This window comes from Camellia sinensis, chromosome 7 (genome assembly GCF_055761805.1).
Source record: "Camellia sinensis isolate YWXY chromosome 7, ASM5576180v1, whole genome shotgun sequence".
Lineage (NCBI taxonomy): Eukaryota > Viridiplantae > Streptophyta > Magnoliopsida > Ericales > Theaceae > Camellia > Camellia sinensis.
The window spans coordinates 22,473,197-22,545,285 of NC_138967.1; the positions used below are offsets into that span (position 1 = coordinate 22,473,197).

At 37.6% G+C, this 72,089-nt stretch overlaps 1 protein-coding gene and 1 pseudogene across 2 annotated transcripts; both read left to right on the top strand.

Moving 5' to 3' along the window:
- Nucleotides 1-35,161: 35,161 nt before the first annotated feature.
- Nucleotides 35,162-41,531, top strand: LOC145795665 (trafficking protein particle complex II-specific subunit 120 homolog; annotated as a pseudogene). Its single transcript, XR_014336697.1, has 8 exons — nt 35,162-35,605; nt 35,838-35,842; nt 37,059-37,118; nt 37,996-38,284; nt 38,952-39,244; nt 39,605-40,475; nt 40,767-40,976; nt 41,103-41,531. The product of XR_014336697.1 is annotated as a trafficking protein particle complex II-specific subunit 120 homolog (transcript).
- A 28,585-nt stretch (nt 41,532-70,116) lies between these two features.
- Nucleotides 70,117-71,060, top strand: LOC114256570 (uncharacterized). Its single transcript, XM_082877564.1, has one exon. The coding sequence runs from the start codon at nt 70,224-70,226 to the stop codon at nt 70,995-70,997; it is 774 nt and encodes a 257-aa protein (XP_082733690.1). The 5' UTR covers nt 70,117-70,223; the 3' UTR covers nt 70,998-71,060.
- The last annotated feature ends 1,029 nt before the right edge of the window (nt 71,061-72,089 follow it).

Here is a 72,089-nt window from a genome sequence, read left to right on the forward strand (position 1 = left end):
TAGCTTCCCTAAGAATTTTGAACCTTTGTTCTAGCTTCTTGAGGAAGCTTGACCCCTTTGTCGTAGCTTCTCCAAGAAGCTTAGGCCCTTTTTGTTCTATAAAAGAGGGCCACCCTTCTCCTTTAGAGAGGTTGAGCCAATCAGATATATACATCAGAGATATATATCACATAGACCACTCTCTCTATATATCTCCCCCTCTCTCTAGATTGTGTGTGTAATAGTGTTCAAAAGTGTGTTTTTGTTCCTATTTTTGCACTAAGGCACCTAGTGTTACACCATACTTTGGTTACTGAGGTGTTGAGGGACTGGTTTCAGAGTTTTTAGGTTGGTTTTGATCAGAGGAAGGGGTTGGGGTTGGTGTTCTCGAAGTGTTCTTCAAGGGTGAGCACTATTGCTTTATATTCCCTATTTTTGTACAAGCTTTTAACCTATCTTGCATGCTGTTTTGATCTTTGTGTATAACTAATAAAAGTTCTAATTTTTCATGTTTAAGATGTTTCATTAAGGTCTCTTTTGTGTTTGGGGTTGTCCAACTCCTCTTAGGCCTTGTTTGGCCTCTTTTTGTGCCTTTCTCTTTGAGCTTTGGGACCCCTTTATTTCGACCTTCTCACCACTGAAATTCAGAGGATTTTCAGTGGTGGAGAAGTGGTTTTGAGGTCATGTATAGGGGAGGGACACCCCTCTCCCTTTTGTCTCATTTGCTTGTATTATTGGCTTAATATGGTAGCACGTATGTTTAGTTGTTTCTAGCATCATTTCAGTGGGTATTCGAAGTTATTTTGTCATGTTATACCTCTATTTTGAGTTGGTTTAGTGGTCCCTTACATGCATCATATACATGCCTTGTAATCCCATTGTTTGCTTTAAACATGTGTCTAGCATGTGGACTACCATGGTTACATATTTTGGCTTGATTTCTTGAAGCTTTTAGCCTTGTTATGACATGAATAAGCTCTGATTTCGATCCTTTTGGTCATGCTTGCATTGTTTTACATAGCTACCATGTAATCTAGCTTGTTGGCCTTAGGTGTGTGTGTAACACCCTCAAAATAATGACAATAAACCCATCAAATAAGACATTCATTGACATATGAAATAACCACATTCTTCTATTCATCAGAGTTTCATTACAAAAATATTACATGTTAACAACAAAAGCAAAATGCCCTACAGGCTTACAGCTTTCCAAGTTAACACTTGGTTACAACAAAAGAGTGCTAACTTATCTACACATTAAGCCCTCGGCTTGAATATACATGTAATACATCAAAAAGGAATTAAAACCACAACAATCTGCTCGCCTCTAGCCTCCCAAGCTATGACCTTGGAGGTGGCATGCTACCTGTACCTGAAAATGATATTCCCATATAGGGTGAGCCACAACCCAGTAGAAATACACTAAACCAACCATGAACAATGACTAAAAGATTAGCAATTGATAGATGGCCAACACTGATACATCCACATAAATCACATTTTATGTCATCCGACTTATGAGTCCAAGTTACTTTTCATTTTCCCTTTTCAACAGATATGCATATTAGCTCTATCATCATCTCAACAGATATGTATAACAACAATATCCCACATTCACAGATAAGCATATAAGCTATATCTATACTTCACAAAGATAAGCATATGAGCTCTATCTTCACTTCTCTAGACAAGCATATGAGCTGTATCTACGGAGTTCATCCCCTATCTTCTCCCAATACTATCCGGTTTAGAGGTACATCCCCCATCTTCCCCTAAACCGCGGAGTACATCCCCCATCTCCTCCTCTACACATAACGTATACAAACACATTGGTTCTATATACAATCACTCAATACATACAGTTAATGTATTCTATCAACCGTCAAATTTCATGACACATTCCATTGATTAGTTTCCGTTTGCCTAATCATCATGCATTGTCTACAACAATCACGACTATCCTCCACCGATAGCCCAAAGCAGTTATCTCTATACAGAAAATAAATGCACAATGGATATTCAATCAACATTTCAATTTGGTGAGTGATAAATAATTCAACTACACCCTTTAACCCCATACATTCCCAATCTCGACAATTCCATTTCATTTCCTCATTTCTCACAATTAATTATCCCAATTAATCAACCAATGTAATTAGGTCATTTTCCATAATTACCATTTCAACCCTTAGGTCCCATTTTCATCAATGATTCAACATTTATTCCATTTCTCTATACCAAACATACATCTAGGTTTATTATAAATAAAACCCCAACTTTTGTAAAATAACACAAAAGCCCCAAACTTTCACAAAATTACCAAACCAACCCCAACATCTCAAAATACCAAAATTTAAAGACAAAATCTATAGAGAGGAGTAGGATATCCCTACCTCAAATTCGGAGCCCCAAGGAAGAAGATGACAAAACCCAACGTGCTCCAAATCCCGAAACTTTCAGATTAAAATGTAGCCCTCGACGATCAACAACTTTTTTGTAAAGGCCAAAGATGAGCAAATCACTCCTACTAGATCAAAACCTAGAGAGAAGGTAGAGTTCTAGAGTGAGAGGCTCAACAATGGTGTTTTTGGAAAAGTAGGAGAGAGAAGAGAAAGTGAAAAAGTGATTTGAAAAGTCAAAACACGGAACTTAAACCCAGTCGCCCCGCTCGAGCGTCAAACACCCCACTCGAGCGTCACTCACAGACTCCCGCTCGAGCGTCAACAATCCCGCTCGAGCGGCGGATACACACTCCCAGAACTTTTACAGAACCAGGTCTTCGCTCGAGCTTCCAGCTCCTCGCTCGAGCGGCACTCACACAACCCCGCTCGAGCGACCAATTCCACGCTCGAGCGTCCAACCCTGCACAGGAAATACTGGATGGGTGCAATTCCCGCTCGAGCGCCAGAACCCCCGCTCGAGCGGACAGGTCAAAATCTGGGCAGCTAGTTTTGGTTTCTAAACTCAACTAACCTGTAACAAACCTGCCCAACACATCCTATAACTCAAATACGAAGTAAAAAGGATGTAAACAAGATAATAATCAACTATCAACATCCACGGACACATGTCCGGATCACTGTACAACAAGGGTAAATCCGGGATCGCTATAGTGTGAGTCTTTGGCATGCTTTACTTGGACCATTTCAGTGATTTGGAATCACTTATCATGCTATTTCAGCCCACACTCCATGCTTGCATGCTTGCATTTACCATCCTCTCAATGCTTTGAAGAGTTGTCCTTTTGTGCCTTAAAAATGAGTCATTGTGCATGCCTCTTTGTTTAAGTCTTCAAACTGCCATATCAATGGGTTTCGGGGCTCCTTTTGGTATATTATAACTCTATTTTTTGTTGAAAAGTCCATGCCATGCTTGGTTGTGATAGTTGTAATGGAGTGCTCTCTTTGTAGTCTTGAATGCCTTTGTTTTGGTGCCTATTTCTTAGCATGTTTTGGCCATGTTCCATACATGTTCTAGTCTTGTTTTGGTATGCCCTAGGACTAATTTAAGTCATTTTGACTCTTTAAGGCTTGGTTGGTATGGCTATGGTTTGAACCCTTTGGTTGGTTTCAAGCCTTGGGCCCCTTTGCATGCTATGTTTCACTTGTGTGTTTGGATTTGGAATTCTTTTTAGCATGATTTCAGAGCTCAGCATGTTTGTAAAATGCCCATTTTTGTCTCTTTTAAGTATGCTTGGAATTGCCTCTTTTATGCCTTAAGTGATACACCTTGGTGCATGCATGCTTGCATGTGTGATTCGCGCTTTTGTTATATCATTATTGGCCACTATTTTGGGGCATGGCTGAGGCCTCCCATTTCGGTTTAAGCCCACCCTTGAACGTAGTTGCATGTTTGGCATGTTGCATCTTGTTACATCATTTGCATGCTTGCATTATATCATGTTTGCATGTTCTCGTTATATTAGCTTAGCTTGTATGTTAGGTCGCATTGCATTGTATCTTGCATGCTTAGCACATTTTATATTTGCATGTTTAGGTTGCATCGCATTTGGCATGCTTTGCTAACTTAGCCCCATATTGCATACTGGAACCATTTTGCATATTTGAGCCATATTGCATACATACATTGCATTGTGTTTGGTTTGGGGTGTCAAACCAAACATGAGGTATGAGGTGTGTTCGTACTTAAAGTGACGAAACACGCCTCAATCCTTGATCGTCGACACTCTTAATCCCAACATGATAGAGTGTGTAGCATTCATTTTTTTTCGTTGCATTCATTTTACATTGATTTGCAAACTTGGCACCTTTGGCCATCATGCATTGAAATACGTGATTGGTGGCCCGAGGACCGAGAACCATGCTCTCTTGAGTTCATTGCATGATAGGGAGAGTAGCTATACACACATTGCCTTGAAAGTACCTTGTCATGCACTGTCTGTCCTCTGTTGCAGCAAAACCAGTATTCTGCAGGAAGAAATGACTGGTCGGCAATTTTCAGTGCCGGCCGACCACAAAAGTCCAGGGGGTGGACCAACTTCTGGTCGGTTACCATATTTCCATAGCCGGTGGTCAGATATCTTGGCCAGTGATATCCCATAATGATCAGGGGGTAATTCAAAAGCATCCCAAGAATTTTCACAATTATCAGAGGTGCAGAACAGTGCAAATAGAGGCAACAGAGGCATGGCAACGGGTTTCCGAGTGAGGGATCGAGCACGCATCATTTCATCATTCCGAGGCAGGACTGCAGCCACCTCCTTTTCTAATTAATTTGTTTAATTAGTTAGAGATTTGTAATATTTAATTAGCTAGAGTAGTTGATTATTTATTTGGTCTGTATTATTTATTCGGACCCTCCGTCGAGAGGGCGAATTTGTAATAAGTGTGCGTGCGTGTGTGAATGTCTTCCAACCCCATTTCTTTCTCCCTTTTATTTACTAGTTTTTGATGGTTAGTTTAGGACATGTTTCAATTAGCATACTTATGCTCACATGTTTGCATCATTCATCTGTTTTGCATGCACCGGGCTCGACGCATCATGCTAACTGCATTGTGTTTCAATTCCAACTTGAATACGTGTATCGAGTTGTCGCATTTCACATGCCATTCTTAGGGTAGCCGAGCCTATCTTAGTTGCATTTTGCATGCATTGCATTAGCCATTGCTAACATGAACTAGGATCATGCATGATTACTAACTAGTTTCTTGTTTTGGCTCGAAGTACTAGGTAAGCTTTTATGCTTCAGCATCCTTGCATGCGTGTGAGTGACTACCATGATAGCATGCTTGCCATGAGGCTATTTGCTTACATGATATAACTGCCTGAATGCCTGTGGGTGAAGGTTGGGTTGCTTGAGTTGGAATAATTCGTCGAAACCCGTGTTTTAGCCTACTTGTGAGTAGCAAATTTCAATCCATTTTCAAAACAAATGGGCATGCGATGCTTTGTTCCGAATTAGGCAATCCAGTCTATACATGTATGTTGCGTACATCACATAGTAATTCTAGGCTAATAACCAGTTTAAGAGCACATAATGTTATCAAAACTCGATATCATGGTTAGCAGAGGCCGATCTTTGATCGGGCGAGCGGGGGTGCTCACGAAGTGACCTTTCCCAATCGTACCCAAGTTCCCGAGCTGAGGCAACTTTGGTGATGACGGACACGTGGTCTTAGGCACGAGTCAGGGTTTTCTAAATTCCCCCAAAATAAAATATTTAGGTGGCAACTCTGTATCTGGAACCATTCTTAAATTCAATGATGGACTTAATTGATTTCAAATGCTTAACTTGACACTCTACACTGGTATTATGTAGATTATATTAACTGTCTGTGTTATTTTTTCGTAGGCTTTCCTTTCAGACTCACAATTTTGATAGAAAACAAGTTGTTACTTATACCAGGTTTCATTTGCTGGCCAAATTTGATGATGGAAAACGCAGTTGTCAAAAATGCATTGCAGGCCACAATGAGCGTCAAAGAAAGCCTCAATTGGATTTTGTCTCCGGTAAGCCACACAAGTTACTTCGATACTAAAATGAATTTCTTTAGTTAGTTGCCAAACCTACCAAATTCTATTGATTGAAAAAATAAATAAATAAATAAATAAAAACCCATAATTTTTATGTTATGTAATCATCACCACGGATGGATCCACAGGGTACGAAAATATATTTAGATTTTCAAATTTTAGGGGTGCGATTGCTCCACCCACATGCCCTAGATCCATTATTGATCATGACAATATTAATTTTTTAATTTTATTTTATACATGTAAGAAAGTCAATGCGATTGCTCCACCCACATGCCCTAGATCCATTATTGATCATGACAATATTAATTTTTTAATTTTATTTTATACATGTAAGAAAGTCAATCCGTGGTCATCACAATATTTTGTTTTTTGAATAGCGGGAACCACTCACTGGATAATTGTTGACCAGGTGAGGGCCATGGAGCCGTTTAAACACAACACACAAAACCAAAGGCTAAAATAATAATAATAATAATAATAATAATAATAATAAAATATGGTTGTCCAATGACTTAACTCAGCAACCTCCAGCTACCAAAACCTACAAGTTCAGCGGTCTAGCCCGAGTTCAACTATCGAACACATCTTTTAACTTTATCATCATCCAACCACCTTTGTGCCCTTGCTTGAGTCACAAGCTAACACTACATAGCTCGACAACTATTAAATGTCTCAATCACACCTTATATTCAAACATTATGCTTTGTTTTTAAACGATGTGGGATGGTTTTATAATTTACTACTATCAACATTTAAACTTTGCACTATTTATTTTCTAATGAGATTATGAACGATGTAGGGTGAAATTACGATTCTACTGCTACCAACCACCACCCCTTTGCTCTCTTTCCTTTCTCGCAGCCAGCCACATAGAAGAATTAAAAATGGCTCTCATCTTAGTAAACTGTTTTGGAAATAAAATTGTTGAACTTGATTGCTGACAAGTTTCAAATCTAACTAAAATAGAGGATGGATTTTGAGAAGTTTATATCAATTTTAATTAACCCGAAATGAGATATCCGGGCATAAATCGAATCGAATCGAAACGAAACTCTTTCTTGACTGAAATCAACCACATCAAACCCGTGGGTTTCGGGATGGATGGGTGATGGTAGGAGAGGGAAGAGAGTAAGAGAGGCAGGTAGGAAAGAAGACAACAAACTAACCCACCGGGTGCAAAAGTATATTTAGATTTTCAAAATTTCAAGATCCATCCTTGATCATAACAATATTAATTTATTTATTTTATACATGAAAAAAAAGGCCCATCCTTGATCATCACAATATTAATTTTTTATTTTCTACATTTAAAAAAAAAAAAGACAAAAAAGTGATTGTCCAATAACTTAACTCAACAGGTTCACTAGTCTAGCCTTCTTTCAAGCGTTAAAGCCTTCTTTCAACTTTACCATCATCCAACCCCTTTGGTACCCTCGCTTGAGTCATAAGCGAACACTACTTAGCTCGGCAATTATTAGATGTCTCAATCACATCTTTTATATTAACATTATGTGTTGTTTTTAAACGATGTGGGATAAGTTTACGATCATACTACTACCGATATTTCAACTTTATACTATCTCTTTTCTAATTAGATTATGAACGATGTGGGATGGATTTATGATTCTACTACTACCAATATTTAAACTTTACGCTATCTCTTTTCTAATGAGATTATGTTTCCTTCTTTTACGTGGTAGCCACCATCGTCCTCCACCATTTCCGAACCCTCTCTTGTCGAAGCTTTTAAATATTTATTGTTCTTTGAGTCTATTTTGAATTTTTTTTTTTTGAAAAAAAATCATATCAGAGTTGTAAATTTTGTAAACATTAAAATTAAAATTATTTTTTTAATATAAATTTCTTATTATTTTTTGAAAATACTATTGAATTGTAATTTTTCGTAAAGAAAACATAGTGGAACTGGGGTGAGTATTTGGGGGGGGGGGGGTTTAGTTCATTTTTAATGAACTTTTTTTCTAAAATTTTAGAAAAACTTTGTGTTTTGGAATATACTAGACTACGTGGACCAAACAAGTTATAAAAAACAATGAAAAACAATTCATTAAAAAAAAAGTGATAATATGACGGTGATATTTTTAGATCATTCTACACCAGATACACAAAAAATGTAAAATCTTTGACACAAATTTAAAAACTATAATATTAAAAAAAAAGGTGGGGAGGGGGGGTTATATAGTTGCCAAACCTACCAAATGTCGTTGATTGAAATAGAAAAAACCATCATTTTTACGTTGTGTAATCATCACCAAGGACTGATCCACAAGATGCAAAAGTATATATTTAGGCCTCGTTTGGGAACAGACTTTTTTAGTAACTTTTTAGCTTTTTTGCTAAAGTATGATGTAAAGAAAAATTAGTATGTTTGGGATGACTTTTTAGCTTTTTACAAAAAGATGTGCAAAAAATAGAGAGAAAAAGGAATTTGACTTTTTGGTATAGGTTGTTAGCTTTTTAATTTTTTTAGTGATTTTTTGACTTTTTGGCTAAAATTATCACTTGCCAAACGAGGCCTTAGATTTTCAAATTTTTAGGATCCATCCTTGATGATTACAATTTTAATTTATTATTTTATATATGAAAAAAAATTCCATCCTTGATCATCACAATGTTAATTTTTTATTTTCTATATGTACAAAAAAAAATAAAAAATTAACAAAATAGAAGTGGTTGTCCAATGACTTAACTCAGCAACCTAAAGGTAGCCAGAACCTACAGGTTCACTGGTCTAGCCTGAGTTCAAGTTTTGAAGCCATCTTTCAACTGTACCATTATCCGACCACTTTGGTGCCCTCGCTTAAGTGATTAGCTAAAGCTACTTAGCTCAACGATTATTAGATCTCTCAATCACATCTTATATTTAAACATTATGCGCTGCATTTAAACAATGTGGGATAAGTTTATGATTATACTACTACCAATATTTAAACTTTACACTATCTTTTTTCTAATTAGATTATGAACAATGTGGTATGGATTTATGATTCTACTACTACCAATATTTAAACTTTACCCTATCTCTTTTCTAATGAGATTATGTTTCTTTCTTTTCCGTAGTAGCCGCCATCGTCCGTTACCATTACCGAACCCTCTCTTGTCAAAGCTTTAAAATATTTATTGTGCTTTGAATATATTTTGATTTATTTTTTTGAAAAAAAAAAATTCTGATCAAAGTGTTAAATTTTCTAAATATTAAAATTAAAATTATTTTTTAAATAAATTTGTAATTATTTTTTGAAAATACTATTGAATTGTAATTTTTCGTAAAGAAAACTTAGTGGACCTGCGGTAAGTATTTGTGGTTTCTTTTTTTTTTTTTTTGGTTCATTTTGAAGAACTTTTTTTGAAAAAACTTTGCGTTTTAGAATCTACGCGACTATATGGACCAAATAAGTTATAAAAAAAAATGAAAAACAATTCATTAAAAATAAAAGTGAAACTAAGTTGGTGATGTTTTTAGATCATTCTACACTAGATACACAAAAAATACAAAATCTTTGACGCAAATTTAAAAAATATAATGCTCAAAAGAAAAAAAAATGAGTTTTTTTGGTTAGTTGCCAAGCCCACCAAAAGTTATTGATTGAAATAGAAAAAATCATCATTTTTATGTTTTGTAATCATCACCAAGGACTGATCCACAGGGTACGAAAGCATATTTGGATTTTCGAACTTTCAAGATCCATCCATGATCATAACAATACTAATTTATTTATTTTATACGTGAAAAATAAAAGTCCATCATTGATCATCACAATATTAATTTTTTTATTTTCTCACTTAAAAAAAAAAAAAAAAAAAGGTGGTTGTCCAATGACTTAAACTAAAGCTATAGCCAGGGAACCTACAGGTTCACTAGTCTAGCCTGAGTTCAACTAAGCTGGCCACAACCTGAGTTTAAGCGTTGAAGCCATCTATCAACTTTACCATCATCCAACCACTTTGGTGCCCTCGCTTGAGTCATAAGCTAACGCTACTTAGCTCGGCAATTATTAGATGTTTCAATCACCCCTTATATTCAAACATTATGCGTTGTTTTTAAATGATGTGGGATAAGTTTACAATTATACTTTAAACTTTACATTATCTCTTCTCTAATTAGATTATGAACGATGTGGGATAGATTTGTGATTCTACTACTACCAATATTTAAACTATACACTATCTTTTTTCTAATGAGATTATGTTTCCTTCTCTTCTGTAGTAGCCGCCATCGTCCGCCGCCATCACTGAACCGTCTTTTGTCTTTCCCACCTACACGGACCAACCGCCATCCCTTTCCTTTCTCTGTCCCAGCCAGCCACATAGAAAAATTTAAAAATGCTCTTATCTTAGTAAATCATTTTGGAAATCAACAAAAATAGAGGATGGATTTTGATTGAGAAGTTTATGTTGATTTTGATTAACCCGAAATGAGATATCTAGGCTGGGCATAAATCCAAACGAAACTCTTTCTTGATTGAATTCAACCAATATTTAAACTTTACCCTATGTCTTTTCTTATGAGATTATGTTTCCTTCTTTTCTGTAGTAGCCAACATTGTTCGCCACCATTACCGAACCCTCCCTTGTCAAAGTTTTTAAATATTTATTGTGCTTTCAATATATTTTCAATTATTTTTTTGAAAAAAAAAATATGATCAGAGTGTTAAATTTTGTAAATATTAAAGTTAAAATTATTTTTAAAATAAATTTCTAATTATTTTTTGAAAACACTATTGAATTTTAATTTTTCGTAAAGAAAACTTAGTGGAACTGCGGTAAGTATTTGGGTTTTCTTTTTTTCTTTTTTTTTTTTGCGGTCATTTTTGATAAACTTTTTTCAAAAAACTTTGCGTTTTAGAATCTACTCGACTACATGGACCAAATAAGTTATTAAAAAAAAATGAAAAACAATTTATTAAAAATAAAAGTGAAAATAAGTTGGTGATGTGTTTAGATCATTCTACACTAGATAGACAAAAAATGAAAAATCTTTGTGGCAAATTTAAAAAATATAATATTCAAAAGAAAAAAAAAAAGAGTTTTTTTTGGTTAGTTGCCAAACCCACCAAATGTCATTGATTGAAATAGAAAAAATTATCATTTTTATGTTTTGTAATCATCACCAAGGACTGATCCACAGGGTGCGAAAGTATATTTAAATTTTCAAATTTTCAAGATCCATCCATGATCATAATAGTACTAATTTATTTATTTCATTCATGAAAAATAAAAGTCCCTCCTTGATCATCACAATATTAATTTTTTATTTTCTAAAACACGTAAAAAAGAAAAGAAAAAAAAAAGGTGGTTGTCCGATGACTTAAACTAAAGCTATAGCCAGAGAACCTACAGGTTTACTGTCTAGCCTAAGTTCAACTAAGCTCGCCACAACTCAGAGGTTTACTGGTCTATGTAGACATCCTCGAATGCCCCGGGAGGATGGGTCCCGTTCTGTTCATATTGGGCTCACTACAGTTCGGACTCTCGAATTGTCACGGTTCTTAAACTGAACCAAAGAGTCCAAATCCGGCAAATCGTTTTGAGAAAAACAAATTTTTAGAAAAGAAGTGCTAAACATGGACTGCTTTGCCAGATACAGAGTCACCACCTAAATATTTTATTTTGGAAAATTTAGGAAACCCTGACTCGGTGCCAAAGGCCACGTGTCCGTCATCACCAAAGTTGCCTCGGCTCGGGAACTTGGGTACGATTGGGGAAGGTCAGCTATGAGCACCCCCACTCGCCCGATCAAAGATCGGCCTCTACTAACCATGATATCTTGTTTCGAAAGCATTATGTGTTCTTATTCCGATTATTAGCCTAGAATTACTATGTTATGCGCATAGCAAACAAGTATAGACCAAATCGCCTAAATTGGAACAAAACATTGCATGTTTGTTTTGAAAATGGTTTGCTACTCACAAGTAGGCTAAAATGCAGGTTTTGCCACCCTCAAGTGGACTTTAGAAAAGATGGTTTTGCCACTATCTAGTGGGCTTAAAACTCACAGTTTTAATGCATTATTCCAATTTAGGTAATTCAACCTCCACCCACAGGCATTCAAGCAGTTATATCACATAAGCAAGTAGCCTCATGGTAAGCATGTTGTCATGGCAACACTCACACGCATGCAAGGATGCTAAAACATAAATGCTTACCGAGTACTCCAAGCCAAAACAGAAACTAGTTAGTAATCATATGTATGATCCTAGTTCATGTTAAGATGGCTAATGTAACACATGCAAGATGCTGCTACAATAGGCTCGGCTAATCTATGGATGGCATATGATGATGCTACAACTAATACGTATTCAACTTGGAATTGAAATACACTGCAGTTAGTATGATGCGCCGAACCCGGTGCATGCAAGACAAATGTATGGATGCACGCATGCATAGCATAAGGTATGTTAACTTAAATATGACCTAATACTAACCATCAAAAGCAGGTAAGTAAAAGGGAGAAAGAAGTGGGGGTTTAAAGACATGCACACACGCACCCACACTTATTACAAATTCGCCCTCGCTTAGAGGGACCAAAAGAATAATACAAACCGAATAAGTAATTAACTACTCTAGCTAATTAAATATTACAAATCCTTAATTAATTAAACAAATTAACTAAGCTACTAAAGCAGTAAAACAGCCTCGGGAAGAGGGATGAATGCATGCTCGGATTGGCTTCGCTCGAAAATCCATTGCCATGACACATGCTGCCTCTGTTTTCACTGTTTGGCACCTCTGAAGACTACATAAGTCCCAAGGTATGCTCTTTGCACACTGTGGAGTGCCACCGGCCAAGGTAAATGATCACCGGCTAAGGGGATGTGGTCATCGGCCACTGGTGTGACTCTCGGCCAGCAATACATAGTCGGTCGGCACTGTATGTAGTCGACCGGCCAATTCTTCCTGCCGAACCTGTTTTGACAGCAGCAGAGGGCAAAACAAGGCATGGCAATGCATTTCAAGCAAATGTGTGCACCAACACACCCCTTATCATGTTTATGACTCAAAGGGGTATGGTACTTGATTCTCGGACCACCAATCGCGCATTTCAATGCGTGATGGCCCAAGAAACCAAGTTGTGCATTTTAATGTCAAATATAATGCACACAAACACACAATGAACTCAACCTCTATCATACTCAATTCAAGAGGCAAAGCATGCATGCCAATGTAATGCAACCTAGGCATGTGAGCTAAGTGTGCAACATGATCATGCAAACAACAAAACCATGTGCAATAAGCACATGAACTAAACAAGTAAGCATGCAAGGCATATGACATCAATGTTAATGACACACATGCAACAACATGAAAGGCATAACACATGTAAATATGAAATGCGACTTAACACAAAAAGCATGCCAAATGCAATGACACTTAAACATGCAACATGTTAATAGGCTAAGTACCTAAAAATACAAACATGTATAGCATGCAACAACATGCCAAAGGGATGGTCTTAAACTAAATTGGACAGCCCTCTACTAGGTCCAAAACAGCGGCCAACATGCTCAAGAATGGAAGCCAAAACACATACAAATAGGCATGCATGCAAGGTCCAACACTTAGGCACATAGAGACAACTTTTAAGCACACTTAAAAGAGGAACAACATGGGCATATGGCATGCAATGTAAGCTCTGAAAATCATGTTAATGACGGTGCCAAAACAAGCAAACAAGACAAGCATAGCATACAACAAATGATCTAAAGCCTAAGGCTCACCAAAGAAGCATTGAACTACACTTAGTGCAACCACACATGGCATGAATTAAGTGACTGAAAATAGAGATGTGACATGCTAAAATGAGCCTCAAAACCCACCTAAATGGTATCTAAATGGCTTAAGTATGGAAGCATGCACAAGGGCCCAAACAAGGAGCATAAGACAACAACCTTTTAACATATTAAAGGGATATCAAATGCAAGCATATAGGCATGCCACAAGGACTGAAATAACATGACAAGTGGTTCCAAACCGCTGAAATGATGCAAGGATGGCATGCTAGAGGGGTCAATGCTCAAGGCATACAAGAGAGTTTGCATGGTAGCTATACAAAGCAAAGCATGGATGACTCAAATGACCAAAAACAGTCCCTTAGCATACTAAAAACAAGCATAAAAGCTTCATAAAGCTAGGCCAAAACACATGAGCATGGTAGTCTAAATGCTAGGCACATGTTAAGGCAAATCATGGCATTACAAGACATGTATACAAGCTAAGCATGGCGTGTCTAAACCAAGTAAAAACAATGCTATATCATGGCAAAATAAGCACAAATAGCACTTAAGACATGGCGAACATGAACTTAAAAATGGTGCTCACACATGAGGCTAAAATGGCACTTTTTTAAGACAACAAGGAGAGGGGGTGGCCCTCTCCTTCTTAGGACCTTAAGACACAGTGGTGAGGAGGCCCAAACAAGGTGGTCTCCGAGCTCACCAAAAATAGCACAAAATGGGGCCAAACAAGGCCTAAGAGGAGGTAAACGACCCCAAACACAAAAGTGACCTTAATGAAGTAACTTAAACACAAAAAAAATAGAACTTTTTTATGTTATACACAAAGCTCAAATCAACATGAAAGATAGGCTAAAAGTGTGTGCAAAAACAAGGAATAAAGAGGAAAAAAGAGTTACCTTTGTAGCCAAAAGGGGACAGCAGCCTCTTGGTCCAAAAAAACAGTCCTTTAGCCTCTAAAAATGGCCTCCAAGCTCCTTAGGTTGATGATGGAGGTGTTGTGCTAGGAGGTGTAGTTCAAATGGCCAAGAACTAGACCCTTTTGCACCCTCTAACCCACACAAATGTAGAGAGAGAGGGAGATATAGAGAGAGAGGGTGATATATATATATATGATATATATCAGATTTTCTAACCCTTGAAATAGGAGGAGATGCCCTCTATTTATAGAGAAGATGAAGGCTTGAAGCTTCTAAGGGAAGCTAAGCAAAAGGGTCAAGGGGGTCAAGCTTCTCTTAGAAGCTTGGAGCAAAAGGGCCAAGCTTCTTGGAGAAGCTAGGCAAAGGGGTCAAGCTTCTCTTAGAAGCTTGAGGAAAAGGTGCAAAAGTTGCAAGCTTCTCTTGAAAGCTTAGAAGGGTTCAAGCTTCTTGGAGAAGCTTGGGGAAAAGGTGCAAAAGGTGCAAGCTTCTCTTGGAAGCTTAGAAGGGGTTCAAGCTTCTTGGAGAAGCTTGGAGCAAAGGGTTCAAGAGGTGCAAGCTTCTCTTGGAAGCTTAGAAGGGTTCAAGCTTCTTGGAGAAGCTTGGGGATATGGTGCAAAAGGTGCAAGCTTCTCTTGGAAGCTTAGAAGGGTTCAAGCTTCTTGGAGAAGATTGGAGCAAAGGGTTCAAGCTTCTTGGAGAAATTAGAACAAAGGTTCAAAAGGTTCAAGCTTCCCCAAGAAGCTAAAACCAAGGGTTCGAATGGTTCAAGCTTCCTCAAGAAGCTAAAACCAAGGGTTCAAAAGGTTCAAACCCCCCAAGAAAAGGTCTCGGCCAGAAAAAGTGGCCGATTGACCAAAATCAGTGGCCGGCCGACCAAACACAATGCTGACCAACCATCAATAGTGCCGACCGGCCATCACTAATGGCCGGTGGCAAGGAAACAAGGGCGGTGGCCTCAAGCCATGGCCGGTGAGGTGTGGGGATGGCCTACAAGCTATTTTCCACCCTCAGAAGCAAACAACAAGTGTTTGATGCAAAACCAAACACAAACAAACAAGTCGAGAGGTCTTGAGGTAAGGCGCGTAGCCGAAACCTCCGAGAACTCAAGGCGAACACAAACAAAGGTAATCATCAAGTGTTCAAATGATGACGTCCAAGTCTTAAGGACGGTCAAAAATGGGGTGTCTACATTGTCCCTCTTTGACAGAACTCGAAAGTCATAAAAATGACGGGAGTGAATGTCAAAGCCCAGAGACGATCCATTTTTGACAAGGCCGAAGGCTTAGACAAAGCATACAAGCTACCGATAAATAAATAGTTGTGCCCGCAGGTGTAGACGCGCCCCGCGTGGGGCCCTCGCTACAGTTCGGACTCGATTTTGTGTCACGGTTCTTAATCTGAACCAAAGAATCCAAATCCGGCAAATCGTTTTGAGAAAACAGATTTTTTTGAAAAGAAGTGCCAAACATGGACTGCTTTGCCAGATACAGAGTCGCCACCTAAATATTTTATTTTTGGGGGAATTTAGGAAACCCTGACTCGGTGCCGAAGGCCACATGTCCGTCATCACCGGAGTTGTCTCGGCTCGGGAGCTTGGGTACGATCGGGGAAGGTCAGCTATGAGCACCCCCTTTCGCCCGGTCTGAAGACCGGCCTCTACTAACCATGATATCCGATTTTGAAAACGTTATGTGTTCTTATTCCGGTTATTAGCCTAGAATTACTATGTTATGCGCGCAGCAAACAAGTATAGACTAGATTGCCTAATTTGGAAATAAGCATTGCATATCCGTTTATCTTGAAAAATGTTTTGGAATTTGCTACTCGCAAGTAGGCTAAAATACGGATTTCAACGAGTTTTTCCAACTCAAACAATCCAACCTTCACCCACAGGCATTCAAGCAGTTTATCACATAAGCATTTAGCCGCATGGCAAGCATACTGTCATGATAGCACTCACACGCATGCGGGATGCTAAAGCATAAATACTTACATCGTACTCCATGCCAAAACAATAAACTAGTTAGCAAACGTGTATGTCCTAGTTCATGTTAAGTGCCTAATGCATCGCATACAAAATGTAATTAGGATAGGCTCGGCTAATCCTAAAATGGCATGTGAAATGCACCGCCAAAATGTATTCAGTTTGGAATTTGAAATACAGATGTGGTTAGAATGATGCGCCGAGCCCGGTGCATGTGAAGCAAATGCATGAATGCACGCATGCATTGCATGAGGTATGCTAATTTAAACGTGCCCTAATCTACCATCATAAGCAGGTAAATAAAAGGGAAAAAATACATGAGGTTGGAAGACATACACACACTCACGCACACTTATTACAGATTTGCCCTCGCTCGGAGGGACCAAATAAATAATACAAATTAATTAACTACGCAAGCTAAATAAATATTACAAATTTCTTAATCAGCTAACAAACTAATTAAGCTAGGAAAACAGATAAACCGCACCGGGGGAAGAGCTCGATGCAATGCATGCTCGATCTTGCTCGGAAATGCACCACCATGCATAGGCTGCCTCTGTTTTCCTTCTTTTACTCCTCTGGAGGCTGCCAAAACCTCTGGATTGCTTCTCTGGATACTGGAAGACATCACCGGCTGAGTGGGATTACCACCGGCAGTAGCATGTGGCCACCGGCACAAAATGAATCCATCGGCAGGGAAATGATTGCCGGTCGGCAGAGTGTTCCTGCAGAATCTGCAATTGACAGCAACAGAGGGCAAGGCAAAGCATGGCAGCACAATTCAAGGCATATATGCACCAATCATGTCCCTTATCATGGTAATGACTCAAAAGGGCATGTGTCTCGATTCCCGGACCACCAATCACGCATTTCCATGCATGATGGCCCAAGGAGTCAAGTGTGTAACTTTCATGTCAAATGAAATGCAAACCATACAAACAAACCAAGGCCCAATTCCCATCACCAATTCAAGGAACAAGGCATGCATGCAAGATGCAATGCAACCTAGACATACAAGCTAAGGATGCAACATGGCATGGCAAGACACTTATGCAAGCATACAAGCAAACATAAGGCAATACCAACCAATAAAAAGGTGGTCTAAAACATGATTTGGGCAGCTCTAAATAGGCCCAAAACAGTAGCCAAAGTGACCAAAACAAGGGGCCAAAATACACATACACGCATTCGCATGTTAAGGCCCAAATGCTTAAGCATCAAAGGGCTATTTCTAAGCACATTTGAATGAGGCAATCATGGACAAATAGCATGCAAGGTAAGCATTGTAAATCATGTTAGGATGATGTCAAACCAAGCAACAAGATAGGCTAAACATTAGCATGCAAATGGTCCAAGTACTTGAAGCAAGTCAAGGGGGGTTGAACCATGGCTAAGCCAACCAAGCCTCACAAGGCTAAGAGGACTTAAAATAGGTTCAAGGCAGACCTAGACCACGCAAAGGGGACTCCCTAGATGGCATCTAAGTGGCTCAAATTCAAAGGCATGTGCAATGGCCAAAACATGGAGCATACTACACAAGCTTCCAAAGCATTAAAGATGCGTCCAAGGTAAACATATAGGCATGCAAATGGGATTGAAATGACATGGTAGATGGTTCCAAATCACCAAATCAATACAAAAATGTCATGCTATACATTCACATACTTGAAGCACACAAGCTTGAACACAAAGGGGCTATACATGGCATGCCAAATCCGACCCAAACAACTATGGACAGACCTAAAACATGGCAAAATATGCACAAGAGCTTCACAAGACTAAGCCTAAAACATGCTCTAACAAAGGCTAACAACCTAAGGCATATTAAGGCAATAACATGGCATTACATGGTAGGTATCCTAAGCATGCATGGTGTACCAAAACCAAGAATAAACAGAGGCATATTATGATATAATAGGCACAAAAAACAGCCAAGACATGATCAATATGAAGCTTAGCTAGATGCTCCCTCAAGAGGCCAAAAATGGTCCATTTCAAGGACAACAAGGAGAGGGGGTGGCCCTCCCCTTTTGGAGACTTCAAGGCACCATCTCCACCACTAAAATCCCTCAAGATTTCAGTGGTGAAGAGGCCCAAACACCAAAGTCTCGAAACTTGCACAAAATGGCTCAAAATGGGACCTTTCAAGGCCTAAGAGGGGTCAAACACCCTCAAACCAAAAAACACTCTTAATAAACAATCAAGAGGACTAAAAAACAGAACTTTTGTATGTTATACACTAAGCACAAAAACAGTTCAAAGATAGGTCAAAATACAATGCAAAAATGGGGTAAAAAGGGGTAAGATTCTCACCCTTGAAGACCTCTTCAACAATGGTGCTCCAATAGCCCTCCTTGGCTTGAATCCAGCTCCAAAACACTAAAACTAGTCCCTTAGAACCTCAGTAACCAAAGGAAGGTGAAACACTAGGTGTTTGTGTGCAATAGTATGGACTAAAACACCTAGAACACAAAGAGAGAAAAAGAGAGATAGGATATGTATGGATCCTAACCCTAAAAATCAGAGCTTCTCTCTGTGTTTTTTGTCTCTAAAATGTCTAAAGTCTCTAACCCTAAAGCCAAGAGACAAGGCTTTCTCTTATAGAGCTTATTGTCTTGTAAAGCTTACAAGACAAGCTTCTAAAGAGGGAGATCCCTCCATACACGTGTATGGAGGGGAGCCAAAAGCAAGACAGCTGTCTTAAAATATCTGCAAAAGCAGATGCACAGTAGTCGGCTGGCCAAAAATGTCATTTTGACAAAATTTAGTGCCGGCCGGCAACAAACATTGCCGACCGGCAATATACATTGCCGATGGCAGCAAAAACCAGCCGGTGACCTCTAGCCACTGCCGGTGGTGTGTGGGGATGCCTCACAAAGCATTCCCTGCCCCTCCAAGGCAAAACACAAGTGTTTGGTGCAAAACCAGACACTAAACAGTCAAGTTCGGAGATCCTGAGGCAAGGCGCGCGAGCCGAGACCTCCGGGAACTCCAAACGAACACAAACATGGATAATCACCGAGTGTTCCAAGCGGTGACGTCCGAGTCTTGAGGACGGTCAAAAATGGGGTGTCTATAGCAAGCTACCTACGTATCCCTTTGCAAGGAATCAAACCAGCGTAGTTCAGGGGCAGGATGCAAATGATATGCAAGAAGACTTTGAGAATTGGCCTTATACGCTACGCGAAGCCGATTTGAAAAAAAAAAATTAGACTTATACGCTACGCGAAGCCTATTTGAAAATTGGACTTGTACGCTGCGCGAAGCCGGTTTGTAATTGGACTTATACGCTGACGCGAAGCCGGTTTGTAATTGGACTTATACGCTTTCGCGAAGCTGGCTTGTAATTGGACTTATACGCTTTCTCGAAGCCGGTTTGTATTCAAAATAATGCAATGTACTAACAAGTACAGGTGGGGTGCGCAAGATAGCACGAATGAAATGCTATGATAGTAAAGATGCAAAGGGTGACAAACTCCAACCATGCCGGAATCATGAGAGGAGGTCCAAAACAAACAATTAGGAGTGCGTACAACGCAACCTAAGTCAAATTCCAAACACGCCGAAATTGTGTGAGGAAGGGACAAAGAGAGAAACATAGGGACATATCCCAGTGTTTCGGAAAAGGAGAAGAAACATAGGGACGTATCCCGGTGCTTCGGAATAGGAGAATCATAGGGACATATCCCGGTGTTTCAGAGTGGTTCAAGCATTGGAACGTATTCCAAATGCTCTTAACCAAAGAGGGAGAAACATAAGGACATATCCCGGTGTTTTGAAAAGGTATAAGCATTGGAACGTATTCCAAATGCTCGTAACCAAAGAAGAAGAAACATTAGGACATATCCCGCTGTTTCGGATTGAGTGGGAAACATAGGGACGTATCCCGGTGTTTCGGAATGATGTGAGCATTAGAACGTATTCCGAACACTTTTAACCAAGGGGGGAGAAACATAGGGACTTATCCCGGTGTTTCAAATTGAGTGAGAAACATAGGGACGTATCCCAGTGTTTCAGAATGGTGTGAGCATTGGAACGTATTCCGAACGCTTTTAACCGAAGAGGAAGAAACATAGGGACGTATCCCGGTGTTTCGCAATGGTAGGAGAAGCATAGGGACGTATCCCGGTGTTTCGCAATGGTAGGAGAAGCATAGGGACGTATCTCGGTGTTTCAGAAGGAAAGAGAAACATAGGGACGTATCCCGGTGTTTCAGAAAAGAAGAAAAAACATAGGGACGTATCCCGGTGTTTCGAAAAAGGAGAAGAAACATAGGGACGTATCCCGGTGTTTCAGAAAGGAATAAGAAACATAGGGACGTATCCCGGTGTTTCGAAGAAGGAGAAGAAACATAGGGACGTATCCCGGTGTTTTAGAAAGGAATGAGAAACATAGGGACATATCCCGGTGTTTCAAAGAAGGAGAAGAAACATAGGGACGTATCCCGGTGTTTCGAAAAAGGAGAAGAAACATAGGGACGTATCCCGATGTTTCAGAACAAGGGAGCGTGCATAACAAATGCAAGTGGAAAGTGCGTGACAACGCAAGTGAAAAGGTGCATGACAATGCAAATATAATGTGCATAACAATGCAGGTGTAACGGTGCATAACAATGCAAGTAAAGAGGTGCACGACAATGCAAGATAGATGTGCATAAAAATACAATTAACGAGCATAACAATGCTAGATAGATGTGCATAACAATGCAACGAATGGTGTGCGTAACAATGTGATTGAAACGTGCATAACGATGCAAGTAGAACGTGCGTGACAGCGCATGTTAGAGATGTGCAAAACAATGCAATACAGGTACACAAGACAGTGCGAGTGAGGTGCACAAAAGAAGTACAATAAGATGCATTTTCTATGCAAGTATGGAGGCATTTTCTATGCAATCATGGAAAGCCTATTCTATGCATGATTGAAAGCAAAGCATATTCTATGCATGAATCAAAAGCAAACATATTCTATGCATGAATCATAATGATGCGCGGCACGCATGCAACAGAAGTGTATATGAAAGTTCATATTCTATGCAATAGAGGGGCATCAAATATGTACTCTGGTGCCTCCGATTTACCTCTCGGAGGACTTAGCAACACGCTCAGCTCAAAAGGGAACACCCTGTCTATATTGGCGAGAGATAACATCTGCTGCTGCTTTAATTGCCATTCTGACTTAAAGCAGGCTTACACTTGGGGTCGAGATACACTCATACTCCAGAGAAACGGCGAGGCCCGGGAAGGCGCACCTGGAATGCGGTCTCAAATTTTACTGGAGTTGAAACACACTAAGATGCTCCAAATTTTCCTTATTTTCTTTTGCTTTGTAGTCTGGAACCTATACAGCTTCAGATAGGTCCTGGTGTTACTATTTTCACGTGACCTGGGTTGAACCCTACGACTTTATGAAAGAACAAATCCTGTTTTGCACATATGTAGAGAATGGCACAGCACTCTAAGCACAAAACGATTCATTTTGAATTTGAGAAATGAATTCTCGACCGGGTATTAAGCCTACGACTGAACACAGCACACCACGACTCAACAACAAAGAGAAAGACAAGGTAAGACAACCTAAACACGTCTATAGACACCTGAAATGACTCAAAACAAGAATCGAGACAAACCAAAAAAAAAGACTGACACGATACACAGACGTGTTCCAATGGCAAGATACCTCTCAGCGCACGAGGAGCCAGTTTCTTCGGGTATTATTCCCCACCCTTTCTTATTTGTGATTCTCACATCACTCGGCCCTCAAGCTCGATTTTTCTCTCAAAACCCTTTCCTCGCTTTTCCTCTCAGCGTACATCTCTCTATTCTTTAATCTCTCATTTTTCATCCCTCCCCAGGGTGGTTGATGGATAAACAGGAAGTCGCAGGCTCTTGCCTTTAGCATTCTGCTAGATTCTCTTCTTCTGTTCACAATAGTGAACTTTCTCGCGGAGGAGTTGCGCTACAATTGGGTGTGTAGCAAATCTGCAACCGACATTAGTTGACGATGCTCTGCTAGGAAGTTTGGATGTGGTTAGATCTGTCCAGATGACGGAATGGAATATCTTGCCCCATTCCAGTTCGTGCTTTGCACTTGGCTTGATACCTCGTTGCGTGGAGGATGTGAGAGCTTTTTACCTTTTTACGGTCAGCTTCAGTGGTGCCCTTTTCCGACAAGTAGAGTGCCCTTTCTGGCAAGTATAGTGCCCTTTTGGGCAAGTATGTTGACAACGGGGAAAAGACAGAACACCTGACTTAACTGTGCCCCTAGTTCATCATTTTGACCATTTTTTTGTTTTTGGTTTTCTACTAAAATAATTTTGACCAACATGAGAGTTAGATTAACATGCTTGTTCGATTTTCTGATTTAAAATCATGCAAGTTAGGTTATGAGCACTGAAAATTTTCCCTTTTTTAGGTCCAAGAAATGGTCCAGTTTTGGAAAAAATGGGATAATTTTCGAGAGAATTAGTCAACCTCAGTAAAAATTCTCAAAAACTGTTTTTGCAAATCAGCCACTGCTCAACAAGCACGGAACCTACTTTTGAGATGCGCAACCTCGGATCCATAACAATGGAAAATTGCCCCTTGCTCGAAGAGAGCTGCATGGCAATGAAAAGTTGCCCCTTGTTTGAATGGCACCGTAGCGCATTGAATGGCAACGGAAAGTTGCCCCTTGTTTGGATAGCACCATAGCACACTGCAATCAGTCCTCAGAGTGACGATCACAACCGAACTCTCGGATACAGAGAAGGCAAAGACGATCAAAAACCATTACATGGACACAATCAATTGTAGAAGTGTTTGCGGCTAGACTTCAGAATGAAGTTGCCTACGTATCCCAAACATAGGAATCAAGCCTTACGTAGTTCGGGGTAAGGTACACTCGTGTATTAACCCTCACTTTTTTTTTATGCTTTAACTTTTGCCAAGGACGCCCTTTGCGGGTTTTCAACCTTGCGAGCTTTGTTCTTCTTTTCTTTTCCATTCTTTTGTATTTTCTTTTTCTTTTTCATCTTCTTCATTTTTCTTTTCTTTTTTTTTTTCTTCTTTTTTTTTGTTCTTTTTGTTTTTTTTCTTGCTCTAACTTTTGCCTAGGTCGCCCTTCCGGGTTTTCGGCCCAGCGAGCCTCTCAAGGGTAAAAGTGTAGCTTTGTCCATGTCGAATGGTTTTGAGATCCTGAAGTCATATGAATCTAGGAAAATGGCTGATGTTCACTGACGATGCAGGAGTCCATCCAATGGGGTCTGAATTGCCCTCGGTGTTGCGGATAGGAACTCAGTTGTCCTTCAGCAGTACTTTCTTCTTTCCTCCCTTCTGGGATTTGGCATTCTTGCCGATCTTTATCTTTGACTCTTCGAGCACATTTGAAATTCTTTTGCCCCTAGTTCAAAGGGGTACTTTTGGTCTCACTTCGCAAGCTTCCTTTTTGATGACGTCTGATCTCCTTTGATCTGACCTTTCTTGCCTCTTGTTCGAGGGCTGCTTCAAATTGGGCCACACAGGCCTCACATCATGATTGACCTCTGAACATTCTAAATCTAAGTTCAAGGTTTGAAAATGAATGGGTTGAGTCTTGAGGTTGAGAGCGATCCTAAGCTGCGCAATCTCAAGAGCGATTCCACACAGGTCTTCACAGGACCGCGCAAAACATGTTGTTTTTAAAAGTTTTTAAGAAAACGACAAATCGCTCGCACTGAAGACAGTGTAGGACCAATCTGGATCAGGCCAGGATCCTTCTCAGTACTCACATTAACAAGCATGATCTCATTCATTAAGGGCCTAGCATGCCTCTCTTTCTCTCAATTGATCAAGTTCTGCCAAACCCGAGGAATTCCTTCCTCTTCGTTTTCATCACAATGTTCAAAAAGTTTTTGAAAAACTTAGGTCAATGCAATGATTTAAAAGGCATAGAAGAGCAGGCGAAAAGCACTGCCAGTTCATTCCAAAATTTCTGGCACAACTAGCACATGGCAGAAGCAAACACAAGAGTGCGAAAATGTACTGCTGTTTCATTTATATCTGTTGGCACAACTAGCTCCAAGGAGCAATAAGTACAAAACATGACAGCCACAACTATTTCATTCAGATTTCCCGGTTGCAACTGGCTCCACGATAGAAACAGACTCAAAAAAGAAAGCAAAGAGACAAACACAAAACAAAATAGTGATATCCGAGGTAACACCCCCGAAATCACTCGACTTTGACACAACAAGACAAACTCGATACAACAAGACTGACGCAACTGACTCAGTATGAAAAGACTGACTCAATACAAAATGACAAGAGTGACCCAATACCCAAGTCAGAAAGCACAAAAGCTAGCATTCACAAATGCTCAAAACAGTGCGTGCCATACGCCACATCTAAAGTAAATCGAGCGCCATCTGCAGGTGGTTCATCCCCTGATCACATGGTCACATTATCCCCCACAAGTTCACTGATCAAATGCCGATAGACTTTGCAGGACCCGGTGCGGGGATGACCCTGTTGTCAATCAAATTTTGTATCTCGTGGCGGAGACGGACCCAACTGTCGGTGTCATGACCGGTTTGTTGCTGAAAAGCACAGTACTTAGTCAGGTCATGCTTTGGAGGGAGAGGATCGAGTAGAGGCCATTGTTCCAACGGTTTCAGATGTCCTTTCCTGAGTAGGACCCCTAGGCCTTTAGACAAAGGCATATAGAGTGGGGTGAAAACCCTCTTGCCTCGGGGTAGATAGTCTGAAGTTCGGGGGTTTGAAGTGGATGTACCAATAAAGGGGGTGACTACTCTTGGTGTGGTGGTAGTGACCATGCCCACTTCAGAAGATCTTGCAGTTGCATCACTGTTGGTGGTCGCACTTGAATTGCGGGAAAACGCCCTCCTAGGCTGCTCCTTCTCATGGTCAATAAGGCCCTGCTTCATAGCGTCCTCGATCTGCACTCCCATCTCATGCAAATCTGAAAAGGTAGGAAAGGGGAGCACGATCATTTTCTGTATTAGTTTGGGCTAGAGGTTGCGCACAACCATCCGTATTTGATCCTTATCCGTTGGCCTAATGGTCATCATTGAGGCCTTGGCCCTCCAGCGGGCCACGAATTCTGAGAAGCTCTCTTTTGGCTCTTGGCGGGTGACTTCAAGATCACGAGTTGTGACCTCAATCTGTGCGTTGTAGGAGTATTGATCACTGAAGGCCTCAGCCATCTCTTCCCAATTCTGTTTCACAGAGTTCTCCAATTTTGCATACCAGATTGCGGCTATCCCAAACAGGGTCCGACCAAACAATGATAGCTTCTGTAATCTGGTGAGGTCCATCGGCCTCAGTATGTCTGAAAACAGCCGTAAATGTACCATGGGATCCCCAGATCCAACAAAACGGTCGATGTGTGGCATCTTAAATCAGTCCGGCAGCGTCACAGCCGAGTCTGTATACCCATCTTCAATGTCAGGAATGAAGTGGGCCCCCTAAGACTTCTTGAACAATTTCTTAAGCTTGCTCACTTTCAATGCTGTGGGGTCCGTCTCGACATCAAAGGGGGGGTCTGGTAGGTTGGTGGGTGTTTTAGATAGCTGGGGTAGAACCAGGGGCGGAGCTGGCCCTGTCGGAATGTTCGTATCTTCCTGGACATTAGCTGTCTCCCCGAGTGTTGGAACTCTTGGTGGGGGAGGAGCCTGGTGTGAAGTAGATACTCCAGTTTGCTGCTCTAACCTGGCAATTGTCTCTACCTGTTAGGCTATGACCACAGCCTGTTGCTTGGCGAATTCTGCTTGACGGACAGCGTCTTGCTGCATGGCTTTCATACTGTCCTGGAGTTGGCGCACCATCTCTTCCATTCCCGTCATACTGCCCTGATCTAACTGATCTATCGGTATATCTGTCTTTGTGGTAAAAGCAGATATCTCAACCCAACCGCACACAGGTGAGATGGATAATGACTGCTAATCCGAAGATTGTTGAACTGATGATCTGTGCCTAATTGGCCTTTTTACCCTGCCTCTGGTAAAGGAACACTGATTGCCCTTGAACTGAATCTCTGACCTGACAAAGTCTATCAGCACAAGTCCGATGAACCTCGAGGGATATCGGAGCCTTCTGAAGCTATGGTTCCAGGACTACCTAGCAAAAGGGAAAAAGAGAGCAGCTCAGCCTGATTTCACCATAACCCATATGAGCAAAATTGAATGACTGTGCCCCCCTACAGAATTTTGCCCAAAATACTGCCTGTAAACTGATACCCTCAGGTAAAACTGATTCCCCAAATACTAATGGTGATGCCCGCAGGCCTGTTACTCAGACTTGCAAACTGTTATGCGCATTCCCTGTAGAGATACACTCTAAAAGCACATAGCAAACAAATGAGAGCCAAGACACCCCTATGTTGGGGTAGGGTTTCCCTGTCCTATTTTGTCAGGAGCTAGGGTTTCACTACGCACGCAGCGGTTTCAAACAACCTATAATCGGGTAAGCAACTTGTCCTAACTTGGAATGGTCACTATGGATTCCGAATATGCACTAGGTCGAATGGTCAAAAAGGGTGCCCCGGTAAAAACCGGAGTTTGTGTTCCCATACTGGCAGAGCCCACAACCGGTCAGCCTTATGGTCATGCCTTGACAAGGCAAGCCTTTGGCAAACTGCTCAGGAATAGCAGATGACAAACACGGTGTCCTAGGCACACCAATGCACATGCAATGCAAAGAAACACATAAGTGAAATCAAAACAGGATATCACGAGTTCAAGTCAAGCTCTCTAAACTCCCCAGTAGAGTCGCCAGAAACTGTAGATGTCCCCGAACGCCCCAGGAGGATGGGTCCCGTTATGTTCATATTGGGCTCACTACAGTTTAGACTCTCGAATTGTCCACGGTTCTTAATCTAAACCAAAGAGTCCAAATCCGGCAAATCGTTTTGAGAAAAACAAATTTTTAGAAAAGAAGTGCCAAACATGGACTGCTTTGCCAGATACAGAGTCGCTACCTAAATATTTTATTTTGGAAAATTTAGGAAACCCTGACTCGGTGCCAAAGGCCATGTGTCCGTCATCACTAAAGTTGTCTCGGCTCGGGAACTTGGTTACGATTGGGGAAGGTCAGCTATGAGCACCCCCGCTCGCCCGATCAAAGATCGGCCTCTACGAACCATGATATCTTATTTTGAAAGCATTATGTCTTCTTATTCCGATTATTAGCCTAGAATTACTATGTTATGCGCACAGCAAACAAGTATAGACCAAATCGCCTAAATTGGAACAAAACATTGCATGTTTGTTTTGAAAATGGTTTGCTACTCGCAAGTAGGCTAAAATGCAGGTTTTGCCACCCTCAAGTGGGCTTTAGAAAAGATGGTTTTGCCACTATCTAGTGGGCTTAAAACTCACAGTTTTAATGCATTATTCCAATTTAGGTAATTCAACCTCCACCCACAGGCATTCAAGCAGTTATATCACATAAGCAAGTAGCCTCACGGTAAGCATGCTGTCATGGCAACACTCGCACGCATGCAAGGATGCTAAAACATAAATGCTTACCGAGTACTCCAAGCCAAAATAGAAACTAGTTAGTAATCATATGCATGATCCTAGTTCATGTTAAGATGGCTAATGCAACACATGCAAGATGCTGCTACAATAGGCTCGGCTAATCTATGGATGACATATGATGATGCTACAACTAACACATATTCAACTTGGAATTAAAATACACTGCAGTTAGTATGATGCGCCGAACCCGGTGCATGCAAGACAAATGTATGGATGCACGCATGCATAGCATAAGGTATGTTAATTTAAATATGACCTAATACTAACCATCAAAAGCAGGTAAGTAAAAGGGAGAAAGAAGTGGGGGTTGGAAGACATGCACACACGCACCCACACTTATTACAAATTCGCCCTCGCTCGGAGGGACCAAAAGAATAATACAAACCGAATAAGTAATTAACTACTCTAGCTAATTAAATATTACAAATCCTTAATTAATTAAACAAATTAACTAAGCTACTAAAGCAGTAAAACAGCCTCGGGAAGAGGGATGAATGCATGCTCGGATTGGCTTCGCTCGGAAATCCATTGCCATGACACATGCTGCCTCTGTTTTCACTGTTTGGCACCTCTAAAGACTACACAAGTCCCAAGGTATGCTCTTTGCACACTGTGGAGTGCCACCGGCCAAGGTAAATGATCACCGGCTAAGGGGATGTGGTCATCGACCACTGGTGTGACTCTCGGCCAGCAATACATGGTCAGTCAGCACTGTATGTAGTCGACCGACCAATTCTTCCTGCAGAACTTGTTTTGACAGCAGCAGAGGGCAAAACAAGGCATGACAATGCATTTCAAGCAAATGTGTGCACCCCAACACACCCCTTATCATGTTTATGACTCAAAAGGGGCATGGTACATGATTCTCGGACCACCAATCGCGCATTTCAATGCGTGATGGCCCAAGAAACCAAGTTGTGCATTTTAATGTCAAATATAATGCACACAAACACACAATGAACTCAACCTCTATCATACTCAATTCAAGAGGCAAAGCATGCATGCCAATGTAATGCAATCTAGGCATGTAAGCTAAGTGTGCAACATGATCATGCAAACAACAAAACCATGTGCAATAGGCACATGAACTAAACAAGTAAGCATGCAAGGCATATGACATCAATGTTAATGACACATATGCAACAACATGAAAGGCATAACACATGTGAATATGCAAAGCGACTTAACACAAGAAGCATGCTAAATGCAATGACACTTAAACATACAACATGTTAATAGGCTAAGTACCTAAAAATACAAACATGTATAGCATGCAACAACATGCCAAATGGATGGTCTTAAACTAATTTGGACAGCCCTCTACTAGGTCCAAAACAGTGGCCAACATGCTCAAGAATGGAAGCCAAAACACATACAAATAGGCATACATGCAAGGTCCAATACTTAGGCACATAGAGACAACTTTTAAGCACACTTAAAAGAGGAACAACATGGGCATATGGCATGCAATGTAAGCTCTGAAAATCATGTTAATGATGGTGCCAAAACAAGCAAACAAGACAAGCATAGCATACAACAAATGATCTAAAGCCTAAGGCTCACCAAAGAAGCATTGAACTACACTTAGTGCAACCACACATGGCATGAATTAAGTGACTGAAAACAGAGATGTGACATGCTAAAATGAGCCTCAAAACCCACCTAAATGGTATCTAAATGGCTTAAGTATGGAAGCATGCACAAGGGCCCAAACAAGGAGCATAAGACAACAACCTTTTAACACATTAAAGGGATATCAAATGCAAGCATATAGGCATGCCACAAGGACTGAAATGATGCAAGGATGGCATGCTAGAGGGGTCAATGCTCAAGGCATACAAGTTAGTTTGCATGGTAGCTATACAAAGCAAAGGATGGATGACTCAAATGACCAAAAACAGTCCCTTAGCATACTAAAAACAAGCATAAAAACTTCACAAAGCTAGGCCAAAACACATGAGCATGGTAGTCTAAATGCTAGGTACATGTTAAGGCAAATCATGACATTACAAGACATGTATACAAGCTAAGCATGGTGTGTCTAAACCAAGTAAAAACAGTGCTATATCATGGCAAAATAAGTACAAATAGCACTTAAGACATGGCGAACATGAACTTAAAAATGATGCTCACACATGAGGCTAAAATGGCACTTTTTGAAGACAACAAGGAGAGGGGGTGGCCCTCTCCTTCTTAGGATCTTAAGACACCATCCTCACCACTGAAATCTGCCCAAATAAGGTGGTCCCGAAGCTCACCAGAAATAGCCCAAAATGGGCCAAACAAGGCCTAAGAGGGGGTAAATGACCCCAAACACAAAAGTGACCTTAATGAAGTAACTTAAACACAAAAAAACAGAACTTTTTTTATGTTATACACAAAGCTCAAATCAGCAAGAAAGATAGGCTAAAAGTGTGTGCAAAAATGGGGAATAAAGAGGGAAAATGAGTTACCTTTGTAGCCAAAAGGGGACAACAGCCTCTTGGTCCAAAAAAATACTCCTTTAGCCTTTGAAAATGGCCTCCAAGCTCCTTAGGTTGATGATGGAAGTGTTGTGCTAGGAGGTGTAGTTCAAATGGCCAAGAACTAGACCCTTTTGCACCCTCTAACCCACACAAATATAGAGAGAGAGGGAGATATATAGAGAGAGTGATATATATATGATATATATCAGATTTTCTAACCCTTGAAATGGAAGGAGAGGCCCTCTATTTATAGAGAAGATGAAGGCTTGAAGCTTCTAAGGGAAGCTAAGCAAAAGGGTCAAACGGGTCAAGCTTCTCTTAGAAGCTTGGAGCAAAAGGGCCAAGCTTCTTGGAGAAGTTAGGCAAAGGGGTCAAGCTTCTCTTAGAAGCTTGAGGAAAAGGTGCAAAAGGTGCAAGTTTCTCTTAGAAGCTTAGAAGGGTTCAAGCTTCTTGGAGAAGCTTGGAGCAAAGGGTTCAAGAGGTGTAAGCTTCTCTTGGAAGCTTAGAAGGGTTCAAGTTTGTTGGAGAAGCTTGGGAAAAAGGTGTAAAAGGTGCAAGCTTCTCTTGGAAGCTTAGAAAGGTTCAAGCTTCTTGGAGAAGCTTGGGGAAAAGGTGCAAAAGGTGCAAGCTTCTCTTGGAAGCTTAGAAGGGTTCAAGCTTTTTGGACAAGCTTGGAGCAAAGGGTTCAAGCTTCTTGGAGAAGCTAGAACAAAGGTTCAAAAGGTTCAAGCTTCCCCAAGAAGCTAAAACCAAGGGTTCAAAAGGTTCAAGCTTCTTGGAGAAGCTTGGAGCAAAGGGTTCAAGAGGTGCAAGCTTCTCTTGGAAGCATAGAAGGGGTTCAAGCTTCTTGGAGAAGCTTGTACAAAAGGTGCAAAAGGTGCAAGCTTCTCTTGGAAGCTTAGAAAGGTTCAAGCTTCTTGGAGAAGCTTGGGGAAAAGGTGCAAAAGGTGCAAGCTTCTCTTGGAAGCTTAGAAGGGTTCAAGCTTCTTGGAGAAGCTTAGAGCAAAGGGTTCAAGCTTCTTGGAGAAGCTAGAACAAAGGTTCAAAAGGTTCAAGCTTTCCCAAGAAGCTAAAACCAAGGGTTCAAAGGGTTCAAGCTTCCTCAAGAAGCTAAAACCAAGGGTTCAAAAGGTTCAACCCCCCCAAGAAAAGGTCTCGGCCAGAAAAAGTGGCCGATTGACCAAAATCAGTGGCCGGCCAATCAAACACAATGCCGACCGACCATCAATAGTGCCGACCGGCCATCACCAATGGCCGGTGGCAAGAAAACAAGGCCGGTGGCCTCAAGCCATGGCCGGTGAGGTGTGGGGATGGCCTACAAGCTATTTTCTACCCTCAGAAGCAAAACAACTAGTGTTTGATGCAAAACCAAATACAAAACAAACAAGTCGAGAGGTCTTGAGGTAAGGCGCGTAGCCGAAACCTCCGAGAACTCAAGACGAACACAAACAAGGGTAATCATCGAGTGTTCAAACGATGACGTCCAAGTCTTAAGGACGGTAAAAAATGGAGTGTCTACAGTCTAGCCTGAGTTCAACTAAGCTGGCCACAACCTACAAGGTTCAACTAAGCTAGGTAGAACCTAGAGGTTTACTCTATCTAACCTGAGTTCAACCAAGCTAGCTAGAACCTAGTGGTTTACTCGGTTTAGCTTAAGTTCAACCAAGCTAACTAGAACCTACAGGTTCGCTGGTCTAGCCTGAGTTCAAGCGTTGAAGCCACCTATCAACTTTACCATCATCTAACCACTTTGGTGCCCTCGCTTGAGTCATAAGCTAACGCTACTTAGCTCGGCAATTATTAGATGTCTCAATCCACCCTTATATTCAAACATTATGCGTTGTTTTTAAACGATGTGGGATAAGTTTACGATTGTACTATTAACAATATTTAAACTTTACACTATCTCTTTTCTAATTAGATTATGAATGATGTGGGATGAATTTACGATTCTACTACTACCAATATTAAAACTATACACTATCTGTTTTCTACAGGCATTATGTTTCCTTCTATTCCGTAGTAGCCACCATCGTCCGTCACCATCACCAAACCGTCTCTTGTTTTCCCCACCTACAAGGACCAACCGCCACCCCCTTGCTCCCCTTCCTCTCTGTTGGAAAATTTGGTTTATAAGGCTTATTTTGGGCCAACTTTGAGCCCAAAATAGAGTGGGCCCCTAACATCTTTTGGGCGCGGGTCCGAAGAGGTGACGTGTTCCTTGTCACGTGGCAAGTCACACGGTGATGACGGTTCGTCAAAACCATTTATGAATGAATGGCAAGTTGACGTCGTTTTGGGGTTCAAGGAATGGACATTTAAAGATTTAAATGTGGGTTTCCTTTTATTGGGTTATCCCACATTGAAACTTTAAGAGAGCTTTTTTGTATATATAAGCTCTAGACTACAACACTTGGGTTGGGCCCCTAGGGGCACCCTAAGTTTGTAGAAGGGAGGACTTATAGACAAAGTGAACCTCAGCCCAAACCACCACACATGGCGCCGCCGCCGTCCGTCCGGGTGTGGTTGGTGGGTCGGGTAGGTTCTAATATTAATTTTTTGGAAAAAATTTATTTGAATTTTAAATGAAATTAAATTCAAATTTTGTGCCAAAAATTGAATTAATTTTCTGTCTATTTTATCTTTTTCAGTCCGAAATTCATCACTGTTTTCAAACTGTTTTTCAGTTATTAAACTTTCAGAAACTGCCCAACAGTTTCGGGGTTAACTACCTGCAGTTTACAGAATTCAAATCTGTCCAGATCTGTTTGAATTTAAGTTGTATTTGTTCGGAACAGTTTTGCATCTGTTCATTCAAAATTCTGCACCTGTTCGGCTCTATATATTCCAGCACTGTCCAACAGTTTTTGGTGTCCAAAAAACAATCTGAAATTGTCTCTTTTGCTGTCCAGATTTTTTTGGTTTTGCATTATTCTTCATATTAGTTTTAGAATTAAATTAAAGAGAGTATAGAACACAAGATTCTAGTTCGCCCGACAAATTTGTTTGGAGTGCTATTACAAATTTGTGAAGATCATTGTATCCTGGGAGATAGACGCCACTCAACCGTAACCACCGTAGCGGGGTGAATCTGTCTTAAGGACATAGTGTCACACACTCGACCTTGTCTTTTATTTTTCCATTCGGTTCGATAAAATAAATTTTGTAAGTTATTTATTTTATTTTGTTTGATTTATTTTATTTTATTTTATTTACACAGAAGATCGTTCCAACACTTTCTCTGTCCTAGCCTGCCGCGTAGAAAAATTAAAAAAATTCTCTCCTCTTAACAAATCATTTTGGAATTCAAATTGTTTAACTTGATTGCTAACAAGTTTCAAATCTAACGAAAATAGAGGATGGATTTTTATTAAAAAGTTTATGTCAATTTTGATTAATGGGAAATGAGATATCTAGGTTGGGCATAAATCCAAACGAAACTCTTTCTTGATTGAAATCAATCACATTAAACCCGTGGGTTTCCTAGGGTGGATGGGTGATGGCAGGAGAGGGGAAAAAACAGAGTAGGAGAGGGGAGAGAGTAAGAGAGCAGGTAGGGAAGAAGACAACAAACAATCTCTGGATTTTTCCTAGTTTGTTTTGGGATTCTGTGTTGGTGACTAGGGTGAAGGAGTAGGGTAAGGTAGTATCAGATTCTTCAAGTTTGTATGATGTGGCAAATTTCTACTGGCCTACCATGAAGTCTATAGTTTACGGGACAACCGTTTTAAACTTAATCTCTTTTCGAAATAATAAAACAAAATTTATTTAGAGTTCGTTGCCACGTATTGCAAACTAATCACCAATTGTCATATCTTTTATTGTTTCCTAAATTCGCCGATGTAAAGTCGTGTGTGTCCCGCTCGCTCGATCAATCACAATCTCTATACCACATGTTCTCCTAGAAAAAGGGGCATTTGACACGGAACAATTTGCGACGGTTTAAGTGCTGTCGCAAAAGCTTACTTTTTGCGACGGTTTAAGTGCCGTCACGGAGTTTATAGTTTTTACGATGGAAAAAATTAGCCCGTGACAAAAAGTAAGGTTATATACGACGGTAAATTAAACGTGGCAAAATTTTTTAGTTTTAAGTTTTATTTTATTTTTTTGCGACGCTCTTTTGGCAATTCATTGCAAAATTTTATTTTTTTCTCTTTCATTCGCGATGGGCCTTAATATCGTCGCAAATAGTAATTCCTAAATTCACGCCAAAACCTCCACCCACTCTCCCGATATTCCCAAATTCTCTGTAGTCTCTTGAGATCAAAAAAAAAAAAAAAAAAAAAGCCTTAATCTCACTGCTCTCTCCCTCCCTCTCACCCAGTCGTCACTCTATCTCTCTTGCAGCGGCAACAACAACATCTAGGTAACCCTCTTCTTTCCTCTCGCTCTTGGTCACGCAAACCTTCCCTCTCGCCCAGTCGTCACTCTGTCTCTCGCTCTTGCTCGCGCAGCGGCAACAACAGCGTCTGTAGCAGCGGCAACAACAGCATCTGTAGCACCGTCTCTCTTGCAGCGGCAACAATAGCGTCATACAAAGCTGGTAAGCTATGACTTCCATTGATGAAGAAGAGCAAAGTGGAACTGAAATTAGGGTTTCCAATCAGACAAACGGATGGCTGACTTCTTTCCACGCTCGGCCCCTTTCCTCCGCTGCATCCGGCGGCGCCGCCACCCCTCCCCGAAGCTGGCAAATCTCTCTGAGGAATTCTTTCGGATTGTTACCTTCTTGCTCTTCTAGGAATTCGTATTCTTGTTCTTGGTTTGGAATTTTGGAATGGTTAGCGTTTGTGACCGAATCGAAACAACGAGGAGGGGTGAAGAGGAAAGCTATGAAGAAGCGAGTGAAAGGCGTTGTGGTGGTTGTGATTATGTTGTTGGCTTGTTTTGTGATGATGGATTGTTGGATGCTTTCGCGGATTCAAGAATCGAGTCACTGTCTTAAATTCAAATACAAGGTCTTGAGAGCCAACTCTTCTACATTGTCTATTTGGGTATGTTTCAATTCAATTCCAAGTTCAAATCTAGTAAATTTAACATTTTTTGGTTGATTTTGGAAATTTTTGTTGGCAATAAATTTACTTGATCATGGAAAAAGAAAAACAAAACAAAGTAAGAAACTTGAATTCTCAGTAAAATTTGCCTAATATATATGGCCACAACATTAATTTGTATGACTCTGGAGATGAAACAATTACTGGGTATGACTTTTATCTTGATGTCCAGCATAGGTTAAAAATGAAAATTAGAAATAAACATCAGGGATAGCTATCTTAGATTCAATGGCTTTGTTATACTAACAACTAGCATGATGGTGAAGAAATTATAGGGGTGCAGTGAGTTGGGCCAGTGCAGGCCTGCAGATTTTAGTTCATTTCATATGGCTTAAATCATCTAATTTTGTGTTGTTCCAATCTTGTGAACTTTCACATCTTGGTTTGATTTTCTTCCCAAGAAATGTTCATTGTACCTGATTACTAACTATTACATTTTCTTCTTGATTCGAAGTTTGAATCATTTGGATTAAATATTCAAGTCTTTTTACATCTCTAGTAGTTTTAAATTCTTATTCTAAAGACCAGTGTCCTATACTTTCATAGTCTTCATATGTCTATGATGCTCAACGAGGACCTTTCCCTGGATCTCTATGATCTCCTCTTTTTCTATTATGATTTCTTAGAATTTTTAGTTTTTTAGAAATATAAATGCTCATGAGGCCAATTAATTTACTTCGTTGGTATCTCTCATTATTCAATGCATTATTGATTAAAGGGCACAGACTCGGTGATATTTTTCTTGCAAGTAATTTTTTGATAAAATTATTGATGATTTTGTCCCTCACAAGTTGATGTGAAGTGCGTGGGTCTGCTCTCCGTTAAGGTTAAAGTGTTTGTATGGACCATGGCTCACTAGAAACTTAGTACCAATGACATGGTTTAGAAAAGAAGGCTGAATTACTTGTTACACCCATGGTGTGTCAGGTGTAAATGGGGCCGAGGAGAGTATTGATCATTTGTTCATGCATTGTCCCATAGTTCTATAATTATGGTGGAGGGTGATTTGTTTGGCGAAGTTGGATTGGGTTGCACCTTCTTCTTGTGTTCATATGTATTGATTGGAGAGGCTTTGGTTCAAGTGATAAAGTGCGGGCTCTTTGGAAATGTGTACCGTGTGCCCTTCTACATTTTTTGTATTATTTTCTAATTTTCCTCTGGTTATTAATAAATTTTTCTTGGTTGTCAATCCAAAAAAATGTTGGTTAATTATGTAATTTAAGCTATATAAGTTTGAAAAATACTATTATTCAGATAACAAAACCTTCCAGTGGCTTAATGTTATTTTTTGAGATTTATTTAATGCTTATTATTTATTGTCTTTTCATATTTATTCACTTCATAATATATGTAACCCACTTGATGGTTATCTTTGTAATTATTTGGTATCCAGAGTATCTCCCCTAAGCTTTGAACTCGAGGCTACTTTGAAGTTGGCAAGATTTCTCTGCAGGTAGGCTTGTTTAACCTATCTTCTATGGTGATGACTGCAACATACTATTGTACTTGAATGAATTTAGCCTGTAGAAGTGGGATAATATCTCAAAATCTCTTGATCGAAATGTGCAATCAATATATAGGTATAAATTAATGGGGCTATATTATTTATACAATGCTGCCTTCATCATTTTATTCTACATTTTATCAAGGTATGAATTGTACAGATGTTAATTTTTTGGCAAAAAGATAGAAAAAAGACATTATATTTTAATACTTCTACCTGCCATCATATTTTAATGCTTGTAAATTTAGTTAATATTTTAAGATCTACGTAAATTAAGTGAATTTTGGACCCAAATTCTGGATTGGATTTTTGTCAAACTTTGGATCACATTTGGGTAAACAAGGTCATTTCAATATTTTAATAATTTTAGCTGGAAGTTTGGACTAATTATTTTAAACTTCAGCTAAAATTCGGTGAAGCTCATATGATCACATTGGCATTTAAAAAATTTTGAGAGTTAAAGATGACCAGCAATATGGAAAGTTTGAATTTAAATTGGACCTTGGTACCAGTAAATTTCAAGTACCATATAACAGACTACACTTGCCAGATCACATTCTGTAAAATTTTCATTTCATCTCTGCAGTATGTTATCGACTTTTCATTAATTCCTATTGCCATTATTCTATAATTGTTAGACATCACTAAACCAGTCAATTACGCAGTCTTCACTTCAATTATGGGTCAGGATCCCCATAGATGTGTCTTTATTCCTTGGGTTAGGGAACAATGTAGAAGGTTGAAATGCAGTTATAAGCTAAGGATTTTTGTATTACTGTGATTTTTAAAATTGGTTTTTCACTTAAAATATTTTGTTTATTGATAGACATGAGCTGGCCAAGGATGTAGTGGAGTTGTTGACAGCTGCTGCTGATGGAGCGAAATCTTTGATTGATGCCAGTGACCGACTAATATTGTATGTTGAAGTAGCTCGTCTTTTTGGAAATCTAGGCTATCACCGGAAGGCTGCCTTTTTTTCAAGGCAGGTAGCTCAACTGTATTTGCAACAAGAAAATAGACTGGCCGCTATTAGTGCCTTGCAAGTGTTGGCAATGACCACAAAAGCATATCGTGTTCAAAGTAGAGCATCTATTGCTAGGAGTTCTCTTCCCAATGTGAGTTTTAAAAATATGGTTTGGCATATATGATTATGCGACTACTGCCATTAATTTTTGCATTTGGGATGAACTTTTCACATTCGGGAGCTTGCCTTTGAAAAGCTAATAAAAATAAACATTTATTGTCCTTTTATTTACAAACAAAATGCTGCATCAGCTTCTACTTACTCTAATAAGGTCCCATGCTAATGTGCATATGCTAAATTCTATTCATGTATGGTTATCCCATACCACTTTCTCTAGAACAAGGTCCTGATGGATTTTAGGTAGGAGATTATGGTATGCTTATACATTTGATTTCTTGAATGACAACAAAAAAGTATTATTGCAAATGTAAGAATAAGAATTTTTAACATTTCATAGTGCACATGGTAAAAAAAAATAATAATAATAATTGAAAACTGTAATGTGTCCTTTCCATCCCCACCAAAAAATTAAAATCCTTTTTCTCATGGTACACAGCATGACCTCTTGTGAAGTTGTTAGTTTCCATTCACAGATTGAATTAAGTTCAATATTGGTCAGAACTCCAAATTTGGCAGAGAAGCTTTGCAGTGGATGGTCTAGTTAGAACTGACATGGTGTGATAGATCAGCAGGTTCTATACTATTTTCAGTTAATTATTCCACATTCTGAATTTGTATCTGTTCTTTCTTTATTTAAGGAAATTGTATCCACTCATGTTGATGGTGGGAAAACGCATCATCACTCCATAGTCTCACATTTTGAGTCCCATTGGAGCACCCTGCAGATGGTTGTTCCAAGAGAGATACTGGTGTCTGCTGTCTGTTCTGGAGATCCTCTTGTTGCATGGAGTGCAGCAGCACGCCTGCTTCGATCTCATTATCCTCTAATTACTCCTCCTGGGCAAAATAATCTTGCAAGTGAACTTGCAAATTCTGCTGATAGACTCCCTTCAGGAACTCGCTGCGCTGATCCTGCCTCACCTTTTATAAGGTATTTGTACTGTAGGTTTAATACTTCTCTAGTATTGAGCAAGAATCAAGTTTTCTTCTGTGCTTATTACGGTCCTGTCATTACATATTCCTTGGCAAGATAAAATTATAAGATGCTAAATGTCTTCAATTGGCTAGACATATAACCAAGGACATTGAACAAACTGGGGCAGCCTAGTTGGATGGAACCCTTGGTGATTGTGTCAAAAAAAAAAAAAAACAAGGACATTGATCACACGTCCCCCCCCCCCCCCCCCAAACAAAAAAAAAAAATCATTGTTGGATCCCTCCTATACTTTTTCACATTTACTTTTCAAAGACTTTTACCTATTTGTGCTGTCAACTTTTTAAATGCTTCCAGGTTGCATTCCTTTCCACTATCCCTCACAAATGGACATCATAAAACGCAATCCAGCTAGAGAAGATTGGTGGGCAGGATCTGGTCCCTCAGGGCCTTTTATTTATACACCATTCAGCAAAGGAGAGCCAAATCATAGCAGTAAGCATGAGCTGATTTGGGTTGTTGGAGAGCCAGTCCAGGTGTTACTGGAATTGGCAAATCCTTGTGGGTTTGACTTAATGGTTGATAGCATCTATCTGTCAGTACATTCCGGAAACTTCGATTCTTTTCCAATTAGTGTAAATCTCCCAACTAATTCTTCGAAAGTGATCACGTTGTCAGGAATTTCAACTAAAATGGGGCCAGTGACCATTCTTGGATGCATAGTTCATTGTTTTGGTGTAATTACTGAACACCTTTTTAAGGATGTTGATAACTTACTCCTTGGAGCAGCACAAGGTCTTGTTCTTTCTGACCCTTTCCGCTGCTGTGGGTCTGCAAAGTTGAAAAATGTATCAGTTCCAAATATTTCTGTGGTACCCTCACTGCCATTGCTAGTGTCACACGTTGTAGGTGGTGATGGATCTATCATTTTATATGAAGGTGAGATTCGTGATGTGTGGATTAGTCTGGCTCATGCTGGTACTGTTCCAGTTGAACAGGCACATATCACTATCAGGAAAAAACCAAGAGTCTGTTTTATCAGTCCCTTATGAAACTTTAAAAAGTGCCCTTCCTCTGAAACCTGGTGTGGAAGTGACAACACCAGTAACCTTAAAAGCGTGGCAGCTTGGTTTGGTTGACACTGATACTGCTAGCAAAAATTTATCTGGAAGCACAGGGAGGCCAGCTAAGGATGGAAGCAGCCCAATGTTGTTGATCCACTATGCAGGCAATTTTCCAACCACAGCTGTAATAGGAAAATAACTTTTGTTTATTATATTTTGTTAATATAATTTCTTTGCTCTTGTAATCTTGGTGTTTCTAAGTTTTTTCAGTTCCTAGTTTTAAGCAACAATTACACCAAATATATGGCTCTCTTCTGGGAGCAGCAACATTGTGATCTATGGTCTGGGTCTGGGTTTGAATTATGATGAGAATTTGCAAATCAGACTGAAGCCACATTCCAACATTGATAAAAAGGCGTGTTCGTATTGTTTACCGTTTTCAATCTTTCTGTCAGGGCCATTGGCGAATTCAGGAGAACCACCTACAGATGGGTTGGTTGTTCCCCCTGGTAGACGCCTGGTTGTTCCTTTGAACATTTGTGTTTTGCAGGGCTTGTCCTTTGTGAAGGCCCGTTTGCTGTCGATGGAAATTCCTGCGCACGTTGGTGAAAATCCTTTTAAGTTGGTTAATGTGGAGAAGATACATTGTGTGGCGTTCGATTCATGTATATGTTACAATCTTATTTATTTATTTATTGAAATAAATGTCAAATGTTTTACATTTTCTGTAAGCTTGAAATTAATTATATTGTAAATGTTTTTTTTTTTTTTTTGATTCTTTTTTTTTGCAGGTGCAACCCGTTTGAGTACGTGATGATATCTTCGCATGTCAATATTAGAGTTTACAATCTTATTTATTTATTTATTTATTGAAAAAAATATCGAATGTTTTACATTTTCTGTAAGCTTGAAAATAATTATGTTGTAAATGATGATTTTTTTTCTTTTTTGTTTCGTTTTGCAGATGCAATCCTGTTGAGTACGTGATATCTTCACATATCGATATGGGAGCTTAGTATTGATATCAAAACAAGCTACACTATATCTGTTTTTATTTTTTTTATCTCTATTGTCAACACTAAAAATTTGAGTTCTTGAATATCAAAAATTATTCAGTGTGTTTGGTTTGAGTTTTCTGGATTAAGTTTTTTGAAAACTGAGTTTTTTGATTTTCGTGTTTTTTTGTTTTTAGTGAATATTTTTAAAATTTTAAACATTTTTTTTTACTTTTTTAGATACACCTTACTTAGATGTATCTAAAAAGTAAAAAAATTGTGAAAAAATATTTTAAAAAATTAAGAAATACATAAAAATACAAAAAATGTACTAAATTCTTGTATTTTTTTGGTGTTTTTGGTATTTTGTGAATTTTTAAAAGATTTTTTTTACAATTTTTTTACTTTTTAGGTGTATTTATGTTAGGTGTGTCTAAAAAGTAAAAAAATTGTATAAAATATTAAAAAAATTCAATAAAAACAAAAAAACACGGAAAATAAGAAAGTAGAATTTTCTGAAAATTGTTTTTAGAAAATGGGAACCAAGCAAGCTGATTAATATTGTTAGAGGTTATTTTATATATTTTTGTAAAGAATATTTGGTTGACAATTGTTACAAGGTACATATATTATTCTTGGTATATGATTTTTTGAATGTGAATTTAGATGTGGATGTGGATGTATTTTAGAAAATATTAATAATTTGTATGGGGAATATTTAATAAAATATGATTTTATAAAAAATAATTTTATTGCGAAAATAATAAACCGTCACTAATGTAATTCTCATTTCTTTATATTTTATTAGCGAAGGGTTAACTTGTCGCATATACATATTAGTTTCAATCTTTTGCGACGGTTTCAACTGTCGCAAATAAATCTTTTGCGACGGTTTAAACTATTGCCAATACGGTATTAACTTAATACTATTTTTTTGGCGACGTTTTCGACCGCTGTTAATAAAACTTTTTGCGACGGCAAATACCGTTGCTAAAAAAGGTTTTTTGCGACGGCAATCAATGTCGTCACTAAAAATGTCATTTTTTTCCCTTTTTGTGTCAGGCGAAACCGTCGCAAAAACTATTGATTAGTCGTCGCTACAAGAAAGCGACTGTTTGTAACCGTCACAAATACTTTTTGTCACGCCCCTTTCTGCCACCCCCCATTTTTCATCGCTACTCCGTCGCAAAAAGTATTTGTGACGATATATGGACCTTTTGCGACGTTTGAGACCGTGGCAAAAAGTTCAGTTTTTAGTAGGGGAAGTTTTTTTATTACTATTGAAAAGGACTTAAGCTCACATGTGTAACAAGGACTTAATGAACAGAAAATTTTGAAAGGGACAAGTTTTGAACTTCTCATGCCAGTTCAAGGGTGTAGCAAGGACTTAAGCTCCTCAAAGAGTTACCACAAAAGGCATAAAGTTTGTGATGTTCACTCAAAGACTGCTAGAGTTATTGTTAATAGCAATGCGCAAAGGTTTTGTCAACAGTATAGCTGGTATGATAGTTCTCACATTGCCATATAATATATTGTTTTGTTCATAATGTATTGCATTAGGGAACAAAAAAACAGAAAAAGGTTGTTACTTCTTTTTTTTTTTTTTTTTCCCTTCTAATTTTGGTTTTTCTCCATCAATAGTAACAGGGCAATTCCCGTGTATTCTTCAGCTCAAGATAAAGCCCAAAAAATGCTGACTGTAAATATCACTTACCCAAAAAAAGAGTCATACAAGAATAATTGAGGTTTTTGCTTTGGGTGAGTTCTATCCAGTAGGTTTATGTGCAATTGGAACCATCCTTAAATTCAATGATGGACTTAATTGATTTCCAATGCTTAACTTGACACTCAACACTAGTATTATGTAGATTATATTAACTGTCTATGTTATTTTTTCATAGGCTTTCCTTTTAGACTCACAATTTTGATAGAAAACAAGTTGTTACTTATACCAGGTTTCATTTACTGGCCAAATTTGATGATGGAAAACACAGTTGTCAAAACGCGTTGCAGGCCACAATGAGCGTCAAAGAAAGCATCAATTGGATTTTGTCTCCGGTAAGCCACACAAGTTACTTCGATACTAAGATGAATTTTTTTAGTTAGTTGCCAACCTACCAAATTTTATTGATTGAAAAAAAAAATAAATAAATAAAATAAATAAAAGCCCATAATTTTTATGTTATGTAATCATCACCACGGATGGATCCACGGGGTACGATGTAGATTTTCAAATTTTGGGGGTGCGATTGCTCCACCCGCACGCCCTAGATCCATTATTGATCATGACAATATTAATTTATTTATATTATTTTAAACATGTAAGAAAGTCAATCCGTGGTCATCACAATATTTTCTTTTTTGAATAGCGGGAACCACTCACTGGATAATTGTTGACCAGGTGAGGGCCATGGAGCCATTTAAACAAAACACACAAAACCAAAGGCTAAAAAAAAATAAAATAATAATAATAATAAAATATGGTTGTCCAATGACTTAACTCAGCAACCTCCAGCTACCAAAACCTACAAGTTTAGCGGTCTAGCCCGAGTTCAACTGTTGAACACATCTTTCAACTTTACCGTCATCCAACCACCTTTGTGCCGTCGCTTGAGTCACAAGCTAAAACTACATAGCTCGGCAACTATTAAATGTCTCAATCACACCTTATATTCAAGCATTATGCGTTGTTTTTAAACGATGTGGGATGGTTTTATAATTTACTGCTATCAACATTTAAACTTTACACTATTTATTTTCTAATGAGATTATGAACGATGTAGGATGAAATTACGATTCTACTACTACCAACCACCAACCCTTTGCTCTCTTTCCGTTCTCCCAGCCAGCCACATAGAAAAATTAAAAATGGCTCTCATCTTAGTAAACCATTTTGGAAATCAAATTGTTGAACTTGATTGCTCACAAGTTTCAAGTCTAACTAAAATAGAGGATGGATTTTGAGAAGTTTATATCAATTTTAATTAACTCGAATTGAGATATCCAGGTATAAATCGAATCGAATCGAAACGAAACTCTTTCTTGACTGAAATCAACCACATCAAACCCGTGGGTTTCGGGATGAATGGGTGATGGCAGGAGGGGGGAGAGAGTAAGAGAGGCAGGTTGGAAAGAAGACAACAAACTAATCTACTGGGTGCAAAAGTATATTAAGATTTTCAAAATTTCAAGATCCATCTTGATCATAACAATATTAATTTATTTATTTTATACATGAAAAAAAAAGTCCATCCTTGATCATCACAATATTAATTTTTTATTTTCTATATTTAAAAAAAAAGGACAAAAAGTGATTGTCCAATAACTTAACTCAACAAGTTCACTAGTCTAGCCTGAGTTCAAGCGTTAAAGCCTTCTTTCAACTTTACCATCATCCAACCCCTTTGGTACCCTTGCTTGAGTCATAAGCTAATGCTACTTAGCTCGGCAGTTATTAGATGTCTCAATCAAATCTTATATATAAACATTATGCGTTGTTTTTAAACAATATGGGATAAGTTTACGATTATACTATTACCAATATTTCAACTTTATACTATCTCTTTTCTAATTAGATTATGAACGATGTGGGATGGATTTACGATTCTACTACTACCAATATTTAAACTTTACGCTATCTCTTTTCTAATGAGATTATGTTTCCTTCTTTTCCGTGGTTGCCACCATCGTCCTCCACCATTATCGAACCCTCTCTTGTCGAAGCTTTTAAATATTTATTGTTCTTTGAGTCTATTTTGAATTGTCTTTTTGAAAAAAAAAATCATATCAGAGTTTTAAATTTTGTAAATATTAAAATTAAAATTATTTTTTTAATATAAATTTCTTATTAGTTTTTCAAAATACTATTGAATTGTAATTTTTCGTAAAGAAAACATAATGGAACTAGGGTGAATATTTGGATTTTTTTTTTTTTTGGGTTCATTTTTTATGAACTTTTTTCTAAAATTTTCGAAAAACTTTGCATTTTGTAATATACTAGACTACATGGACCAAACAAGTTATAAAAAACAATGAAAAACAATTAATTAAAAAAAAAAAGTGATAATAAGTTGGTGATGTTTTTAGATCATTCTACACTAGATACACAAAAAATGTAAAATCTTTGACGCAAATTTAAAAATATAATATTCAAAAAAGGGGGGGGGGGGTTATATAGTTTCCAAACCCACCGAATGTTGTTTATTGAAATAGAAAAAACCACCATTTTTATGTTGTGTAATCATCACCAAGGACTGATCCGCAAGATGCAAAAGTATATATATAGATTTTCAAATTTTCAAGATCCATCCTTGATCATAACAATTTTAATTTATTTATTTTATATATGAAAAAAAATTCCATCCTTGATCATCACAATGTTAATTTTTTATTTTCTATATGTACAAAAAAAATAAAAAATTAAATAAAAAGAAGTGGTTGTCCAATGACTTAACTCAGCAACCTAAAGGTAGCCAAAACCTATAGGTTCACTGGGCTAGCCTGAGTTCAAGTTTTGAAGCCATCTTTCAACTTTACCATTATCCAACCACTTTGGTGCCCTCTCTTGAGTGATTAGCTAAGGCTACTTAGCTCAGCGATTATTAGATCTCTCAATCACATCTTATATTCAAGCATTATGATTCAACTACTACCAATATTTAAACTTTACCCTATCTCTTTTCTAATGAGATTATGTTTCCTTCTTTTCCATAGTAGCCGCCATCGTCCACCACCATTACCGAACCCTCTCTTGTCAAAGCTTTTAAATATTTATTGTGCTTTGAATATATTTTGATTTGTTTAATTTAAAAAAAATATGATCAGAGTGTTAAATTTTCCAAATATTTAAATTAAAATTATTTTTTAGATAAATTTGTAATTATTTTTTGAAAATACTATTGAATTGCAATTTTTCATAAAGAAAACTTAGTGGAACTACGTTAAGTAATTGTGGTGTTTTTTTTTTTCATTTTTGATGAACTGTTTTTGAAAAAAACTTTGCGTTTTAGAATCTACGCGACTATATGGACCAAATAAGTCATAAAAAAAAATGAAGAACAATTCATTAAAAATAAAAGTGAAAATAAGTTGGTGATGTTTTTAGATCATTCTACACTAGATACACAAAAAAATGTAAATTCTTTGACGCAAATTTAAAAAATATAATATTAAAAAGAAAAAAAAAAAGAGTTTTTTGGTTAGTTGCCAAACCCACCAAATGTTATTGATTGAAATAGAAAAAATCATCATTTTTATGTTTTGTAATCATCACCAAGGATTGATCCACAGGGTGCGAAAGTATATTTCGATTTTCAAATTTTCAAGATCCATCCATGATCATAACAATACTAATTTATTCATTTTGTACATGAAAAGTAAAAGTCCATCCCTGATCATCACAATATTAATTTTTTATTTTCTACTAAACGTAAAAAAAAAAAAAAAAGAAAAGAAAAAAAAAAGAAGGTGGTTGTCCAATGACTTAAACTAAAGTTATAGCCAGGGAACCAACAGGTTCACTAGTCTAGCCTGAGTTCAACTAAGCTGGCCACAACCTGAGTTCAAGCATTGAAGCCATCTATCAACTTTACCATCATCCAACCACTTTGGTGCCCTCACTTGAGTGATAAGCTAACGCTACTTAGCTCGGCAATTATTAGATGTCTCAATCACCCCTTATATTCAAACATTATGCGTTGTTTTTAAATGATGTGGGATAAGCTTCCGATTATACTTTAAACTTTACACTATCTCTTCTCTAATTAGATTATGAACGATGTGGGATAGATTTATGATTCTACTACTACCAATATTTAAACTATACACTATCTTTTTTCTAATGAGATTATGTTTCCTTCTCTTCTGTAGTAGCCTCCATTGTCCGCCGCCATCACCGAACCGTCATTTGTCTTTCCCACCTACACGAACCAACCGCCATCCCTTTCCTTTCTCTGTCCCAGCCAGCCACATAGAAAAATTTTAAAATGCTCTTATCTTAGTAAATCATTTTGGAAATCAACAAAAATAGAGAATGGATTTTGATTGAGAAGTTTATGTTGATTGTGATTAACCCGAAATGAGATATCTGGGCTGGGCATAAATCCAAACAAAACTCTTTCTTGATTGAATTCAACAACATCAAAACCCGTGGGTTTCCTAGGGTGGATGGGTGATGGCAGGAGAGGGGAAAAAACAGAGTAGTAGAGAAGGAGTAGGGTAGGGAGGTATCAGATAAGGGTGGGTTTACAAAACAAATTGTCATATCTTTTATTGTTTCCTAAGAAATTTTTTTATTACTATTGAAATGGATTTAAGCTCACGGGTGTAACAAGGACTTAATGAACACAAAATTTTGAAAGGGACACGTTCTGAACTTGTCATACCACATGTTTGTCAAAGACTGCTAAAGTTATTGTCAATAGTGTAGCAGGTATGACAGTTCTCTCATTGCCTTATAATATATTGTTTTGTTTACAATGCATTGCATTAGGGAACAAAAAATCTAAAAAAGTCACCTTTTTTTTTCTTTTTCTTTTTTTCTTTTTTTTGTGTGCTAATTTCGATTTTTCTCCATCAATAGTGACGGGGCAATTCCCATGTATTCTTCAGCTCATGATAATGCCCCCAAAATGGTGATTGTAAATATCACTTACCCAAAAAATAGTCATGCATGAATAATTAATATTTCAGCTTTGGGTGAGTTCTATCTAGTAGGTTTATGTGCGATTGGAAGTTGGAACCATCCTCAAATTCAATGACGGACTTAATTCATTTGCAATGCTTAACTTGACACTCTACACTGGTATTATGTAGATTATATTGGCTGTCTGTGTTGCTTTTTGACATGCTCTCCTCTCAGACTCACAATTTTGATAGAAAACAAGTTGTTTCTTATACCAGATTTCATTTGCTGGCTGAATTTGATGATTGAAAATGCAGTTGTCGAAAATGCCTCGCAGGCCACTATGAATTGGATTTTGTCTCCGGTAAGCCACACAAGTTACTTCGCTATTATGATGGTATCAACTCCTCTGCCCTTTTTCCCTTCCAACTGCTGTTGTGTGTCACATTCAATGACTGCTAGAGTTATTGTTAATAGCATTGAGCAAAGGTTTTGTCAACAGTATAGCAGGTATGACAGTTCTCACATTGCCTTATAATATATTGTTTTGTTCACAATGTATTTCATTAGGGAACAAAAAAACAAAAAAAAAGGTTGTTACTTTTTTTCTTTTCTTTTTTCCTTCTAATTTTGGTTTTTCTCCATCAATAATAACGAGGCAAATCCCGTTTATTCTTCAACTCAAGGTAAAGCCCCAAAAATGGTGACTGTAAATACCACTTACCCCAAAAAAGAGTCATACAAGAATAATTAAGGTTTTAGCTTTGGGTGAGTTCTATCCAGCAGGTTTATGTGCAATTGGAACCATCCTTAAATTCAATGACGGACTTAATTGATTTCCAATGCTTAACTTGACACTCTACACTGGTATTATGTAGATTATATTAACTGTTTGTGTTATTTTTTGATATGTTTTCCTTTCGGGCTCACAATTTTGATAAAAAAACGAGTTCTTACTTGTACCAGGTTTCATTTGCTGGCCAAATTTGATGATGGAAAACGCAGTTGTCAAAAACGCGTTGCAGGCCACAATGAGCGTCAAAGAAAGCCTCAATTGGATTTTGTCTCCGGTAAGTCACACAAGTTACTTCGATACTAAAATGAATTTCTTTAGTTAGTTGCCAAACCTACCAAATTTTATTGATTGAAAAAAATGAACAAATAAATAAAAACCCATAATTTTTATGTTACGTAATCATCACCACGGATGGATCCACAGGGTACAAAAATATATTTAGATTTTCAAATTTTGGGGGTGCGATTGCTCCACCCGCACGCCCTAGATCCATTATTGATCATGACAATATTAATTTATTTATTTTATTTTATACATGTAAGAAAGTCAATCCGTGGTCATCACAATATTTTCTTTTTTGAATAGCGGGAACCACTCACTGGATAATTGTTGACTAGGTTAGGGCCATGGAGCCGTTTAAACACAACACACAAAACCAAAGACTAAAAACATAATAATAATAATAATAATAATAATAATAATAATAATAATAATAATAATAATAATAATAATAATAATAATAATAATAATAAAATATGGTTGTCTAATGACTTAACTCAGCAACCTCCAGCTACCAAAACCTACAAGTTCAGCGGTCTAGCCCGAGTTCAACTGTCGAACACATCTTTCAACTTTACCATCATCCAACCACCATTGTGCCCTCTCTTGAGTCACAAGCTAACAGTACATAGCTCAGCAACTATTAAATGTCTCAATCACACCTTATATTCAAACATTATGCGTTGTTTTTAAACGATGTGGGATGGTTTTATAATTTACTACTATCAACATTTAAACTTTACACTATTTATTTTCTAATGAGATTATGAACGATGTAGGCTGAAATTACAATCCTATTACGACCAACCACCACCTCTTCGCTCTCTTTCCTTTCTCCCAGCCAGCCACATAGAAAAATTAAAAATGGCTCTCATCTTGGTAAACCATTTTGGAAATCAAATTGTTGAACTTGATTGCTGACAACTTTCAAATCTAACTAACATAGAGGATGGATTTTGAGAAGTTTATATCAATTTTAATTAACCCGAAATGAGATATCGAAGCATAAATCGAATCGAATCAAAACGAAACTCTTTCTTGACTGAAATCAACCACATCAAACCCGTGGGTTTCGGGATGGATGGGTGATGGCAGGAGAGGGGAGCGAGTAAGAAAGGCCAGTAGGAAAGAACACAACAAACTAATCCACTGGGTGCAAAAGTATATTTAGATTTTCAAAATTTCAAGATCCATCCTTGATCATAACAATATTAATTTATTTATTTTATACATGAAAAAAAAAGTCCATCCTTGATCATCACAACATTAATTTTTTATTTTCTACATTTAAACAAAAAAGACAAAAAAGTGATTGGCCAATAACTTAACTCAACAGGTTCACTAGTCTAGCCTGAGTTCAAGCGTTAAAGCCTTCTTTCAACTTTACCATCATCCAACCCCTTTGGTACCCTCGCTTGAGTCATAAGCTAACGCTACTTAGCTCGGCAATTATTAGATGTCTCAATCACATCTTATATATAAACATTATGCGTTATTTTTAAACGATGTGGGATAAGTTTACGATTATACTACTATCAATATTTCAACTTTATACTATCTCTTTTCTAATTAGATTATGAACGATGTGGGATGGATTTACGATTCTACTACTACCAATATTTAAACTTTACGCTATCTCTTTTCTAATGAGATTAGGTTTCCTTCTTTTCCGTTGTAAATCAAAGTACAAAACATGCAGCGGATAAAATGTTTAGATCATACCTCTTTGATGATAGAACCTTGTGGATAAATCACGTGCTTCCAGAGTCTGATAAACCAACCCAGCAGTGAAGTGATATCACAGATTGAATATCACCCACACAAATCACAGTGCAAATGACTTGATCGTTGTTTTTAGGAGAGAGTCAGTATATGGTTAGAAACAGATCATACGTTGTTTCTCTCTTAATTACCCATAACCATATATCAGATATATAATATATTATTATATCTATCCATATCAGTTAAAACTGATAATATCTGTATCTTGAGTGGTTATCCTAAATAGGTTTGAATTCAATTTCAAAACCTATTTGGATAGGATTCCAAATTCAAATTCAAATGGTCATGCCACATGGGCACCCATTACTAACATCTCCCACTCGCACATGAGTTGGCATGACACTGCTACATCTCTATCTCAATCTCCCAAAAATAAACAATCTCATACTAGCCACTGCACCGCGTGACTGCTGAGAACACCTGCATGTGGGAGCTCTATACTAGAAACTCAAAATGAGCCAGCATAGAGACATCAACCCAAAAGGAACAGAAATAGTGTCTCATATACCCCAGACCCATCTAATTACACCGGTCCAAAAAAAAAAACATCTCTAATCCCTCAAAAAGAGCATGTTTGACCCTCTCAATTCTTGCAATATATTCACACTCAATTCGCCTCTCATACAGAGCGATATGAGTTGCCGGCAGTGAATATACAACAGTGGTGTAATACTAGATGATCTTCCCTTTGCACTCATGCCATTTAGTTTAGGATTGACCGCTTTCCCAGTGATGTCCCTTAAGGCCGAATCATGCATGACCGCAGGCAACATACCAAAGTAGCAGAACATCAACCCCTTACCTTATGACATAGTCAAAAGTCACAAAAGGGTACATAAATGAAAGTCATATCAATAATGACACGTAAGACTCACACGGTGAGGAAGCAGGGATCCATTCTCTCACCTCATTACTCGGTCGCCAAGCACATATAGTATGAATACATGCTACGGTGGAGTAACTCTTCCATAAAGAGTGATGTCATACTCGATACACCGTACAGATATTAGTCTAGTCGCTTTCTAGCGCCTAACCCGAATTCTCTATTTGCTCGCCTTCTAGGCGCCAAATGAGATCTCGCATCTGGCTAATCATAACAGGCACAACATGGAAAGTGGGTACTATCATCCATGTTTGGTCCTTAACACGACCTCATCTTGGTTGTAACCAAGGCGACATGCATGGTGGATTATTTAAGCCTCTCTTGGCTCCAAATAAAAATAAACCACTAGTCTCAACCTTGCTCGCTCCCAAGCGCCAAGGGCGATTGCTCGTGTGAGTGAGCCAATCTTGCCTGCTGACATCATCATCTGCTAATCATTATGACACAAACCATAATAGTGTCAAACATCCCATCATCTCAAAATAAGTGATCGATTTTTTAAAAAATGACCACAGCTTACGCAATTATAGATTCCAAACATATGCCTTATCAGCACCTCTTGCGATAAGTATGTACAACAGAATCCACCATGTGCGCCTCACATGAAATGATTTAAGATCACTACCTCTTGCGCAATAACCTCTCTAAAGATATTTTGGTGACCAATTTGCGTTCATTCTTAATGCGCCCAACTAGCGCAGATGCGCCCAACTAGCGCATTGAATCTTACAAGGAGCAAATTAATATGCTTCTAGTAAAGCATTTTATCCACAGTCTAATGAGCAAGGTCAATGTCTAAACAACTCAGTTAACCATTTATCAAAGGTAACACTTATCATGCCGAATACGCCCACATAGCGTACTTTAGGCTCCCACAACAAAGAAAAGATCAAGGAATATAGGTCATCTGTTTCTCCCAAAGACAATCTGAGGATTCACTCAATAGCTAAGGCTCTGGCTTTTACCGATAGGTAAGTCAATGGGTTTGCAATTTTGCATCTAGAATCGTTCTAGGATATTCCTTATGTAAGTCATCGAAGACAAACCGAGAATTTTCCTAAAACAATCCCTAAGGATCGTACATCCGAGCATATAAATTACATCACCCATGTCCATCATATCTAAAATGGAGGACTGCCCACCCTAGGTGGCGACAACCTTTTAAATTCCTGGCTCATAATGACTAAGTAAGGAAAAAACTTCTTTTGGACCATTGATCATGCCTCAGTGGTCTTCATTGATCATCGTTGGCCTATCATGGCTTGACGAAATCTAAGAACCACTGTTTGGATAACTGCTTTAGGTTGTAAAAGATTTAATGGAACCAGCAACCTTTTTGCGCTCCTAACTTTTCACCATAAAAGCAGAAGGTAAATCCTTACGGATCTACTTATCCAATTCTCTAATGAAAAAACGGGTCACAATGTCCACAAATCAATGTTCCGAACTTATGTCAATCATAGCCTAAGTCAAAATAACCTCACTCCCCAGGAGGAAGTCTTCTCATGGTCTACACTTTCCTCAATGGTGCGACCATTCGGTATCTAGCGAGCCTTATGCCTCAACAATGACTATCCAAATTACGCATAACTTTATAACAGTTTTGCGTCATAATGGAAAGTCAACCAAATTATAAAAATGGTTAATCCTCAAAGACTTTGTCTTAAACTGCGCAACATTGATCCACTTTCTAAAAACAGGGGACTAGAGCCTTTGGCATTATCCTAGGCTCTTTATCATCTTGCGGAGCAATCATGAATGTTTCCCTCTCAATCACCCAGTGATGACGTGGAAAATTTTCACATTTGCTACCACGCAACTAAGAATATAGAGTATTCTGCTCTAATGGAGTAATCCATTAGTAGGCACATCGCTCCCACTGTCCCTAGGATATTAGAAATTTCTTTCCATTCTCAACTAGGCTACATAGAGCGCTATGCTTGGAATTCTCCATCTTATAGAGTTCCAAAAACTCTATTCACGTCACCTTTACTAATAAAACTTTATGTGACTTAGTTACACTACCACAAAGCTGCTTACCTATATGCACATGACCCGGAGGGTTTGCATGACTGCATACAATAATGCGCCACACGACCCTTTGTGTTTACAAGATAGCATACAATAATGCGCTATAAAACCCTAGGTCTGAACTTCGCAATCTTATGAGAAGTAAAATAAAGATAAGCTGCTTAACGGTTACAGATCGCCCATAGATGGCTCTCCGCTAACCCATTACTCAAATGGAGTGTAAAATCTGATATGGAGGGCACTTAGTTAGGGATATAGGCAACAAACTAGTGCAATTTCCAATTGGGAAACATTTTGCGCCATTATCCACGTATCATTAACAATATTTAATTCCTTATCTCTACTACACAATTGTGTTGTTGAGTACTAGGAATAATCAATTTTCTAAGCACCCATCTCTCTTCACAGAGTTTTCTAAAAAATAACTCAAATAGATACTCGCCACCTTGGTCAAAACTAAAAGCATGAAAGCTGTTATCTAATTGATCTCAACCTCATATGTGCAATGTCAAAAATCATCTCAAAACTTTTGACTTATGGGAGATCAAATAGTCTTGACTCAGATGCGTATCGTAATCTATAAATGTGTCGAGATTGAGGCTTAGCTATCATACCCTCACACATATCTAGTCACAAATATCATAGTGGACTAAATGCGCCAATACAAATGACCTTCTATGGCTTTCCTACTTACTTGTGCGCACCCATTGCGAACAAAGTTACACATTCACATGAGAGCAGGATGTCATAAGCGAGTGGGCTCGAGAAGGCCTACTCAAACCATCGTGTCATCATCTCATTAATGTGATTAAGTATAATAAGCCACTGGTTCATGACCAATGTCATAAACTAATTCCAATCATCTTAATGTGTGAGTTCTCAAAGACAAGTTTTAAAGGTTTAGGCCCAACTAGGTAATGACTCACGACAAAGTCATATTCACTAGATCATAAAAGGGATGTCATGGAGATATCAAATGCGCCTAAGTCGCAAATTTAACTAGTAAGTGCTAATCCCCTGCACCTTCAAGTCAATTTTATTCTCCATACACTTTACTGCATCTAGTTGAAAGATGACGATACTCATCTTGCCATATCTATTTCTCGCTTCATAGTTACTTGCAATTAATTCTACTATCCACAAGAAGGAGAGAATAAGCTATCAACTATGACAGCTCCAAAGTAACTTAAGCGCGAATTAGGCTAAAGAGTCTAATTCAACACAATGCTCTCACAAGTGATGCGTCAAATTCTTAGAGTCATAACAACCTTGTCGGCCTTGACTTTTTCATCACTATGCCGCAACGTTTGCGCTTAGTGTTAAACGTTATTAAAAAAACGTTAGCCTAGCTAAGGAATTATACAAAGAAGCCCCTCCTCATGTCTCACACTCAAGTGTGGAAACAGTAAGTGTCCAGACTTAGACAAGTTGGCAATGCTAATAGATTTTGCAGCCACTAAGCGCTAATCTTTTCACTTAGTGTTAATAGATTTTGCAGCTACTAAGCGCTAATCTTTTCACTTAGTGTTAATAGATTTTGCAGCTTCTAAGCGCTAATCTTTTAACTTCACGTGATATTTCAACGCACACTATTATAGTGCATGAAATTTTGCTCCATCCAACTCCCAATAATTGGGTAGAGAGCAAAACACTGCTCATACTGGCTACTCGTCTTACACTTAATGACTAATTTATTTAAGCTCGCATTTCTAGGATGATGTGACTCTTGAATGTTACTTCATCCAATGATGTAACATTATTTACAAATCAAATTACAAAGTCAATCCGCGCAGCTCATTAGTCAAGATCATATACTGATCTATTGAGGGCTTACTAATTTCATAACTCCAAAACTCGCCAACCAAAACTACGTAGTATGCCGCTAACCATAGCGCACACATTAGTTTTTATTGTGCCAAACAAGGCACCAAAACCACGGCGACTTTGAGTCATGTTTCCTTACTTTGGCTCAATTAAGGTTTGACCTAAAGTCTCCAAGACTTTTGCTCATCTAAAGAATGGGATTAGTTTGTTCACATTTGAACATCTCTACTAAGTCTAGGTCAATCAAATTAACTTCCATAAGTTAAATCAATTTAGAGAGAAATTCGCATTGGGATTAATTTGATTAGCATAATATAATTTTGCCGCAAAAACTAAATTAAATAGTGACAATATTACACAAGTCGCAAGATCGAAAATCCGCTATGCTCGTAATCATCTCTTGCGCCGCAGGTGACAATTATCCAAAATTTAATTTAATTTATGCGCAAAATATTGGTTTTCGGGAGTTAATCTACAAAGATTTCTCTCAACCGAATAACCTCCCACTGACTATGGCATATACAAAGCATGATAAATTCCATACAATAGCATCTTAATGTAAATTTACAAATAACTCATGCTATATTCATTTAATAATGGAATTCTAATAAATAAATAAATAAATAATCATGCTCCTCTAATTACAACATATTACAAATTCTAAAAAAAAAAATATGCTGTATTAAATATTTAAATTATGCCATAACAGAAAGTACATCATCCTGGAATTTTCTGGAATTTTCTAGAATTTTAAATAACTAATAAACACACATAAAATCAGAAATAAATATTCCAGAATCTGATAAAATGCTATAACTATACCAGTAAATAGAAAACTATATCAATAGTCTACAATAAAAAATTCAGCCCCAGAAATTTAATCATGCAACACCAGATGCATTTTAAAGCAAAAATAATGCATTATTATTTCAGGAAAAATATTTTTTATTTTCATAAAATTTTCAAAATTTTGCAGAATGTAGAAAAATTAATTCTGAGTCTAATGGAACCAACCATGCTTAAAACAAAGCTATAACGAATAAATTATGGCCAATTAACACAATTCAGAATTAAAAACAAACAAACAGAGCCTTAGAGCCAAGCCAGGCGGGAAAAACGGCTCGGCTCGGCTCGGCGCCGCTCAGCGCAACTCGGCGCGAGTCGGCTTAAGGGGCGGCTCGGCGCGGCTCGGAGTGCGGCTCGGCGCTCGGCTCCAGCACGCAGCGCGCGTGCGAGGCGCAGACGGCGTGCGCGTGGACAGTGCCGCTGACGCGCGCGTGATGGCGCGTGCAGGCGCGTCAGCAGGGCATCCGGCGCGTGGGAGCGCGTGGGAGCGCGTGGTGGCGCGTGGCGCTGCTGGGAGGCGTCATACAGTGCGTGAATCACACGCGCCGCCTTCCCGGGTGTTTTCTGGTCCGATTTTTGTACTGCCGGACTCTTTTTTTCCAAAATAAAACCGTTTATGGTATGAAAAAAAAAACATTAATGAACATAAAAAAAATATTTATGCTCTTAATCTAATCAAAGTAGATTTTTTTTTTCTCCTTTACAAACATTCATGTATATAATGTAAACATACACACGTAAAAATATACACATGATTAAAAAGAAACACGAAAATATCCATCAATGGCTCTGATACCAATGTAAATCAAAGTACAAAACATGCAGCGGATAAAATGTTTAGATCATACCTCTTTGATGATAGAACCTTGTGGATAAATCACGTGCTTCCAGAGTCTGATAAACCAACCCAGCAGTGAAGTGATATCACAGATTGAATATCACCCACACAAATCACAGTGCAAATGACTTGATCGTTGTTTTTGGGAGAGAGTCAGTATATGGTTAGAAACAGATCATACGTTGTTTCTCTCTTAATTACCCATATCCATATATCAGATATATAATATATTATTATATCTATCCATATCAGTTAAAACTGATAATATCTGTATCTTGAGTGGTTATCCTAAATAGGTTTGAATTCAATTTCAAAACCTATTTGGATAGGATTCCAAATTCAAATTCAAATGGTCATGCCACATGGGCGTCCATTACTAACATCCGTGGTAGCCACCATCGTCCTCCACCATTTCCGAACCCTCTCTTGTCGATGCTTTTAAATATTTATTGTTCTTTGAGTCTATTTTGAATTGTTTTTTTCAAAAAAATTCATATCAAAGTGGTAAATTTTGTAAACATTAAAATTAAAATTATTTTTTTTAATATAAATTTCTTATTATTTTTTGAAAATACTATTGAATTGTAATTTTTCGTAAAGAAAACATAGTGGAACTGGGGTGAATATTTGTGGTTTTTTTTTTTTTTTTGGTTCATTTTTAATGAACTTTTTTCTAAAATTTTCGAAAAACTGTGCGTTTTGGAATATACTAGACTACGTGGACATAACAAGTTATAAAAAACAATGAAAAACAATTCATTAAAAACAAAGCGATAATAGGTTGGTGATGTTTTTAGATCATTCTACACTAGATACACAAAAAATGTAAAATTTTTCACACAAATTTAAAAAATATAATATTCAAAGGGGGGGGGGGTTTATAGAGTTGCCAAACCTACCAAATGTTGTTGATTGAAATAGAAAAAACCATCATTTTTATGTTGTGTAATCATCACCAAGGACTGATCCACAAGATGCAAAAGTATATATTTAGATTTTCAAATTTTCAAGATCCATCCTTGATCATTACAATTTTAATTTATTATTTTATATATGAAAAAAAATTCCATCCTTGATCATCACAATGGTAATTTTTTCTTTTCTATATCTACAAAAAAAAAAAAAAGAAAAAAAGAAGAAGAAGAAGTGGTTGTCCAATGACTTAACTCAGCAACATAATGGTAGCTAGAACCTAGAGGTTCACTGGTCTAGCCTGAGTTCAACTTTTGAAGCCATCTTTTAACTTTACCATTATCCAACCACTTTGGTGCCCTTGCTTGAGTGATTAGCTAAGGCTACTTAGCTCAGTGATTATTAGATCTCTCAATCACATCTTATATTTAAACATTATGCGTTGCTTTTAAACAATGTAGGATAAGTTTATGATTATACTACTACCAATATTTAAACTTTACACTATCTTTTTTCTAATTAGAATATGAACAATGTGGTATGGATTTATGATTCTACTACTACCAATATTTAAACTTTACGCTATCTCTTTTCTAATGAGATTATGTTTCCTTCTTTTCCGTAGTAGCCGCCATCGTCTGCTACCATTACCAAACCCTCTCCAGTCAAAGCTTTAAAATATTTATTGTGCTTTGAATATCTTTTGATTTATTTTTTTGAAAAAAAAAAAATCTGATCAGTGTTAAATTTTCTAAATATTAAAATTAAAATTATTTTTTTCAATAAATTTGTAACTATTTTTTGAAAATACTATTGAATTGTAATTTTTCATAAAGAAAACTTAGTGGAACTGCGGTAAGTATTTGTGGCTTTTTTTTTTTTTTTGTCATTTTTGAAGAACTTTTTTGAAAAAACTTTGCATTTTAGAATCTACGCGACTATATGGACCAAATAAGTTATAAAAAACATAGTGGAACTGGGGTGAGTATTTGGGTTTTTTTTTTTTTTTTTGGTTCATTTTTAATGAACTTTTTTCTAAAATTTTCGAAAAACTTTGCGTTTTGGAATATACTAGACTACGTGGACCAAACAAGTTATAAAAATTAATGAAAAACAATTCATTAAAAAAAAAGTGATAATAAGTTGGTGATGTTTTTAGATCATCCTGCACTAGATACACAAAAAATGTTAAATCTTTGACGCAAATTTAAAAAATATAATATTCAAAAGGGGGGGGGGGTTATATAGTTGCCAAACACACCGAATGTTGTTTATTGAAATAGAAAAAACCATCATTGCTATGTTGTGTAATCATCACCAAGGACTGATTCGTGAGATGCAAAAGTATATATTTAGATTTTCAAATTTTTAGGGTCCATCCTTGATCATAACAATTTTAATTTATTTATTTTATATATGAAAAAAAATTCCATCCTTGATCATCACGATGTTAATTTTTTATTTTCAATATCTACAAAAAAAAAAAAAAAAAAAAACTAAATAAAAAGAAGTGGTTGTCCAATGACTTAACTCAGCAACCAAAAGGTAGCCAGAACCTACAGGTTCACTGATCTAGCCTGAGTTCAAGTTTTGAAGCCATATTTCAACTTTACCATTATCTAACCACTTTGGTGCCCTCGCTTGAGGGATTAGCTATGGCTACTTAGCTCAACGATTATTAGATCTCTCAATCACATCTTATATTTAAGCATTATGCGTTGCTTTTAAACGATGAGGGATAAGTTTATGATTATACTACTACCAATATTTAAACTTTACACTATCTTTTTTCTAATTAGATTATGAACAATGTGGTATGGATTTATGATTCTACTACTACCAATATTTAAACTTTACCCTATCTCTTTTCTAATGAGATTATGTTTCCTTCTTTTCCGTAGTAGCCACCATCGTCCACCACCATTATCGAACCCTCTCTTGTCAAAGCTTTAAAATATTTATTGTGCTTTGAATATATTTTGATTTATTTTTTTGAAAAAAAAAATATGATCAGAGTGTTAAATTTTCTAAATATTAAAATTAAAATTATTTTTTAAATAAATTTGTAATTATTTTTTGAAAATGCTATTGAATTGTAATTTTTCGTAAAGAAAACTTAGTGGAACTCTGTTAAGTATTTGTGGTTTTTTTTTTCATTTTTTATGAACTTTTTTTGAAAAAACTTTGCGTTTTAGAATCTGCGCGAGTATATGGACCAAATAAGTTATAAAAAAAATGAAAAACAATTCATTAAAAATAAAAGTGAAAATAAGTTGGTGATGTTTTTAGATCATTCTACACTAGATACACAAAAAATGTAAAATCTTTGACGCAAATTTAAAAAATATAATATTCAAAAGAAAAAAAAATGAGTTTTTTTGGTTAGTTGCCAAACCCACAAAACGTTATTGACTGAAATAAAAAAAATCATCATTTTTATGTTTTGTAATCATCACCAAGGATTGATCCACAGGGTGCGAAAGTATATTTAGATTTTCAAATTTTCAAGATCCATCCATGATCGTAACAATACTAATTTATTTATTTTATACATGAAAAATAAAAGTCCATCCCTGATCATCACAATATTAATTTTTTATTTTGTACTACACATTAAAAAAAAAAAAAAAAAAAAGGTGGTTGTCCAATGACTTAAACTAAAGCTATAGCCAGGGAACCTACAGGTTCACTAGTCTACCCTGAGTTCAACTAAGCTGGCCACAACCTGAGTTCAAGCGTTGAAGCCATCTATCAACTTTACCATCATCCAACCACTTTGGTGCCCTCACTTGAGTGATAAGCTAACGCTACTTAGCTCGGCAATTATTAGATGTCTCAATCACCCCTTATATTCAAACATTATGCGTTGTTTTTAAATGATGTGGGATAAGCTTCCGATTATACTTTAAACTTTACACTATCTCTTCTCTAATTAGATTATGAACGATGTGGGATAGATTTATGATTCTACTACTACCAATATTTAAACTATACACTATCTTTTTTCTAATGAGATTATGTTTCCTTCTCTTCTGTAGTAGCCTCCATTGTCCGCCACCATCACCGAACCGTCATTTGTCTTTCCCACCTACACGAACCAACCACCATCCCTTTCCTTTCTCTGTCCCAGCCAGCCACATAGAAAAATTTTAAAATGCTCTTATCTTAGTAAATCATTTTGGAAATCAACAAAAATAGAGAATGGATTTTGATTGAGAAGTTTATGTTGATTGTGATTAACCCGAAATGAGATATCTGGGCTGGGCATAAATCCAAACGAAACTCTTTCTTGATTGAATTCAACCACATCAAAACCCATGGGTTTCCTGGGGTGGATGAGTGATGGCAGGAGAAGGGAAAAAACAGAGTAGTAGAGAAGAAGTAGGGTAGGGAGGTATCAGATAAGGATGGGTTTATAAAACAAAATGTCATATCTTTTATTGTTTCCTAAGAAATTTTTTTATTACTATTGAAATGGATTTAAGCTTACGGGTGTAACAAGGACTTAATGAACACAAAATTTTGAAAGGAACACGTTCTGAACTTGTCATACCACATGTTTGTCAAAGACTGCTAGAGTTATTGTCAACAGTGTAGCAGGTATGACAGTTCTCTCATTGCCTTATAATATATTGTTTTGTTTACAATGCATTGCATTAGGGAACAAAAAATCTAAAAAAGTCACCTTTTTTTTTTCTTTTTCTTTTTTTTTTTTTTTGTGCTAATTTCGGTTTTTCTCTATCAATAGTGACAGGGCAATTCCCATGTATTCTTCAGCTCATGATAATGCCCCCAAAATGGTGACTGTAAATATCACTTACCCCAAAAAAGAGTCATGCAAGAATAATTAACGTTTCAGCTTTGGGTGAGTTCTATCTAGTAGGTTTATGTGCAATTGGAAGTTGGAACCATCCTCAAATTCAATGACGGACTTAATTGATTTGCAATGCTTAACTTGATACTCTACACTGGTATTATGTTGATTATATTGGTTGTCTGTGTTGCTTTTTGATATGCTTTCCTCTCAGACTCACAATTTTGATAGAAAACAAGTTGTTTCTCATACCAGATTTCATTTGCTGGCTGAATTTGATGATTGAAAATGCTGTTGTCAAAAATGCCTCGCAGGCCACTATGAATTGGATTTTGTCCCCGGTAAGCCACACAAGTTACTTCGATATTATGATGGTATCAACTCCTCTACCCTTTTTCCCTTCCATTTGCTGTTGTGTGTCATATTCAATCACACCCCGGCTTTGTCCTAAAAAGAAACTTCTAAATGGTTAACTAGTATTTAGATATAAGTTACTAATATGCAATACTAGTGACAGAGTCGAGTTCAGAAACATAAGAACTCTTATTTCTCCCACCCCATTGATACTTGCAATTAAAAGCAACAATTTGTTTTTCTCCTTATACCATATTCGTTATGTGTTGTTGTCTTGATTAGAAAATTTGTCAGTTTATAGCAAGTTCTTCCTCAACGCTTGAAGTGAAATTTAAAAGAAAAATGGAAGCCAACTTTTGCAGGACATCAAGATGCCAAGATCATTCAATACCTTATTGTCACTTCTTTACTATATGTTGTATGAATGAAACTTAATCAAATATCAGTTTAATATATGCTTTTCTTTACTAAAGTTTTGAGCCTTCAACAGGAGGGATGTTTTCCATAAGAATATATGGTCTAAACATTGTTCCTATTCCCAATTGAACAAAGTAGGTGTAAATAAAAACAAACAATTAAGCAGCGGAATAAAATCAACAGATCATACCTCTTGTGATCTAAAACCTCGTGGATAAATCACGTGCTTCCAGAATCTAATCAATCAATCCCAGCAGTGGGGTGATATTACAATGGTGAATATCACCCACACAAACCACAGTGCAACTGACTTGATCGTTGTTTCTTGGGAGAGAGTCAGTATATGGGTAGAAAACAGACTCAACATTGTTTCTCTTGGATTACCCATAACCATATAACAAATATTTAATATATTATAATATCTATCCATATCAGTTAAGATACAGATAATATCTAATATATATTATATCTATCTATATCAGTTCAAACTGATAACGTCTGTTTCAAGAGTGGTTATCCTAAATAGGTTTGATTTCAAAATCAAAACCTATTTGGATAAGGATTCAAAATCAAATTTAATGGTCATGCCACATGGGCGCCCATTACTAACATCTCCCACTCGCACAAGAGTTGGCATGACACTGCCATATCTCTATCTCAATCTCCCCAAAAACGAACAATCTCATACTAGCCACTGCACCGTGCGACTGCTGAGAACACCTGCATGTGGGAGCTCTATACTAGAAACTCAAAATGAGCCAGCATAGAGACATCAACCCAAAAAGAAAAGAAATAGTGTCTCATATACCCCAGACCCATCTAATTACACCGGTCCAAAAAACATCTCTAATCCCTCAAAAAGAGCATGTTTGACCCTCTCAATTCTTGCAATATATTCACACTCAATTCGCCTCTCATACAGAGCGATGTGAGTTGCCGGCAGTGAATATACAACAGTGGTGTAATACTAGATGATCTTCCCTTTGCACTCATGCCATTTAGTTTAGGATTGACCGCTTTCCCAGTGATGTCCCTTAAGGCCGAATCATGCATGACCGCAGGCAACATACCAAAGTAGCAGAACATCAACCCCTTACCTTATGACATAGTCAAAAGTCACAAAAGGGTACATAAATGAAAGTCATATCAATAATGACACGTAAGACTCACACGGTGAGGAAGCAGGGATCCATTCTCTCACCTCATTACTCGGTCGCCAAGCACATATAGTATGAATACATGCTACGGTGGAGTAACTCTTCCATAAAGAGTGACGTCATACTCGATACACCGTACAGATATTAGTCTAGTCGCTTTCTAGCGCTTAACCCGAATTCTCTATTTGCTCGCCTTCTAGGCGCCAAATGAGATCTCGTATCTGGCTAATCATAACAGGCACAACATGGAAAGTGGGTACTAACATCCATGTTTGGTCCTTAACACGACCTCATCTTGGTTATAACCAAGGCGACATACATAGTGGATGATTTAAGCCTCTCTTGGCTCCGAATAAAAATAAACCACCAGTCTCATCCTTGCTCGCTCCCAAGCGTCAAGGGCGATTGCTCGTGTGAGTGAGCCAATCTTGCCTGCTGACATCATCATTTGCTAATCATTATGACACAAACCATAATAGTGTCAACATCCCATCATCTCAAAATAAGTGATCGATTTAAAAAAAAATTGACCACAGCTTGCGCAATTATAGATTCCAAACATAAGCCTTATCAGCACCTCTTGCGATAAGTATATACAACGGAATCCACCATGTGTGCCTCACATGAAATGATTTAAGATCACTACCTCTTGCGCAATAACCTCTCTAAAGATATTTTTTTGGTGACCAATTTGCGTTCATTCTTAATGCGCCCAACTAGCGCAGATGCGCCCAACTAGCGCATTGAATTTTACAAGGAGCAAATTAATATGCTTCTAATAAAGCATTTTATCCACAGTCTAATGAGCAAGGTCAATGTCTGAACAACTCAGTTAACCATTTATCAAAGATAACACTTATCATGCCGAATACGCCCACATAGCGTACTTTAGGCTCCCACAACAAAGAAAAGATCAAGGAATATAGGTCATCTGTTTCTCCCAAAGACAATCTGAGGATTCACTCAATAGCTAAGGCTCTGGCTTTTACCGATAGGTAAGTCAATGGGTTTGCAATTTTGCATCTAGAATCGTTCTAGGATATTCCTTATGTAAGTCATCAAAGACAAACCGAGAATTTTCCTAAAACAATCCCTAAGGATCGTACATCCGAGCATATGAATTACATCACCCATGTCCATCATATCTAAAATGGAGGACTGCCCACCCTAGGTGGCGACAACCTTATAAATTCCTGGCTCATAATGACCAAGTAAGGAAAAAACTTCTTTTGGACCATTGATCATGCCTCAGTGGTCTTCATCGATCATCGTTGCCCTATCATGGCTTGACGAAATCTAAGAACCACTGTTTGGATAACTGCTTTAGGCTGTAAAAGATTTATTGGAACCAGCAACCTTTTTTGCGCTCCTAACTTTTCACTATAAAAGCAGAAGGTAAATCCTTACGGATCTACTTATCCAATTCTCTAATGAGAAATCAGGTCACAATGTCCACAAATCAATGTTCCGAACTTATGTCAATTATAGCCTAAGTCAAAATAACCTCACTCCCCAGGAGGAAGTCTTCTCATGGTCTACACTTTCCTCAATGGTGCGACCATTCGGTATCTAGCGAGCCTTATGCCTCAACAATGACTATCCAAATTACGCATAACTTTATAACAGTTTTGCGTCATAATGGAAAGTCAACCAAATTATAAAAATGGTTAATCCTCAAAGACTTTGTCTTAAACTGCGCAACATTGATCCACTTTCTAAAAACAGGAGACTAGAGCCTTTGGCATTATCCTAGGCTCTTTATCATCTTGCGGAGCAATCATGAATGTTTCCCTCTCAATCACCCAGTGATGACGTGGAAAATTTTCACATTTGCTACCACGCAACTAAGAATGTAGAGTATTCTGTTCTAATGGAGTAATCCATTAGTAGACACATCGCTCCCACTGTCCCTAGGATATTGGAAATTTCTTTCCATTCTCAACTAGGCTACATAGAGCGCTATGCTTGGAATTCTCCATCTTATAGAGTTCCGAAAACTCTATTCACGTCACCTTTACTAATAAAACTTTATGTGACTTAGTTACACTACCACAAAGCTGCTTACCTATATGCACATGACCCGGAGGGTTTGCATGACCGCATACAATAATGCGCCACACGACCCTTTGTGTTTACAAGACAGCATACAATAATGCGCTATAGAACCCTAGGTCTTAACTTCGCAATCTTATGAGAAGTAGAATAAAGATAAGCTGCTTAATGGTTACAGATCGCCCATAGATGGCTCTCTGCTAACCCATTACTCAAAATGGAGTGTAAAAACTGATATGGAGGGCACTTAGTTAGGGATATAGGCAACAAACTAGTGCAATTCCCAATTGGGAAACATTTTGCGCAATTATCTACCTAACATTAACAATATTTAATTCCTTATCTCTACTACACCAGTGTGTTGTTGAGTACTAGGAATAATCAATGTTCTAAGCATCCATCTCTCTTCACAGAGTTTTTCTGAAAAAATAACTCAAATAGATACTCGCCACCTTGGTCAAAACTAAAAGCACAAAAAACTCTTATCTAATTGATCTCGACCTTATATGTGCAATGTCAAAAATCATCTCAAAAATTTTTGACTTATGGGAGATCAAATAGTCTTGACTCAGATGCGTATCGTAATCTATAAATGTGTCGAGATTGAGGCTTAGCTATCATACCCTCACACATATCTAGTCACAAAATATCATAGTGGACTAAATGCGCCAAAACAAATGACCTTCTGCGGCTTTCCTACTTACTTGTGCGCACCCATTGCGAACAAAGTTACACATTCACATGAGAGCAGGATGTCATAAGCGAGTGGGCCCGAGAAGGCCTACTCTAACCATCGTGTCATCATCTCATTAATGTGATTAAGTATAATAAGCCACTGGTTCATGACCAATGTCATAAACTAATTCCAATCATCTTAATGTGTGAGTTCTCGAAGACAAGTTTTAAAGGTTTAGGCCCAACTAGGTAATGACTCACGACTAAGTCATATTCACTAGATCATAAAAAGGATGTCATGGAGATATCAACTGCGCCTAAGTCGCAAATTTAACTAGTAAGTGCTAATCCCCTGCATCTTCAAGTCAATTTTATTCTCCATACACTTTAATACATCTAGTTGAAAGATGACGATACTCCTGTTGCCATCTCTATTTCTCGCTTCATAGTTACTTGCAATTAATTCTACTATCCACAAGAAGGAGAGAATAAGCTATCAACTATGATAGCTCCTGAAGTAACTTAAGCGCGAATTAGGCTAAAGAGTCTAATTCAACACAATGCTCTTACAAGCGATGCGTTAAATTCTTAGAGTCATAACAACCTTGTCAACCTTAACCTTTTCATTACTATGCTGCAACGTTTGCGCTTAGTGGTAAATGTTATTCAAAACGTTAGCCTAGTAAAGGAATCACACAAAGAAGCACCTCATCCATGTTTCACACTCAAGTGTGGAAACAGTAAGTGTCCAGACTTAGACAAGTTGGCAATGCTAATAGATTTTGCAGCCACTAAGCGCTAATCTTTTCACTCAGTGTTAATAGATTTTGCAGCTTCTAAGCGCTAATCTTTTAACTTCACGTGATATTTCAACGCACACTATTATAGTGCATGAAATTTCGCTCAATCCACTCCCAATAATTGGGTAGAGAGCAAAACACTGCTCGTACTGGCTACTCGTCTTACACTTAATGACTAATTTATTTAAGCTCGCATTTCTTGGATGACGTGACTCTTGAATGTTACTTCATCCAATGATGTAACATTATTTACAAGTCAAATTACAAAGTCAATCCGCGCAACTCATTAGTCAAGATCATATACAGATCTATTGAGGGCTTACTAATTTCATAACTCCAAAACTCGCCAACCAAAACTATGTAGCGTGCCGCTAACTATAGCGCACACATTAGTTTTTATTGTGCCAAACAAGGCAACAAAAACACGGCGACTTTGAGTCATGTTTCCTTACTTTGGCTCAATTAAGGTTTGACCTAAAGTCTCCAAGACTTTTGCTCATCTAAAGAATGGGATTAGTTTGTTCACATTTGAACATCTCTACTAAGTTTAGGTCAACCAAATTAACTTTCATAAGCTAAATCAATTTAGAGAGAAATTCGCATTGGGATTAATTTGATTAGCATAATATAATTTTGCCGCAAAAATCTAAATTAAATAGTGACAATATTACACAAGTCGCAAGATCGAAAATCCGCTATGCTCGTAATCATCTCTTGCGCCACAAGTGACAATTATCCAAAATTTAGTTTAATTTATGCGCAAAATATTGGTTTTCGGGAGTTAATCTACAAAGATTTCTCTCAACCGAATAACCTCCCACTGACTATGGCATATACAAAGCATGATAAATTCCATACAATAGCATTTTAATGTAAATCTACAAATAACTCATGCTATATTTATTTAATAATGGAATTCTAATAAATAAATAAGTAATCATGCTCTTCTAATTACAACATATTACAAACCCAAAAAAATATGCTGTATTCAATATTTAAATTATGCCATAACAGAAAGTACATCATCCTGAAATTTTCTGGTATTTTCTGGAATTTTAAATAACTAATTAAACACACATAAAATTAGAAATAAAAAAATCCAGAAACTAGTAAACAGAAACAATATTCAGATTATGCCATAATTAAAATGTACATTGTTCTGAAATCTTCTGAAATTTTTCTGAAATATTCTGGAATTTTAAATGACTAATAAATACACATAAAATTAGAAATAAAAAATCCAGAAACTGATAAAATGAGACAATATTACCAGTAGATATTAAAACATTTCAGAAGTCCACAATAAAAATTTCAACCCCAGAAAATTAATCATGCAACACCAGATGCATTTTAAAGCAAAAAAAATGCATTATTAACACAGAAAAAATATTTTTTATTTTCGTAAAATTTTCAAAATTTTACAGAATGTAGAAAAATTAATTCTGAGTCTAAGCGTACCAACCATGCTTAAAACAAAGCTATAACGAATAAATTATGGCCAATTAACGCAATTCAGAATTAAAAACAAACAAACAGAGCCTTAGAGCCAAGCCAGGGGAAAAACGGCTCGGCTCGCGGCTCAGCGCAACTCGGCGCGAGTCGGCGCGGCGCGGCGCATGGCGCGCGTGTGTCGCACACGTGGCGCGGCTGGAAGCGGCGCGGCTAACGCGCGCGTGTGGAAGGAAGCTGACAGATCGCGCGTGTGGCGCGTGGGGGCGCGTGCCTAACGCGCTCAGCGCGTGGAGGCGCGTGGTGGCGCGTGGGGCTGCTGCTCGGCGTCATACAGCACGTGAATCACACGCGCCGCCTTCCCGGGTGTTTTCCGGTCCGATTTTTGTACTGACGGACTCCATTTTTCACAATAAAAACATTTATGGCATAAAAAATAACATTTAAGCAACATAAAATTGAGGTATATCACTCTCTCAATCTAAATGGAGTTAAAATGCAAAAAAAAACCGTGCACTTCATCTTCCTCCTCCATTAATATTCATGCATATACATGTATATATACGCATGTAAAAATAGAAACACGAAAATATCCATCAATGGCTCTGATACCAATGTAAATAAAAACAAACAATTAAGCAGCGGAATAAAATCAACAGATCATACCTCTTGTGATCTAAAACCTCGTGGATAAATCACGTGCTTCCAGAATCTAATCAATCAATCCCAGCAGTGGGGTGATATTACAATGGTGAATATCACCCACACAAACCACAGTGCAACTGACTTGATCGTTGTTTCTTGGGAGAGAGTCAGTATATGGGTAGAAAACAGACTCAACATTGTTTCTCTTGGATTGCCCATAACCATATAACAAATATTTAATATATTATAATATCTATCCATATCAGTTAAGATACAGATAATATCTAATATATATTATATCTATCTATATCAGTTCAAACTGATAACGTCTGTTTCAAGAGTGGTTATCCTAAATAGGTTTGATTTCAAAATCAAAACCTATTTGGATAAGGATTCAAAATCAAATTTAATGGTCATGCCACATGGGCGCCCATTACTAACAGTAGGAACACCCCCAGCACAAATATTGCTTTTATTGCCATATATCTACCGATTTTGGAATAAAGAAGCTCAAAAGTAAGCATAAAAGATCCATTCATACCCTCCAATTCCACTTTGGGACATTCTAAATTCCCCTACAGTGGCAACAATTCCATGTTTTCTCTAACATTTTATATGTCAGATGCCTTTAGAAGTAGTTTGTAAAATTAAGAAAAAGAAAAGGGAAAAAGATAAAGAAGGGAAGCAAAAAATTGAATCAATTTTTTGTTTGGATCATCAGTTATGAAGTAACTCCAGCCAATGAACAGAAATTTTGGAATTTTATTAACAGAAACTTCACGTTTGACAGGTGCATGGTTTCTGCAAACTCCTCTACCAGTAAGATCGCCCTTTGTTTTTCAGGACATGCTTCCTGGAGGGTATTTTAGTTCACAAGGAAATGCCCAAGGTAATCAATGCAACCATATCAAAGTAGAATTAGAGCCAATTTACAGGCCACAATTATCAATGCTGACCACAAACAGGCATTCACATTCGAAACCCGTCTTCCATCTTCACAGAATGGAAAAACAAAATGCTTCGGAAAAAATTTCATCACAAACCGGCTACACTTTTCTCGAAACAGAATTATCCAAGATCTCAAACTCCAGCAGTGCTCTCTCTCTCCTGTCAACCCAAACAAAGAATTTGTCAAGCCATTTGACAGGAATTCCCATGCTTAGCCCTTTGATCACACCGGACACTAATGCTCATTGTGGAATCAATCAAAATTCTGAAGATTTTGTAGTTTCACGAGATGGGTTTCATTCTTTTGGGAAGAATTCAATGGAACTTGACCGGCAAGGCCCTTCAATGATCTTTGATGCTGGTATTGATATTGATTTTGAAGTCGAAGCAGGTGGGATTTTTCAAAGATCTAATTTTGTGAAGTCTAAAAGTTGTCTTTCTCATGAACACAGGCACACAGATGATTTGATTCAATTGGCGTCACATTTTCAAAGAGTGAAGCAGCAGAGGAATTCTATGCAATTGAAACAGGGAAACGGTGTCTTCTGTTCTTTCCCTACCATGTAGAGGCTATGAAAGCAATTGGGTATGTGTATGTTTCTCTATTTGAGTACTCTGTTGCTTTTTTTTTTTCCCTTTTCAATCAAACCCTTCAGTAGTTGAAGAACCTTTCCAACTAATGAATTTCTACATGTTATGACATGGATGATGATGGTCTAGAGAGCAAAATGAATGAGAAGTTACAGAATATATTTAAAGCAACTTGGAATTCATTGTTTCGAGAAATTTATCCAAAATCTAAAGTCAATTGAAAAAGTTTTTGTTACCTTTTTTTGATCTGTGATGATTCATTAGTTATTTTTAACCAACTTGATTGCTGGGCATGATTAAAATGATGGGAATAACTTTAGCTACAATGCGTATTTGACAATCTTTTCAAGAGAAAGAGAATGCCAAAATGCTACAGGATTTTGGTGAAGTGGTGCAGGATTCTCTATTCCCAAAAGCTGTCTATTTTCGTATCTGATACATTAACAGTCACACGATTTGATTTTTAATTAAATTTTAACATAAAAAAATAGTCAAATCGTGTGCTTGTAAGTGATGGGATAGAGGAAGGATACTTTTTTGGGAGACAGAAGATCTCAGCCATGGTAAAGTGATGTAGCTAATTGAATTTTAATTTTTCGTAAAAAAAACTTAGCGGAAGTGCGGTAAGTATTTGGGGTTTTTTTTTTTTTTTTTTTTTTTGCAGTCATTTTTGATGAACTTTTTTCAAAAAACTTTGCGTTTTAGAATCAACTCGACTACATGGACCAAATAAGTTATAAAAAAAATGAAAAACAATTCATTAAAAATAAAAGTGAAAATAAGTTGGTGATGTTTTTAGATCATTCTACACTAGATAGACAAAAAATGTAAAATCTTTGTGGCAAATTTAAAAAATATAATATTCAAAAGAAAAAAAAAATTGAGTTTTTTTGGTTAGTTGCCAAACGCACCAAATGTCATTGATTGAAATAGAAAAAATCATCATTTTTATGTTTTGTAATCATCACCAAGGACTGATCCACAGGGTGCGAAAGTATATTTAAATTTTCAAGATCCATCCATGATCATAACAGTACTAATTTATTTATTTTATTCATGAAAAATAAA

Excerpts from the sequence above, each read along its gene's own strand:
- LOC114256570 (XM_082877564.1), top strand. The coding sequence starts at position 70,224 with ATGAACAGAAATTTTGGAATTTTATTAACAGAAACTTCACGTTTGACA.